Source organism: Hesperophylax consimilis, chromosome 11 (assembly GCF_061612785.1).
Source record: "Hesperophylax consimilis isolate HC1 chromosome 11, BYU_Hcon_1.0, whole genome shotgun sequence".
NCBI classification, from domain to species: domain Eukaryota; kingdom Metazoa; phylum Arthropoda; class Insecta; order Trichoptera; family Limnephilidae; genus Hesperophylax; species Hesperophylax consimilis.
Genome location: NC_142846.1, coordinates 18,363,572 through 18,435,660, shown reverse-complemented (window position 1 = coordinate 18,435,660; position 72,089 = coordinate 18,363,572). Strand labels below are relative to the sequence as shown.

General features: G+C 34.2%; 1 protein-coding gene and 1 long non-coding RNA gene across 2 annotated transcripts; both read right to left on the bottom strand.

Moving 5' to 3' along the window:
- Positions 1–35,179: 35,179 nt before the first annotated feature.
- LOC149419882 (uncharacterized) lies at positions 35,180–38,342 on the bottom strand. Its single transcript, XM_089637563.1, has 5 exons — positions 38,317–38,342; positions 38,041–38,225; positions 37,469–37,687; positions 36,816–37,299; positions 35,180–35,399 (listed from the first exon to the last, which is right to left on the bottom strand). Exons 1-5 carry the CDS (start codon positions 38,340–38,342, stop codon positions 35,180–35,182), a joined length of 1,134 nt encoding a protein of 377 aa, XP_089493689.1.
- A 22,279-nt stretch (positions 38,343–60,621) lies between these two features.
- LOC149419881 (uncharacterized) lies at positions 60,622–62,140 on the bottom strand. The gene is made up of 3 exons (XR_016302769.1): positions 61,895–62,140; positions 61,736–61,807; positions 60,622–61,649 (listed from the first exon to the last, which is right to left on the bottom strand). It is a non-coding gene; the product is annotated as an uncharacterized LOC149419881 (long non-coding RNA).
- Between the last annotated feature and the right edge of the window lie 9,949 nt (positions 62,141–72,089).

The following is a 72,089-nucleotide window of genomic DNA, read 5'->3' as shown; positions in this document are numbered from 1 at the left end:
ATGTCCAAATGGACAAAATTCAATTGTATCAATGTCCAAATGGACAAAGTTCAATTGGATCAATGTCCAAATGGACAAAGTTTCAATGGATGAATGTCCAAATGGACAAAGTTCCAATGAATGAATGTCCAAATGGACAAAGTTCCAATGAATGAATGTCCAAATGGACAAAATTCAATTGTATCAATGTCCAAAGGGACAAAGTTCAATTTTATCAATGTCCAAATGGACAAAGTTCATTTGTATCAATGTCCAAATGGACAAAGTTCAATTGTATCAATGTCCAAATGGACAAAATTCAATTGTATCAATGTCCAAATGGACAAAGTTCAATTGTATCAATGTCCAAATGGACAAAGTTCCAATGGATGAATGTCCAAATGGACAAAGTTCCAATGGATGAATGTCCAAATGGACAAAGTTCAATTGTATCAATGTCCAAATGGACATAGTTCAATTGTATCAATGTCCAAATGGACAAATTTCAATTGTATCAATGTCCAAATGGACAAAGTTCCAATGGATGAATGTCCAAATGGACAAAATTCAATTGTATCAATGTCCAAATGGACAAAGTTCAATTATATCAATGTCCAAATGGACAAAATTCAATTGAATCAATGTCCAAATGGACAAAATTCAATTGAATCAATGTCCAAATGGACAAAGTTCAATTGTATCAATGTCCAAATAGACAAAGTTCAATTGTATCAATGTCCAAATGGACAAAGTTCAATTGTATCAATGTCCAAATGGACAAAGTTCCAATGAATGAAGGTCTAAATGGACAAAGTTCAATTGTATCAATGTCCAAATGGACAAAGTTCAATTATATCAATGTCCAAATGGACAAAATTCAATTATATCAATGTCCAAATGGACAAAATTCAATTGTATCAATGTCCAAATGGACAAAGTTCAATTATATCAATGTCCAAATGGACAAAATTCAATTGTATCAATGTTTAAATGGACAAAGTTCAATTATATCAATGTCCAAATGGACAAAATTCAATTGTATCAATGTCCAAATGGACAAAGTTCCAATGAATGAATGTCCAAATGGACAAAGTTCAATTGTATCAATGTCCAAATGGACAAAGTTCCAATGAATGAATGTCCAAATGGACAAAATTCAATTGTATCAATGTCCAAATGGACAAAGTTCAATTGTATCAATGTCCAAATGGACAAAGTTCAATTGTATCAATGTCCAAATGTACAAAGTTCAATTGTATCAATGTCCAAATGGACAAAGTTCAATTAAATCAATGTCCAAATGGACAAAGTTCAATTGTTTCAATGTCCAAATGGACAAAATTCAATTGTATCAATGTCCAAATGGACAAAGTTCAAATGTTTCAATGTCCAAATGGACAAAGTTCAATTGGATCAATGTCCAAATGGACAAAGTTTCAATGGATGAATGTCCAAATGGACATAGTTCCAATGAATGAATGTCCAAATGGTCAAAGTTCCAATGAATGAATGTCCAAATGGACAAAATTCAATTGTATCAATGTCCAAATGGACAAAGTTCAATTGTATCAATGTCCAAATGGACAAAGTTCAATTAAATCAATGTCCAAATGGACAAAGTTCAATTGGATCAATGTCCAAATGGACAAAGTTTCAATGGATGAATGTCCAAATGGACAAAGTTCCAATGAATGAATGTCCAAATGGACAAAGTTCCAATGAATGAATGTCCAAATGGACAGAATTCAATTGTATCAATGTCCAAAGGGACAAAGTTCAATTTGATCAATGTCTAAATGGACAAAGTTCATTTGTATCAATGTCCAAATGGACAAAGTTCAATTGTATCAATGTCCAAATGGACAAAATTCAATTGTATCAATGTCCAAATGGACAAAGTTCAATTGTATCAATGTCCAAATGGACAAAGTTCCAATGGATGAATGTCCAAATGGACAAAGTTCAATTGGATCAATGTCCAAATGGACAAAGTTCAATTGTATCAATCATTGTACCAGGGTCTTGTTTCCACTGCTTGTGAATCTGGTTTCGTTCTTTGATTAATTTTTTTTAATTTGGAATCAAACCACGGAGTATTCAGTTGTACCCGACTTCTTAATCCTGTTTTTGGTGTAGTTGTACCTGATTCTATTGCCTTTTTAATGTGATAATTGAAACTTTTAAAAGGGTCTTCTGAGTTGCTTAAGTTGATCGTGAAATTGTTATCAAGAAGATAGGATTTTACTGACATACTGTTGATGATAAGTCTCGTAATCCGGGATTTGGTTCTATTATTAAAACATTTTTTTAAGTTGTTCTTATAATCAACAATAAGTATATTATGGTCACTAAGTGGATCATCAATATTCGATATAGTAGTCTGAATGTTTTGCCTATTTGATAAGATGTGATCTATTAAGGTGCAGCTTGTATCAGTGACTCTCGTGGGAAATGTTTTGTTATGTATTGAAAAATTGTAAGATTGTAAGATGTTGCAAAAATTTAATGAAGAGTGTGGGGATATGGATACGTCAATGTTAAAGTCTCCGAATATTAATGTATCTTGTCTACTTTCGTTCAGTATTTTTTCTAGATGTATTAGAAAATCCTGCATATTTGTGTTGGGTTTTCGATAGATAGCATAGATGTTAACTGGTTTCCTATCACTGCTACTAAGCGTTATACCTAAAAAGGAATTTTCATTTGAGAAATTTTCAATAATTGCACACTTCATAGTATCAATCACATATATTGCTACGTCGCCTCCTCCTTCGTTGGGGCGAGAAGCAAAAACACTTTTGTAACCATTCAGGGAGTAAAACTTTTCCTCTCCAATCTTAAGCCACGTTTCCGTAATGACGAGCACGTGTACAATGTACCGCGAACTTCTTACTTTTTCTTCGATCTCATCAAACTTATTACGGATGCTTCTCGCGTTCATATACATTATTCGTAGACAGTTCGTCACGGGATTATAATTCTCGATGGTGAGGCACTTATGCTCATGTATGTTACACTCCATAATCTATAGTTGCAAGGTCGTTCTTGAGTGCAGCAATGTAGGCCGGGCAGTTGTCCCTATCTCCAGTTGAGTGATCAGCAGGATTACCAAATCTGGTGCATGTCGCGCAAACTGGTTTGATGGTGGAATTTGGGCAGGACTCACCAGTATGATTCTGTTGAGCACAATGTCCACATGTGGGTTTGGTATCTCTGCAATACTTGTATGAGTGACCAATCATGTGGCATTTGGTGCAGACAGTAAGGCCAATAAAATCTCGGACGCGGCAAATAGTCCAGCTTATAAATACTTTCACTTGCTCGACTAGAAATTTACGTACGGTAGCGGGTACTGCGTAGATACGGTGACAAGCGTTACCTGTGCGAGCACCAGCCAGGTGACTTAGTTTACAGCCTGCAATAGTTTCTTCAATGTCTTCAACGTTGGGAATACTAGTGAGAGCCATCCTTAAAAAATCTTCGTCGGTCAGGTCCCGGGGAACATTAAAGAATATCAGTCTCGGTAGACGCTTTGACGGTAGTCGGGCCTTCAGTTTGCTCGAGTTGTCGAAGCAAGGTGCATTTAATAGCTTTTGTTGTTCGCCCGTGGTTGCCGTATTGATCAAGATACCTTTATTTCTTATTTTTTTTATTCCCGTGACCCGAACGCCTAGTTCAGATGGCCGAATTGTATCTTCAATCATTTTTTTCGTACCGTCACTGTCCTTCGTGGCGTCCGAATCCGTTGGAAAGATGCAAACGGCAGGTCTTGGTGGTCCGACGCGATGTCCTTGTTGAGTGATTGGTGGGGGTTGGTGAGCATCATATGGCTGTTTTCGGGCGATGTCAGCAAAGGAGAGGGTAGCCTCCGTTGCCACTGCCACTCTCCGCATTACAGGCCCGAGATCAGACTCTAATTGTATGATTTTTTGCTCAAGGTGCCTTTTTTCCCTCTTCTCGTGGCGTATTTTTATTTCTGCCATTCTAAGTTGTGCTGTAACTGTAGCTAAATCCGCCACGCATCGTCTCGCGCTCCAACAACAGCTGAGATACGGATCTGAAAACTTCCGATACGTTTCTAGCGATCCTCAGCTGCTGGTCTTTTGAGACCTTAGATTGCTTCTCTGCTAACACAAGTTGAAGAGCTGTCAAATGTGCTTGGGTTTCATTGAGCACATCTACTCCTGAAGCGCAAGGATATTCCGCTTCGGTGACGTCCGAGCCTTTGGATGACGTAACCGAGCTGTTTTCATCCGCATCCTCAATCGTGACGCACTTTCCTCCTATATCCTCTGGACTAGGAGACATCATGGTGCTTATGTGTCGTTTTTTAGGACGATTCATTATTAAACACTAATTTATAAGGACACATAAAAAAAAAACAATGTTTGAAACAAAGTATTAGGTTCTGTTCAGCTTTGCGCCTGAAATGTATCTACGAAATCCACTATCGGTTCTACCGAAAAGTTTCTGTTTTATTCACGAAATTATCGGATATGTTTTTTTGTAGGTTTTGGATAATTTTATTTAAAAGAAAAAATACACAAAAATATACTAAAAAGTATTTTGCGAGATGAGAGTAATCTCTTTCGACGCACAATTGTCACTTTAAAAGGATTTAATACAGATGATTTAGATAGTTTCGATTGTAAACATGGGGTATCACAAATTCACAACACAAACGCAACCAATAGGAGCCCTGAAAGGTGAGCTCATAATTAAAGCGGCCAATCCGCGCACTTTATCCGTTGTACACAACACTTTGGTTTGGGATGCAGTGAATTTTATAGTTTATATTATTAAAAAAAACAATGGTAAAATGTTAAAAAGTCACTGCACCAGCGGTGGTTGGTGGTTGTGAATTTAAGTGAAAAAATATAAACACAAAAATGAGTGTGAACAGCCGTTTATGGGGTATATTTGCACATATCCCGTCTCCAGAGGGCCATCAGAGGGGACTCCATCCAGGCAACCATGGCAGTGATGATTCTGTTACTTGATTGGCGTAGTCTGTGCCATAAGTAGAGATGGCAAAATTTCGTTTTAACTAAAAACGCGAAAAAATATTTATGGTTCGAAAATAGGGCATTTGTAAGTTTTCTTTGCGTTTCAAGGCATTTGAAAGTTTTTCCAGTGATTTCCATTTCGCGAATTAACGCGAAAAACGTGATTTTGGCCGTATTTCAGCTAAATTATTCTATTTAGCGAAATAGGCGCGAATTTCCCGAAAATACCGGGTATTAAAATAATATGTGAGAATTTCAAAAAATCTATATTTACATTACGATTTTTTATAATTTTGTTACTATTTTATGTGTAAATATTTAATATTTTTGTACTGTAGGCTAAAATTGCTTTTTGACATTGCACAAATTGTGCGAAATAAATTACGCCTATTGATGTTAATAGCAATCTGCATTTGTTGTGTTTGTGTTTGACCCGTACTTAGAGTTTCCTTCCTTATTAATTAAATATAAAAATTAATTATTTATAATCTTTCACATGGAAATACTTGCAAATGAAGGTTAAACATATATTTTACCAAAAATACTTAAAATATGCGCTAAAAACATTCAGGAAATACATTTTTTTCTATTTTGCTACAAAACGCTAAATTATGCCTACAAATGCTATAAAACGCTAAATTTCCAATTGTTAATGCTAAAAAATCTGAAAATTAATGCTAAATTTTGCCATCTCTAGCCATAAGCTTCCAATTTGGTATAGCGACATCAATGATATAAGTTATTTTTTTAATTTTGTCATGTAAAACTATATCGGGTCTATTATGACTAATCGCTCGGTCTGTTAGTATAGTTTTATCATAATATATTTTATAAAATTCGTTTTCTAAAAATTGTATCATAATATATTTTATAAAATTCGTTTTCCAAAAATAAATAATAAAAATAATAATAATTCGTTTTCTAAATTTTATTATTATAATTACATATATTTAATATTATTATACCTATATAATAATATTATCATTTACAACTCAACACACCTTGAGTGATATAAAGTCAAGCGATGAAAAAAACTAACATAAACCTTAACTAATTTTTTTTCACTTTTCAATAAAGGTCTGTTAGCAGTGTTGGATTCGGTCAACCACTTCAGGCCCTACATAGAAGGCGCCCATTTCACTGTGGTAACTGACCATTCTAGTTTACAATGGTTAGTATCACTATCTAATCCAACAGGTAGACTTGCTCGCTGGTCTACTCGTTTGTCACAGTATTCTTTTGACGTTATACACAGGAAGGGTAAATTAAATACGGTTCCGGACGTTCTTTCACGTAAAGACGTTTCCTTGATCTCTACTATTGACTCCGTTCCCATGAGTACAGATACTTGGTATACTTCCTTATTTTCTAATTGTAAATCAAATCCACAACGTTTTAACAATTTTCACATTAAAGAAAATAAACTGTTTCGTCACAGTGTCTCGTTTCGATCTGCAGGAGGACACAGCTTGGAAGCTTGTTGTTCCTTTCGAGGACCGTAGCGCTGTTCGCTCTAAAGAACATGAGTCGGATATTTCCTGTCATCCAGGAGTTTTTAGAACTTACAAAAAGGTTCAACTTCATTATTTTTGGCCAGGGTTGTATAATGACGTCAAAATTTTTGTTAATAGATGTAAAACGTGTAAGGCACATAAAATTAATACTGCTCCGCCGGCAGGCATTTCTACCAACCCGAAAATAGTCACAAGACCTATGCAAATGCTGTCTATTGACCTTGTCGGTCCTCTTTCGCGTAGCTATGCAGGATTCATGTACATTTTGACGGTTGTTGATGTTTTTTCTAAATATACCTGGATTTTTCCACTTAGAAATGCAACTACTAAAAGCATTGTTAAAAACATTGAACAATACATATTCCTTATGCACGGAGTGCCGCAAACATGCGTCTGCGACAACGGGAAACAATTTATTTCAAAAGACTTTAAACAATTGTTAGCAGAGTATAATGTACCTCCGCCTTTTTATAATGCCTATTACACCCCCCAAAATAATGTTGTGGAACGCTTTAACCAAACTATTGGAACTGCTTTGTCTATTTTAACCGAATCTGACCAGCGTAATTGGTCCAGATATCTGCCTCAAATTCAATCAGCTCTCAATAATATGATTAATTTTGCAACAGGTTTCACGCCCTTCTTCCTTATGCATGGTAGGGAACAGATCATTGATGGTAACTTTCATAAAAATAACTTATCTTCTGGTGTCGTAGACACTACGTTGCAGCAATCTAGGAACGAATTTGCTAAAAAGTTGGAAGACTTGGTTCCTATTTATGAACAAGTTTCTAACGCTTTGCTACAAGCTTTTAAGAAAAATGCCCAACACTACAATTTGCGCCGTAAGACGGTTAATTATGAAGTAGGCGACGTAGTTTGGAGGAAGAATTTCGTTCAATCCAGTGGACCGAATTATTTCTCTCACAAATTGGCCCCTAGATTCGTTCGCAATGTTGTTAAAGCTAAAGTCTCTAATTTGGTTCTACACTAGCTGATATGAACGGTAAAATTGTAGGAAATTTTCATGTAAAGGATATTGTTCGGATTGATTAAATATATATTTTTTTTACACTTTATAAGTAGATGAAATCAACGTGATGGTGTGCGGGACTACCAACCCTGCATACTATTCCGTTTGTTTCGTCAGTGTTTTTCTAGTGACTTGCTTTTGAGGCTTGGTACCCTCAAGAGGTTGTGACTAGAATTTCACAAAATTTCCTCATTCTTACTATCTCATATATATATATATATATATATATATATATATATATATGTAGAATAATGTTCTCGGTTTACCCGCGTAAAGTAGTCCTTAAAAGGACTTTTTAATTTCTGACGTTTCGACCAGATCTCACTGTCCATCTTCAGAGGCCTTATGTCCTGAATTTCGTCTCAAACTGAACGCTTTCGCGTGTCTGTTCGGTCCAGAAGTCAAGATACAAGTGGGTGCTTATCAATTCTTATGTCTGAATTCTTATGTATGAAACGTCAGAAATTAAAAAGTCCTTTTAAGGACTACTTTACGCGGGTAAACCGAGAACATTATTCTACATATATATATTTATATATATATATATTTTTTTTTTTTTCTCAAATTCTAATGAATTTTTTTTAGGAGACGTCGTTTGTAATGAATGTCGTTTCCTCTGATCCGTGTGATCAGTGGCGCCCATTAATTTAGTTTAGATCTTAATTCTTTATTATCACTTAAACTTTACTGAGATTTATTCTTATTTACGTTTTGAGTAATTTTCATTTTAAATGAGACGATTCGTCTTCTTACTGTTGTGAGCTTATTAGTGCGACGCACACGCGCAAACACACACGCGCACACACACGCGCACACACACACATTGGTACGTTCCGTCAACATAATGGTTATAAGTTTGGTTGTCATTATCCTTTGGTCTGAACCCTTCTTTCACAAGTTCATTGGAGTTTTCTTATACTTTTGTCAAGTATCGAAGTTTTATTAGTATCCAAAGAGTCTCCAGGGGACTTGGAAAGAAGGATTCTTATTTTTTTTTGTGTGTGAAAGAATTGAGCAATTTTTCATACACAAGATTATATAATTTCTATTTTAGTTGTTCAATGTACTAGTTTTATGGTTAAATATATTTAGTTTAATATATATATTTTTAAGTCTTAGTTTCTTAAGGAAATTCTCAATTGTGTTGTTTCAAACAAAGGGAAGTACATACTGCTTGGCGTGCTTACCTATTAAATAATTCCGTCTGGATATTATCACTTTACCTCTGCTACGTAAGAGTGTGTCTTTGTACAGTTTTGTTAGTCATAAGTACAATTTGGTTAGTTATAAGTAATATATGCATAAGTATCTCATTGCTAGTACCAGTGTTATGCTGTAATTTTTGTACTACAAGTGTCGATCTCTTGAATTGTGCTCGTACACCTCGTAACCTGTGTCAATTATCTAAAGCACATAGTTGAACACCAATTATATTTTGTTTGTCCAAGAAATTTCGACTCTTTGCTTACGTGGTAAGTGAATTTTTTGTTAGAATGCCATCTAGGTTACTTCCATAGTCATATTTCTTGAGCAAGCAATGTTCATTCGAAGAGAATATGCTAGGTATTTTGAAAAAGTAATCCTAATCTAACCAACTTTCGATAGACAAGTATTTATTTGTGTTTTCATAAAACCTGAGCTAAATTTTTGAGGAATAGGTATTTTTTAAAATATGTAAACCCTGATTCAACCACGATAGACAGGTTTATCTTCTGATTGTAAAACCTCATCTAAAATTCTTGGCATTACGTTATGTAAACCCTGCTCTGAACATTTTTTTTTTACATCAATTTTGTATTTGATTTTGTGAAGATCTCTTAGAGATTTAGTGGATTTTATTTTTTTATTTTGTTAAGTTCTATTGTTTCAAGTTTTTATCTTAGAATGGTAAATTTATTTTATATTGTGGGGTCAAGAACCGTCAGCCAGCCTAAAATAATATTTTAATACGGAAACACTGTTTCACGGTTGGCAACCCAAAACAGAGCTCGCTGCCAATTCATTACCGACCAAACATTCTTGTTTCTCCGGTCTACTTTGGCAGTCGACATTTCTTGATTCCTACTAAATCCTTCTGATATTCAAATCGTGTTATAGTGTAACGTGTCTTCAATAAACTTAAATTATCAACTACATCTTTTCACTTTATCACAACCTACACTATACACATTTATTGGCCGTTATAAAGGTAAGTATAACACGAGCCAAATTGGTGACCCCGACGAGCCAAATTGGTAACCCCGACGAGCCAAATTGGTGACCCTTCGACTCTGAATAATATACCGACTACCGACTTTAGTATTTTAAAATAATTTTACAACATTTCGACTGTCAAGGACCAGAAAGGAGAGACGAGAATCCCGGGCAAGATCAGTAAGTAAAATCCAATTAATATCTCTCTTACAAATCAATTTTTTAATATAAATGCTAGTAAATGTCCCGGTAATTTAAGGAAATATATACGTGGTATATTTCCCATCAATACCCTATTTGTCAATCAATCCCTAAAGCAAATGTTTTACTATTTTTATGAGAATTAAGTGCGTGTTAAAATTAATTTCAGTGAGAACCACCCTCAATACAAGCTGTCAAGAACGTGGTCAATCATGGCATCATACAACCCACAACGGAAGCATCTATTTCCCAGGCAATGACGATGACGCAACAATCCACGTGCACAAATCTGCAGTTGAACAGCAAACCTACCCACATATCTCAAACAAGTAACCTATATTACCAAATTTCTTATTGCCATATCACACAACAACGAATTGTTCAGCATACCTACATAATTATGTTTTAAATGCACATTATTGTAGTAATTATAAGGTTATTGTCCAATAATTGCCAAACCTTACTTTGAGGTAATTTAACATCGCAGTATTTTGTACTATAAAATTCATATTATAAACTATATTACCAAATTCATATCATTTTCATACTATTTTGTAATAACAAATTTAAATTATTATTGTACCATATTATAATAGCGCCAAATTGGGTGAATAGCGCCATAGTGGTATATCACAATAGCTTACGTGACGCGGTTTGCGTCTTCACTAAAATACAATACAAACACGAACTCGCTATTAACTTGCTAAGATATCCGGTAGATGGAATAGATTCTTATACATTATTCTCTAGTTTTTTTGATTTTCTATGTCTTGCATAACGTATTACGTAAAATATTATTGGAAATGACCTCATCGGAAGAAACAAACATACCTTCATCGTTTCAAGAACCTGTAACAATTTCTCAAGATAAATTGAACAAGATGGAAGACCAACACACAGGACATTCGGAAGCAGATGTACATCATGTATTTTACCTACAAATACTAAAGCTTCCCCTTCAAATGAAACAAATCAAACCAGTCATCAATCAGCCGTCTACAATTAGAGAGAAACACAAGTAATAAACCGCGCATCTTCACCGCGCGAAGGACGATATTCCCGGCTCTGCTCATGGACTCCATCGGGACATCATTGTAGCGCCCAGGTCCCGGGAATCATCCCTGGCCAGCCTACATCGGATCTGAACGCCCTGGTTCCAGCAATCTGACCAGCGCTTCATCCATACATCGCGACCACCACGAGGACACGCAAAATCCTCACTGGTCCAAACACCTCCCGCTCAATCGCCTGCAAGGTCCACCGTACCTTCGGCCTTTCCGTCAGCACTGGAGTACTTGAAGAACCACGTTCTTCCCCAGTGCCTGATCATCATCGAGTCCGGTCACCAGCGCCCGGCGTCGACACACTGACCCGCGCTTGACCAACAAGCCGCAAAGCAAACCATCGCGCGCACCCGGAGAATTCTATATCTGTCACATCATCTCTCAGCACGACTACCGGTTATCACCCACAAGCAATAACCAGTTTAAAAGCATCTTTCATGGCAAGTGGTGAGCGAAACTGGATGGAAACCCTCCCACTTATATTACCAGCCTGAGATCTACTGTTCGTGAGGAATCGAAATGTTCGCCAGCCGAACTAACTAATGGAAGACTTCCTTGCGATAATCACACATCTGTTCCAGACCCACCTGAATCAAAGACAACAACAAGATCAGGTCGTCAAGTCCTCTTTCCAAATAAGATACAGTACATACTAATGCATAAAAGACACAACTTTTCTAACACATAAATTTTCTGTAACTCATGACAGAAACATTGATTAAGAATCTACTCTTGCTATCCATTTAAAGATTGAATTCCACATATCTACAATTATATTCTCTAAATTAATGTTACATACATAATATTTAAGCGTTCAAGTTCTTGATGAAAACCTGACCTTTCTTATTATAATTACTTTGCAAATTACTACGTTTTTTATCATTTTATAAAAAACCTTATTACGATGAATACTTTCATCCTTTATAACCATGAAGTGATATCATGTAATCGCACAAAGTTACCTAGCTAACTTTTAACTTACCATATTATAGTGCAAACTCATATACATATATTTTCTAGGATAATTTTCCATTTCGCTATATGCGACAACTTCTGTATAAATCTTGTTTAGAAATAACTTACCACTATATGTGATGACTCTGTTATAAATATAAATGCTTTTAACCATGCTACATCAAATGTACTGATCACGCATCTGATGTAACATGTCGTTGAGACCTATATGTATTATTTTTTTACAGAATTGAACCATTGTCATTTGTTCGTAAGAAAACATAGCCATTTGATAATATTATCTATACAAACACATTCTACGAACATATGACAGTTGTTTTCTAATAATATTAATTATCTTGTAAATAAATATTGTAGATAAACATTTAGAGTTATGTACTCACAGCCATGCTATTGCTATATGTACTTTTACAAAAACATTTAAGTATTTTTTCTTTTTTTCCATAACACGGATATAAATAATTTTATAATATAGAGACATTAATCGTCGTTTCCTTTTGTTCAAAGATTGAAGTAACACTTCTGTTCATACTTTATATATTGATATCATGTTCCTATATTATAAGACAAATTTGTAGTTATTTAAATATGTAATAAATAATATTTAGAATAATTAACTTTAAAATAACTCAATAATTGACAACTCATGCTCCGAACACTGTTTGTAGATGCATTATTAAAAATATATACAAATGGAAATAGATTCCTACTTTTTATTTTAAAATTAACTTATGCGTAACCTCATAACATGCTCCGACAACACTGTTCGTAGATGCATTACCATATAAAAAGGTTTAGATAAGTTAAATAATAACCACTTGTGTCAAATGTTGTAATCCCATTTATTGTTTTCAAACATTAAAGTCTTAAATGCACTCTGTTTGCAACTTTTGGTTTTGAAAATAAATACAAAACATACAATTGTCGATGCAGTAAATGCTCCAATTATAAATATAAAATTTTGTCGATGCAGTAAATGCTCCAATAATAAATTTTGTCGATGCAGTAAATGCTCCAATAATAAATTTTGTCGATGCAGTAAATGCTCCAATTATAAATAGAAAATTTGTCGACGCAGTTAATGCTCCAATAAAAACATACAGTTCGTAGATGCAGTACATGCTCCGAACATGTAATTATATCAACATATTTTAAAAGGATTTAACTCTCAAATAATGTTATTATTAGTTATGTAGGAATTTGTTCATGCCAATGCGTTCACAAACATATAAATGTATTAGTCACAAAGTAATCTTACCATTTAAGACATATCTTTCTGAACGCATAGGCTTATGTATTTTGCGATGACGTCACATATTGAATTTGTGTATATTATGTAACCGACGTCATGCAATTTTTGTGATATATTTTTTTAGAACCCCTAATTTTTTCTTTTTTGTATCGTTAACACTGGGGGGAAGGTATGTGGGGTCTAGAACCGTCAGCCAGCCTAAAATAATATTTTAATACGGAAACACTGTTTCACGGTTGGCAACCCAAAACAGAGCTCGCTGCCAATTCATTACCGACCAAACATTCTTGTTTCTCCGGTCTACTTTGGCAGTCGACATTTCTTGATTCCTACTAAATCCTTCTGATATTCAAATCGTGTTATAGTGTAACGTGTCTTCAATAAACTTAAATTATCAACTACATCTTTTCACTTTATCACAACCTACACTATACACATTTATTGGCCGTTATAAAGGTAAGTATAACACGAGCCAAAATATAAACATAGGCAGAGAAAGAGAGTTTAGGTAGTTATTTTATTTATTTTCTGTTGAAAATATATATGTGTTTTTATTTTCTTCTTCAAAGAATAAAGTGGGAGCTTGAGTTCTCCATACTCACTGGTGTCTCAGAGAGATTGTCTCTCGATAAGTGAGTAAGTGTTTGCGAATCTCATATTAGAGATATAAAAGTGAAGGTACAATCCTCATGTAAATATTGATAATAATAACGGTTGTGCAACACCAATCTGCGAATTGGTTTTCTCTTTTCGTTTTCTTGGTTTATAACTTGTTTAGTTTTATGGTTTTCTGTAAAAACTTATTTATTTCTACTAGCTTTGTCTTTTATGTACATGTGCGGGAAAGAAAGGTATTCGCGTGGGTTTTTTTTTGTTTTAAGGTAATTTTACTTCATTTCGCGGCGTAAAATTTCCGGGGGTTGCGGGGAATTGTAACGTCAAAGAATTGTGCAAGTTTGGATTGCCAGGGTAGTGCCTGATTATTGTTTTGTTGAGAGTTTTTTCGGGTGGCTGCCCTGCGATCGGTTGGACGGGCGAGCAAAAATAACGCGGGTAGAGATAGATCGGGACAATACGGGAACAAGACGCGAGACGACGATTCCGCGGTGCGCGTGGCGTTTGGCGAGAAAGAAGGGATATTGAAAAATAATGAAAAAGATCGCGCGGATACCTTGAACTGATCCTTCGGAGACTTTCCGTTTAAATTTACAAAATATAAAACAAACGTTTCGACTCCTGTGTGAGATCGGCCTGTGCTTGTTCGAGTGTTGTGGCTTGAAGAGATGAAAATATACAATCGGTTGTTTGAAATAAAACAGGGTTTTATTTGTGAGTGGTTTTGAGGGGTAATTCCTTGGAGACTGCACTGGATTGCCAAGCATGCTGTTGAGGTGACGCAAAGATGAATCATCATTGTCCCTTTAAACGTTCAATGGATGCTGAATGATTGAGGATGGCCTCGCGCACTCTTTCGCACTCTATCCCACGAATCTCTACCCGACGCAATCTGCTCACCGCTGGCGGATTCTCCAAACACCTTCAAACATGATCAAGGTTCTTCAATGCTTTTACAAATTATGTCTCTTTGCCTTAGCCCCATCATAGCCCTGGGGATTGATAAGGGTCCATGCTCATCAGACGGGACATCAGACGGGACTTCAGACGTGACAGAGTCTATGATAAATTTCATTTATATATAGATTCTAAAAGTCTATATAAAAATTATATAAACTGAAAGGGCTTTTTTTAAACTAAAATAATTCAAAATAAACACAAAATACATCCTATTTCTTACAGCTAACCCAGTAAATATTATTTGAAGTTAGTGTGTAAATATACATAAAGATGTATTCTCTTTCTTACGCTGTTCTAAACATATTTCTCACTGTAATACAAAATGAGATAACATAACTTTTATGAGACTGTCAGTCTGGGAGACATATTTTCCCAAAAGACTTTATGGGGGTTTGAGGTCTGTGAAGAATTGCTATGGTGGAAAAGTTGTTATGCAATCCTCTACTATTGTGGGGTAGGTAATATACCCGTTGGAGGTAATAATATAAGATATGGTACATAGATGCAATAAATTTGCACAGTGAACAGCTTCATTTCCTTTGATGGAAACTTGGACGCCAAACTATGCCAGTGAAGACAAAGTATGCTGAACAGTGTGGTAGAGTCTGAGAATCATCATCATCAGGGATGGGCACTGTTTTTTACATTACTTAGAGCTTTGGAATCATAATAAAGAAAATAGAAGTGGATTGATATTAAAGATTTATTAATTAATATACCTGGGTTTAAACACATACCTGTGGACCAATTCTACACCTGAGCTATCTATCTAGTACCTAAGATCACTCGATGCGACGATTCGGGTTCCTGGAAAACGGGATGGAGACTCCCCGGGCCTGAGGAGCCCTCCATCTCCCTCCTCATGACATCAGCGTCTGGTCTTGTAGCTCTTTCCTCCCTCTGGCTGGTGTGCGCGTGGACCCTCGACATGAGGTCGGTGGAATCCCCAAATTCTACAAATAAGCGGAAACAAAGATACGGTAATGCGATGTGACGTTTATTCCTCCGCTGTGTAGCTCGAACATGGTCGGATGACTTAAATATCCCGCGGATATGAATGTTACAAAGACGGTATCACCGCCCGCCATTATAACCGGAATTCTGAACCTGAATTTCCCGATAAAACAATTAAATCAGCGCGGTCGCTCCTCGACCGGCTGTAAACTTAACGATCACATGATACTTTAATTAGCACACCGATCCGTATCACTTTATTAATAAAAATCCACATTTTGGTGACCAGTCGGTAACGTGCCGTGCCCTGTCGGCGCGTTCCCAAAAAGTGACCCGAACGACCAATAACCCTCTGGAGTTCAAATCTTAAACTATTCCCGGAGAAAAAGTGCAACTGTTAATAGCCAGTCAATTACCATTAACTGACTGCAATCTACCCGGGGTAATATGAAACATTACTAACTTTACTTACGAAAATAATTATTTATAAAATCAAAGTAATTATTTTCATAACAGAATACCTCCCAAAATTGTTGTTTAATGGGTCAGTGTTATTTGCCTCGGAACTAAAAAATCTGTTAAAATATTTACAGGGAAACCATGGAGCAAAACTTTTCAGAACTGCTAGCAGAACCCTTTGGAGAATTCTGTTGAAACTTCTGTCGAATGTCATTCACTGATTTCGAATATTTATTAAACAAAATAGGACCTTCCATTTCAAAAGAAGACACAAACTGGAGAATGTCAATACCTGCCAAAGTGCGCCTGGCTGTGACTTTAAGATTTCTGGCAACTGGAGACAGCTACAGAAGACACAAACTGGAGAATGTCAATACCTGCCAAAGTGCGCCTGGCTGTGACTTTAAGATTTTAAGGGTTCTCGGGCGCTCTTCGAGGCTGCCGGCTGCTTTTTGGAAGCGCTCCGAGTTTATTTTTGAAATCCTGGGAAGTCCTCAATTTTCCAGGTGTAAATTTAGCATAAAATAACCGAATTAAGTTTTAGTTTACGTGTATAAAAGTAAAATACTTTTTCTGTAGCCCCTTCGGGCTTAATTCAAGTTTTAATATAAAGTTTTACATATTTTTAGTTCAAATCTGCCACGTTATCCAAAAAGTGCACAGTGAAAGGCAAAACATCGGTCGTCGGTTTTAAATGCTTACCACATGTGCACGGTGATAGACTAGTGAACAGTTTCAAGTGCGTGTAAGTGATTTATGAGGGTATCCTTTGGGCTATGATGTAAACAATGTCGGATATGACCGGGCCACACTACTCAGACTTAATAGTGAAAGTGTCTATTTGGACCCTGACTGCTTCGGATGCCGTCAATGGGTTAATTCCCCAACTCACGATGCTGGCGGAACTTTGGACATTTTTATCTCAAAGTCAAGCGGTCCGTTTCTGGTAGCGGATAGTGTGGATGTAGATCTATCAGACCATCGACTTATTCGCGCAGAAATCGATTTTAACCCACCGAAAATTCCTTACGTTACTATCACATCAAGAGCATGGCGCGGTTTTAACTTTGACGACTTCCTGTCAGCTTCTCCGCTCTGCTCTTCATCTTCTCCGCACATGGCGCATGGGAAACAGAGTCGCCAACCAAACTAGCAGCAGATTAATAACACCATCCTTTCAACCCTTTTAAATACATATGCTCCAATTTCTACAAAAACTCGGCGTCTACGAAAATCTGATGCCTGGTTTGACGAAGAATGTCGGAGCCAGAAGAGATTGATGCGTAAATTGGAGAGGTCCTACAGACACTCGGGAGTTACATCACGGAACGATTGGATACAGGCTCAAAAAGAGTACATGATCTTAATCCGTTCAAAAAGGTCTGAATATTGGACAAATAGGATCACTTCAGAGCGTCAAAATCCACGTAGTCTTTGGAACTCGGTTAAGACAGTCATTGCAGTCCATGCACCAAATACAATCGACATAGCTCCGGAAATCTTCTCCAAGTTTTTCCTTGACAAAATTGAGTCAATACGAGCCCTAACAACCTACGCTCCACCACCGTATTTTACTAAATGCAATAGAGAAAACCTTTCTGCCTTCAAACCTACATCCCTAGAAGAAGTAAGGAAATTAATTCTTACTTCACCGAACAAGCAGTGTTCGCTCGACCCTATTCCAACGTGGCTACTGAAAAAGTGTTGCAATGAAATTGCTCCCTTTTAAGTTCATCTTTTCAATAAGTCACTTAGCACGGGTGACTTTCCAAAATCCCTTAAATCAGCTAATTGTAACTCCATTATTAAAAAAACCACAACTGGACGCTGAAGATCTTTCAAATTACCGACCCGTTTCAAATCTGCCTTTTATATCAAAAATATTAGAAAAAATCGCTGCCTCACAGGTCATATGTCACTTAAATTCAAATGAATTATTAACTAAATACCAATCTGCATATAGACGGTTCCACTTCACAGAAACCGGGTTACTACGTGTTTTGTCGGACATAACTACTGCCATTGAGTCGGGTAAACTGGCACTTCTTTCAGTCTTGGACATGAGTGCTGCATTTGACACGATTGACCATGACTTTCTTATTAAACGATAAGATGAATCAAATGGACAAAGTTCAATTGTATCAATGTCCAAATGGACAAAGTTCAATTGTATCAATGTCCAAATGGACAAAGTTCCAATGAATGAAGGTCTAAATGGACAAAGTTCAATTGTATCAATGTCCAAATGGACAAAGTTCCAATGAATGAAGGTCTAAATGGACAAAATTCAATTGTATCAATGTCCAAATGGACAAAGTTCAATTATATCAATGTCAAAATGGACAAAATTCAATTGTATCAATGTCCAAATGGACAAAGTTCAATTGTATCAATGTCCAAATGGACAAAATTCAATTGTATCAATGTCCAAATGGACAAAGTTCAATTGTATCAATGTCCAAATGGACAAAATTCAATTGTATCAATGTACAAATGGACAAAGTTCCAATGAATGAAGGTCTTCATGGACAAAGTTCAATTGTATCAATGTCCAAATGGACAAAGTTCAATTAAATCAATGTCCAAATGGACAAAGTTCAATTAAATCAATGTCCAAATGGACAAAGTTCAATTGTATCAATGTCCAAATGGACAAAGTTCAATTGTATCAATGTCCAAATGGACAAAGTTCAATTGCATCAATGTCAAAATGGACAAAGTTCAATTGTATCAATGTCCAAATGGACAAAGTTCAATTGTATCAATGTCCAAATGGAAAAAGTTCCAATGAATGAAGGTCTAAATGGACAAAGTTCAATTGTATCAATGTCCAAATGGACAAAGTTCAATTATATCAAAGTCCAAATGGACAAAATTCAATTATATCAATGTCCAAATGGACAAAATTCAATTGTATCAATGTCCAAATGGACAAAGTTCAATTGTGTCAATGTCCAAATGGAAAAAGTTCAATTGTATCAATGTCCAAATGGACAAAATTCAATTGTATCAATGTCCAAATGGACAAAAATCAATTGTATCAATGTCCAAATGGACAAAGTTCCAATGAATGTAGGTCTAAATGGACATAATTCAATTGTATCAATGTCCGAATGGACAAAGTTCAATTATATCAATGTCCAAATGGACAAAATTCAATTGTATCAATGTCCAAATGGACAAAGTTCAATTGTATCAATGTCCAAATGTACAAAATTCAATTGTATCAATGTCCAAATGGACAAAGTTCAATTGTATCAATGTCCAAATGGACAAAGTTCAACTGTATCAATGTCCAAATGGACAAAGTTCAATTGTATCAATGTCCAAATGGACAAAGTTCAATTGTATCAATGTCCAAATGGACAAAATTCAATTGTATCAATGTCCAAATAGACAAAGTTCAATTGTATCAATGTCCAAATGGACAAAGTTCAATTGTTTCAATGTCCAAATGGACAAAGTTCCAATGAATGAAGGTCTAAATGGACAAAGTTCAATTGTTTCAATGTCCAAATGGACAAAGTTCAATTATATCAATGTCCAAATGGACAAAATTCAATTGAATCAATGTCCAAATGGACAAAATTCAATTGTATCAATGTCCAAATGGACAAAGTTCAATTGAATCAATGTCCAAATGGACAAAGTTCCAATGAATGAAGGTTTAAATGGACAAAAATCAATTGTATCAATGTCCAAATGGACAAAGTTCAATTGTATCAATGTCCAAATGGACAAAGTTCAATTGTATCAATGTCCAAATGGACAAAGTTCCAATGAATGAAGGTCTAAATGGACAAAGTTCAATTGTATCAATGTCCAAATGGACAAAGTTCAATTGTATCAATGTCCAAATGTACAAAGTTCAATTGTATCAATGTCCAAATGGACAAAGTTCAATTAAATCAATGTCCAAATGGACAAAGTTCAATTGTATCAATGTCCAAATGGACAAAATTCAATTGTATCAATGTCCAAATGGACAAAGTTCAAATGTTTCAATGTCCAAATGGACAAAGTTCAATTGTATCAATGTCCAAATGGACAAAGTTCCAATGAATGAATGTCCAAATGGACAAAATTCAATTGTATCAATGTCCAAACGGACAAAGTTCAATTGAATCAATGTCCAAATGGACAAAGTTCGATTGTATCAATGTCCAAATGGACAAAGTTTAATTGTATCAATGTCTAAATGGACAAAGTTCAATTGTATCAATGTCCAAATGGACAAAGTTCAATTGTATCAATGTCCAAATGGACAAAGTTCCAATGAATGAAGGTCTAAATGGACAAAGTTCAATTGTATCAATGTCCAAATGGAAAAAGTTCAATTGTATCAATGTCCAAATGGACAAAGTTCCAATGAATGAAGGTCTAAATGGACAAAGTTCAATTGTATCAATGTCCAAAAGGACAAAATTCAATTGTATCAATGTCCAAATGGACAAAGTTCAATTGTATCAATGTCCAAATGGACAAAGTTCATTTGTTTCAATGTCCAAATGGACAAAGTTCAATTAAATCAATGTCCAAATGGACAAAGTTCAATTGTATCAATGTCCAAATGGACAAAATTCAATTGTATCAATGTCCAAATGGAAAAAGTTCAATTGTATCAATGTCCAAATGGACAAAGTTCAATTTTACAATGTCGAAATGGACAAAGTTCCAATGAATGAAGGTCTTAATGGACAAAGTTCAATTGTATCAATGTCCAAATGGACAAAGTTCAAGTGTATCAATGTCCGAATGGACAAAGTTCCAATGAATGAATGTCTAAATGGACAAAGTTCAATTGTATCAATGTCCAAATGGAAAAAGTTCAATTGTATCAATGTCCAAATGGACAAAGTTCAATTGTATCAATGTCCAAATGGACAAAGTTCAATTGTATCAATGTCCAAATGGACAAAGTTCAATTATATCAAAGTCCAAATGGACAAAATTCAATTATATCAATGTCCAAATGGACAAAATTCAATTGTATCAATGTCCAAATGGACAAAGTTCAATTGTATCAATGTCCAAATGGACAAAGTTCCAATGAATGAATGTCCAAATGGACAAAATTCAATTGCATCAATGTCCAAATGGACAAAGTTCAATTGTATCAATGTCCAAATGGACAAAGTTCAATTGTATCAATGTCCAAATGGACAAAGTTCAATTGTATCAATGTCCAAATGGACAAAGTTCAATTGTATCAATGTCCAAATGGACAAAGTTCAATTGTATCAATGTCCAAATGGACAAAGTTCAATTGGATCAATGTCCGAATGGATAAAGTCGACTATAATCGACTCTGCTAACACAAAAAGTCCCTATTAGGCAAGCCAATTACCAATTTCGTTCCCTTCGCTTTTGTCGCTTTGATAAGATAGGACAGCCTACGGAAAATTCGTGCACTTCGTTCCCGCCAAACTTATGAAAAATGAAAATCTCACTTAACAGAATAGGAATGCCAGACAGATGTGTTCTTTCGGCGACTAACTTCAATCCGCTGTATTAATTCCGCGAAATATGAATGAAATCCCAAGGAGGATACGATAACTTATTGTTAAATAATAAAATTGAAGCATATAATTTACCGTTCTATCCGTTACTACTCTGCCTATAGGTATCTGATTGTTTCGACTAATAACCGTTCGCCGGATTATAAAAACATTGCATTAGTACAATGGTTTATATTTAATAAATTTTTGGACGCTTAATATAACTACCGGAGAATTATTAGAATTCATGTTAAATAACGAAAGGTACCTTACTCGTAAACAATGTCTATTGTTGAATAATCTGCCGGTTATTTTTTTTTGAGTTTTGAAATGGCCGAGTCCCGGTCGGCCCTCTAGGTGATTTATGGCCCTGGCTAAACGGGTCCGGACTATTGTCGTAAGTTCTTCCGTTCAAGACTTTAACATAATTACCTATAGTACTCAAGTTGAATACTCTTACTTCAAAATACAATTGAATTACTTGGTTTACATTAGGGAAATAAGTGTTAATAATTAGATTATAACAGACTTACCGATACATCTTAGTGTCAACAATCCAAACAATTATAAGAAACAACCACACACACATGCAGTAAAATACTCATGCTGTTAGAAAAATCACTCCTTCTACACTAAATGATTTTAGCCGTGTTCGCGCCCCGACGATTAATTCTTGTTGACGCGCTTCCTAGTTTTTACTGACTCGACTATCTTAAAACGCTGACCGATCCTGATTATCCCTGACCGTCTCCCAGACCTTGAAACTCTGACCCTCTAGATTCTATTTGATCGTCTCCCAACGCTTTCAAACTGACTATCTTGAACCGCTTTTTCTAACCACGACTTTCTTCTCCCGCTCTTCAACGCTAACTCTCCCGACCGTCTCTCCGCGCTTTCCAATCCAGACTATCGACTTCCTTCTGCCGTTCTTCAACGCTAACTGTCTCGACCGTCTCTCCGCGCTTTCAAATCCAGACCATCTTCCACCTCCAAGCCAACTCCCCTTTCCCCATGTGGCGACGCCTAATTTATGTTCTTTTGAACTTTGAATGCTTTTTGTATTCAAAAGACAGAAATGCACTAAAGGAACACATCAATTATCATCTCTTAGAACCCGTCACATTAATTTAAATCGTTTCAAAACCAATAAATTGTTACTTCTCAAGTAAAATGTCCAATCCTTTGTTCAAAAGAATGTAACAAGACTCTTCCAGCCCAAATTCGCTCTCCACTGAATAAAATCTAAGAATTCAGACGACCATCACGGAGGTCTGTGACGATACAGTCAATGTTCCTATTTTTTTCTCTACCCTAATAAATCTAAACACTTGTTTCTAAAACAGCTTTAAGGCCAACATCTGGTAATCCCCTATGTCGTGAAATCAACTGAAAAATTCTTTCTAACCGTAATAAATCAATAATAAAAAAATTTTATCCCAGGGCAAGTTCATCACACAAGTAACAGAATCATCACTGCCATGGTTGCCTGGATGGAGTCCCCTCTGATGGCCCTCTTTAGACGGGATATGTGCAAATATCCCCCATAAACGGCTGTTCACACTCATTTTTGTGTTTATATTTTATATTTTTTCACTTAAATTCCGCTTTTTTGTGCCTGTCTGAATCACCTATGTTATTACCTCCCTTATTATTATTTTTATTACTTATTTTGTATATTATTTCAAATATGGAATGTATTGCATTGCACTACCCCTGCATACATTCTGGAATAAATTCTTATTATTATTAAATGTGTTCAGTTATCATGGAACCATTGTTTTATGTTTGTAGTAATTCAAATTATTTTCCATACCCTTTAGTTTGTTATCTTTTGAAGGTTGTACAGTAAACGAGCAACAGAACATATACCAATCCACTCTGCACCTCGCCGCCCGCGCTGGCAACCACCGGCTGGTGCAGTGGCTGCTACAGCATGGGGCAGACCCCAATCCCAGGTCCTGTTCTATCTCCCCCTACATCCTGGCCAGAAGGAATGGTAACATTCATTTTCATATCAGCTCTCCTAACCTAACCTAACCCAACCTTAGGTCCTTGTCCGTCTCCCCCATATGCTGGTCAACTGGAATGAATTTTCATACCATGTTTTCTGAATTCGGCTTATCAAAAATTATTATAAACAAAAAAAATTAATGTAAAATTTTGCGCTTCCATTTATTCATCGCTGTTGGTAAGTAAAAATGCAGTACTTTTTTTTCTATAAGTAAAAACATAGTTTCTTAAAATTTAATGTGCCGTGTTGTTATCTATCATCTTCTCTATTTCTATATTTAAGCGATTAAATATGGACTTAAAAAGCCCTGGCCAGAGCATTATAATTATTATTAAAAAAGTTTTTTATTTGATCTTTCCAAATGCTAAAGAATATTACACTGTAAAATGTCACTGGAGACAAAATGCAATACACATTTTTTGGTTATACCGTATAACTCGTCAAAATGACAATTTAACAGACCTTTATTGAAAAGTGAAAAAAAATTAGTTAAGGTTTATGTAAGTTTTTTTCATCGCTTGACTTTATATCACTTAAGGTGTGTTGAGTTGTAAATGATAATATCTGTGGTGTTTTGGAAAAGGGAGACGAGTCAATAATAGTCAATTTTACAGGGGAGCCAATTTTGTATTCTCGATTTTTTGCCAGATCTGAGAATTGTAATTAGGAATATATTTTTATGCAATAATTAATGAAAATATTTATTCTACAGAAGAGTATTTGAAAATTTGGAAAAAACCTATTTTTAACAATTTTACGTGACTCATCCCTCTTTTCCGTGTCACGTTTGGACCTAATTTTGAATAAATCATGAGTTATGTCTTAAATGTTTCTTATTTTTTTCTGTTATTTTTCAACTTAATAAAGGAAAAATCATTTACTTATTTGAGAAGGATGCATTTAAAATCATTGGCACAGAAATTTGTATTGGAATAATTTTATTTAGTTAAAAAACGACATTTTTAACATAAATTAACAATGATATTGCAAAGTAAAAAAAAAGTATCCTGTTATAATGACATGTAATACTCATCCAATATAAACAAAACATACAACAGATTTCTAATTGGTATAATTTGGGGGACTCATTCACCGGCATCTTCATATCCGTCTGGATCAACATTCGGAACGTTGCCAGCATCTGGTAATTTTTTATAAAAATCATGGCAATCAGGATCCACTAAATGAAAAACACTTAGTATGTCCTTTTTCTTTTCCTTGCTTATTGGAATAAGACCACTGTAGCATTTTCCAGGGCTCAAAATGGTGGTTGCATTACCCCTATGTTTAAAAGAAATAGTTTTAAATGGGTATTCAATATGCAAAGTCCTTTTAAAATGTATAGTTCCTGGGGTTGTGTTTTTATACATGAACCATTTTATATCGTGGAATAAAAATCGATTACCTTCATCATCAGTTTGTTTCAGCTGCAATGAACGCTTGCTCAGCAAAGTTTAAAAAAATTTCATGTGTCATGATTTATTCTGTAAATGCTTTCTTTTTTCCAGCAGCTCTTACAAGATTGTACCAATCTCTTGGTAAATGAATATTCATGTCGGTTGCTTTTTTTTTCTTCTCAATTATAGCATGAATGGAATCACATTCCATGTGGGCATGAGTGTGGCCTGGGACTAAAAATTTATGATGTATGATTATGTTTGGTCTTGCTTGAAGAGCACATAAAAACATTGCAACAACATGGCTGTTTTTATTTTGCCCACCACAGGTATCTGAATAAAATGTTAATTCATTTATTTGAGGTGGAATCGCAAGAATGAAATCATACAAACATGACGCTATTTGATTAGCCCCTCGACCACCTTCACATTCATGCCACATGTAACACGTTGTTCATTTGAGAAGCAGTCGTAAATGGTTAAATTAAACGTCCACAAGGAACGTTTATAAAAGGCAATGTTTGAACGTAGCAGGGGAGTTGGGAGGCACTGCTGCAAATCAAAGCAATAGGTCCTTCTGCTCTCTGACGACTCTTCTTTATTTTTTGCCTTGGCAGAATATGCATAATCTGCTTCCTGCTTGTGGGCTTCGTATTTGGCCTTCAGTACTGATAAATCAGGTTCCTGTACAAGTTTCATCTAAATCGAATACGAATCGCATGTACTGCATGTATCCAGAGAAGGTTTTTTAAATGATAAGCCCATTGTACGAAACACATTTGAGAACATTGATCAGGAAACCGGATCCTCTACTTTTTCCCTATACATAAAATACATTTTGGTTAAAGTGAGTCCAATGGGCAAATACTTCTTAGAGGTATCCCTTCTAAAGTAATGTGACTCGTAGGCAGGATACTCTCTTATGTGATTTTTTATTTGATGAATGCGGTCATCCGATATCTTAGTAGAAGGCACACTGCTTCCCCGTTTGTCAGAAACCGGGAGCCCAGAAACAGATTTACATCTCTTTTTAATGACGGTACATATGAATTTGTTTGTTTCACAAAAAATCTTTTTAAAGCAACCTTTGCACATTTCGATAATGGCCCCCTTAACTCGTATATGATATTTATGATTAATTTCCCTCTTCTTCGGTGGTACATTTCTAACCCGCATAGTTTTCTTAGGCTCATCGGTGATGAGGGATGAGATAAACGTCATTCTTTTGTCGAAGGTTCCTAGTGCCCAGTTAAATAATATACTTTGATATTCAAAAGACACTTTATCCGTGCATTTTTTACGGCAAGCACTTAAGCGTTCCGTTTCTTGACCCTTGACCAATTTCCCAGTTTTAGATTTGTATTTTAGACCTCGATTACGTTTTTCTTTAATCTCTTTCCTTAATAAATAAAGAGATTTTCCTCGGTTTCCAGGGTGCGTGTCTTCAGTTTCAGTAGTTGCTTCACCAAGGAGTGCATTGTTGAAGGGACTGGGTCCATCGTAGCTGGAATTACTGGAACTGGGGGGTTTATAGCTTTCATCCATATCACTGTTGCTAAAATCACTTGAATAATCTGGAACTATCGTCTGTAAGTCTTGGAGAGGATAACTGGAAGACGGACCTATAAAATAAAATCAGTATTTATAATATATACAGCTTTATATACTATAGCTTTAAGAAATACACGGCATGACCAAGTGAATCAGATACTTGAGTCAGGCCATGTCAAGAGTCAGAATAATAGAAGAGCATGTATGAGACATTGTATGAATGTGAACGAGGCAAGGAATGTGTGCCTGAAATTTAATAGGGTTTCATAAATTAGTCAATAATTTAGTGAGATGAATCTAATACAAACATAATACCACAACAGAACATGAAGAAATAATATAAAAGATCTTACCATGCGATGAATTTGCATTAGAAAGCGCTATTATTGACCTCGTTCGCTTACTAAACATCTTTAAAACTCCTCAAAACACACGGCACCAAATATAAATATATAATAAACAACAGAAAATGATAATACGACCGAAAGAATGATTCAAATCGCCAAGCAAACTGTGAAACAACAACTGTCAAACGTAACAAGCCGCGGCGTCATGTAACCATAAAGCACAGAATGAACCACAGATAACACAGAAAACAGCGATTATTAAAGTTAACTCTGTTTTCCGTGTCAATATTTAAAAATATATGTTTCGTTATACAGAGACAACTTGAGTTATCTCCAAGTGCGTGTTAATTTATTTAAAATATGACTCGTCTCTGTATGACAACGGCTAATAACTCGGAAACTAATTTTTTGAGCGGACTCATCTTTCTTTTCCGTGTAGAGAAAAAAATTAGGATTCTTCTGGCATATTTAACTCCATTTCGCAATTTTACTGACTCATCTCCCTTTTCCATAACACCACAGATATTATTATATATAATATATGTAAAAGCACCCAATGACAAACTACTTTAAAGTAGTTTATTGGGACTTTTTGATTTTTGTATATTATTTTGATATTTAATAAAAAAAAATAAAAAAAAATTTAGAAAACGAATTATTATTATTTTTATTATTTATTTTTAGAAAACGAATTTTATAAAATATATTATGATAAAAATTTTAGAAAACGAATTTTATAAAATATATTATGATAAAACTATACTAACAGACTTAAAGAGTTATAAATTGGAAACTTGTTATACAGGGTGTATCGGCACGTACCCGACAAACTTTAACCAGCTATTCCTTAGCATATTTGGAGTAAAAAATCTTATGTGCACTTTGCTGTCCGGTAACGTTTTTTTTTAATAAAAAAATTATTATTCATATTTTCACCACATGTCACCACTGTTTTATCCTTTGTCAAAGTTCGAAAACCCATCTGGCAAATATTTTATTCGAATTCCGTTGAATAATGCACGTGTGTGGCCTATATTGGCGCACTTCTACAATCACAACGAAATGGCACGGCACCATTCGTCTCATTTTTAACTATTATTATTTAGTGTGTGCGAAAGAGCGAAGACGATCTTCGACATACTTGCTTATAACAGCTGTTGAACACAAAACTCAATTCCAATGACAGTGATGTAGTGTGGAAATTTAATTTTTTTTTGTTTTTAATTGAAAAAAAAATGCTACCGGACAGCAAAGTGCCCATAACATTTTTTACTCCAAATATGCTAAGGAATAGCTGGTTAAAGTTTGTCGGGTTAGTGCCGATACACCCTGTATAATTTAAAAAATCTAATATTATAATAAAATTAATACGTACTACATAATTCTAAAATTTCAGTAAATAATATTTTTGCTACCCACCATTTATACGTATTTCATAACTAGGTTACAATTTTGTAGGTTATTTTTTTGTTTTTCATCATTTGTATGGATTTAAATAAATAATTTTTAAAAGTAAATAAGTAATATTTTTTCTTTGTTTTGTTACCCAACATTTAAAAAGGTAAATGCCCGTAAATGAGCAATATTTCAAGGCACTGTCTGGAGAATTTGAACAATTCTTAAAATTTTAGCGTTCATTTTCGGGTTCTGTGAAAGACTTATTCAAGTTCTGTTTTTATATCATTGTAGGCTAGTTGCTTGACAAAACTGAAATTATCACAGAACTTGAAAATGAACGTTGAAATTTGATGAATTGTTCAGATTCTCCGAAACAACCCGTCCTAAGGGCGAGTTGTTTCGGAAAAAATCACGTGTGAAAAAGTCATCACAACGTCAATCCACTCAATTTTCCATAAATTGGGTTGTTTCATCGTCCGTCAAGAGAAAATTCAACGAAATATTCATGAAAATGTGATAATAATAATAATAACTTAAATAATCAACTTATAAATGTTATATGTTAAATCTTATATGTTGCTTAGCAACGCTAGTTAAGGCATATGCTTTGCATTTGCTCTCTGATTATTTTTTGTAATATCATATAGAAAAAAATTAGCTTTGATCTCAAAACATATAAATATTTAAAGAAGAGTATATCAGATAACGCAATAAATAAACTGCCAGTAAGCCATAGGATATTTAGGTAAATAAATAGGATTTAAAAAATATATATTATTTGAGGACCCCAGTAACCAAGGTAAACAACAATATTTGACATTCATTTGAAAAAAATAAATTTTAAAGGTATATTTTTATGTTATCGTTTTTTCTGGAACATAATATTTCATAGATTTGTAATGTTGAAAGGTAGTTGAATTGGAAATTATAGATTTGTTATGTCGAAAGGTAGTTTGATTAGAATATTTAATTTGGTCATATTGAAAATTATTTGTTAATTTGGTTACTGAAATGTAGCAGTAACGATACAATCATCTCCTAGTTGTTTTGCAAAATGACAACAATGTCATTTTTCAGACAGACGTAGTGTACACAGACTTTAGTAAGGCTTTCGACAAAGTCTCACATAAAATTCTTTTAAGCAAACTAAGATCCTTAGGTATAACTGGGCATATTTTAAGATGGTTCGAAAGCTACCTTCACAAAAGAAAAATATCAGTAAAAAGCAATTCACATTTTTCACATCACTTTGAAATCTTCACCGGAGTCCCACAGGGGTCACATCTAGGCCCAGTGTTATTTTCCTTGTTTATCAACGACATAACTACCATCTTTGATGGAGTTATGATACTTTTATTTGCGGACGATTTAAAAATTTACAAAACAATAACTAATCATAATGACTGTAGCGTATTGCAATCAAATCTTGTGAGGCTACAAGAGTGGCGTACCCTTAACGAACTGTTTCTCAACATTGAAAAATGTCAATCAATAACTTTTACCCGAATCAAAAATCCCATTAAATATCAGCATAGCATCAACAACAATGTCCTAAAAAGAGTCGAACAAATTAAGGACCTTGGTATATTATTTGACAGTAAATTAACTTTTGTTCCTCATATAAATGAAATAACCAACAAGGCCATGAAATGCCTGGGGTTCATTCTGAGGACGATAAAAGAATTTAAAACAATTAATGCCTTCAAATTGCTTTATACTGGGTTGGTAAGAAGTAATTTGGAGTACAACTCAACAATCTGGGCTCCATTTTATAAGACTCATCAGCAAAAAATCGAAAGAGTGCAACATACATTTTTAAGGTTTATTAATTACAAACTTGGAATACCAATCGGAGAACTTAATTATACATGTCTAATGGAATTACTAAACCTAAGCGATTTAACTACAAGACGCACAGTGAGTGACTTAGTTTGCCTTTTCAATATATCTACGGACGCCCTCGATTTAACGAGCTTAATTAATTTGCGTATACCTACCCGTGATACCCGTTTAAATGCTCTATATTTTGTTACCAAATCCGCCAATAATTACTTCGTAAACTCTCCAATTCAAAGGCTTCATACACTTGGAAACAAATATAGTTCAATCGATGTCTATCATTTCCAATCGGTTTCCAAATTTAAAACCAGAATATTAGAACTTTTAAAATAAAACAATAAACATCCAGCTATTGCACCTCTTATTGAATTATTTCCTCAAGATCGACAAAACAGGCTTATACCTACAAACTATCATGTTTAGATTTGCTTTTTGCTTAGTTTTATATGTCTAATGGTGAATGTTATATTATTGCTTTACTATTCTATATTTATAATCTGCACAATATTTTTTTTTATATAAACTATGTAAAATGGCTTACCGATCGCCCTCGATTTAGCAGGCCTCAAACAGTCAAACGCAGTATATCTGTTAACAATACTGCCAATAATTATTATTTCGTTAGCTTTCTTACTCAAAGGCCTCATACACTATGTGTCGTATTGTAGGTATCATGTTACTGCTGCCACTACCTAGCATTTAAATATAAACTTTACATTTCTTATTAACTAATTTAAGTCTGTATTAGGAGTAGGAGTAGGAATATTCTTATTTTTGTACTATTTATTTGCTGTTATAATATGTCAAATGGATATTGTTATATGTATTTTTACTATTACCTTTGTGAACTTGCAATCTTCAGAATATTATTTTTTTATTAACTATGTATGTAAAAGCCCAATGGGCGTATAAATAAATAAAATAAATAAAATAAATAAAATAAATAAAATAAATAAAATAAATAAAATAAATAAAATAAATAAAATAAATAAAATAAATAAAATAAATAAAATAAATAAAATAAATAAAATAAATAAAATAAATAAATAAATAAATTAAACCACAAAATTAAACAACACAAACTTTTTATAGCAAAAATAGGTAAATATTTAGTGAACTGCCGAACTTAATATGCACAGATTATGGAAATTACACTTCGTTTCAACTTAATTACTGTAAGCCAGTCGTCCCACTCAGCGATCGACATATAAACCAATGCTCTAAGACCCTGTGCAGAAAAGTTTTACAATGAACTATGCTGAAGAGTCTGCTTTTACAGCACTAGGTTTGTGTCGATTGCTTACCGGCTCGTGGGACGATCGGCTAAGAAACTACAATTATTTTCATTGCGGGAGATAGTGCTAAATAAGTTAATAATTTAAAAAAAATATAAATATGACGCTAGTAGTTAGGTTAGCGTCCAAAAAAGTATGTTTCTAATTTTGTCTTATTTTATGTAAAAATAAAAATTTTCCCGAAAAGATTTGTTAGTAGGTCCTTAAATTTTAAAACCAACTATTACTACACTAGAAGATATTTCTTTTAATTATGTATAATCTCACTGCACCAAATGTATCACTTACTATAATATTTTTTGTGTACACATTACTTGTTCTGTAATTTATTACTAATATTCTCCTGTGTACGTAAAAAAGTATGCTTATAATCCGATGTATCACTCTATTGTAAAAGCCATTTTATGGCGTTTAAATAAATAAAATGTATGTGAATATCCAATTTTTATCCATTCTAGATGAAATAAGTCATGTAAATTTCCAAAGTAAGTAATCTTGATAAATACTACACAAAACACGTAATTATTTTTACTTAAAACTGCACTTAACTAATAAGGTTGGTTTATAACCGGAACTAATTGATACGAAATATAAATTATAATAAATTTGTGATTTTTTTTTCACAATAAATATTATATCTTATGTAGATACTTTGTCGCTTGTTTTAATTCTTCACAAATTAGTTGGCAGTTAAGTCCAATTTTGAAAATGACGCATTTTGGGAGATACTTTTCCCCGTCTATAAGGACTCATAAAATTCATGCTCATTTTCATTAGAGTGAGATATACAGGGTGTATCGGCACGTACCCGACAAACTTTAACCAGCTATTCCTTAGCACATTTGGAGTAAAAAATGTTATGGGCACTTTGCTGTCCGGTAACATTTTTTTTCTTTTAAAAACAAAAAATAAATAAAATTTCCACACTCCGTTACTGCTCCCAGTATAGGGGTAAAGTACTTGGCAACGCCGCGCTACTGTCATCTCTTTCACACGTATTCTGTCTCAAGTCCCGTGTGGGCTGTTATAAGCAAGTGTGTCGAAAACCATCTTCGCTCTTTCCTACACACTAAATAATCATAGTTAAAAATGAGACGAATGATGCCATACCATTGTTATTGTAAAAGCGCGCCAATACGTAAGTATACAACGAAACTCGAATAAGAATTGCCAGGTGGGTTTTTTAATCGCTTTAATCTGACTTCAAACAATAATTAAACACGCAAAAATTATTTAATATAATATTACAGTACAGTACTTTGAACCTTCGCAATAAATTTATTTGATTTTAAGTTTAGTTTGTAGAACTCCATTTCAATTTAGAGATTTTATTTTATTTTTAACAGTCTTATTAAAAAATTTATAAAAACAGTGTGTTTATAAACAAGTTCTGCTAGTTGTAATTATTATTACGCGTGACAGCTGTTTCACCTTCTGACGGCATTATCAAACTTTGGTAAAGCCACTTACAGACGACGTAAGTGATAACTTTCTATTTTTATTATCCTGGCTTTATTGATTTCCGAGTAAATTGTCGTAAATTATTATTTGCTAATACCTATTATTGCATTGTTTAAAATTTGACTTAATGTCGTTGGTATTTCCAACTGATGACTCAGGGGTTTATTTCCCTGAATAATTAAGGGGCTATTTCACTATGTCGGGCTAAATATCTGACTAAGCACTAAACCGCGGATTAGTCATTTTTTCGTTTTCACTATATCTGAATAACGCTAACGCTCGGGTTAAAGTTCGATTTGACTAATCAGTGCTCTAACCAGACGTTAGGCGCTATTCCTCGAATCAAAGATGGCGTCAAAACATTCCGAGTTTGACAGCGGAGAAGTGAGTCGAATTTTGTTGCGAATTATTATGGATACCGAGGTTTTCGATTTAATAGAAGAGATCGAGGAGGCAGAAGCAGGTGAAAGGGCGGCGATGCGAAGGCCGCGAGTTTTAAGAGCTCGAATGAATTTTTTGGAGGTGTTAGACGACACGGATTTTCGTTCACGTTTTCGGCTCACAAAAAATGTCGTCGTTATAATTCACGACCAAATCAAGGAGAGAATCTGCCCAACGACTACCCGGTATGTAATTTTAATATACAGCCTCAAAATACATTACAGAATAGTTGTATTCACATGTTTTATCAATCAATGCAGTGTATTCAATGACATTACTGTTTGTAATATAATATTGAATTGTTTTCAGAAATGATGCTGTACCGACAATTGTCAGATTATTACTGACCTTGAAGTTCTTCGCAACGGGGTCCTACCTGATGTCTGCCGGAGATTTCGTTGGTGTGAGCCGATCATCCGCTTGCAGATTTATCAAGGAGTGCTCGGAGGCTATTGGACAACTTCGTGCCACATATATACAATTCCCTCAGGACCTGATTCCCTTAAAAGAGGGCTTTTATAACCTGGCAAGGTTTCCGAGAGTCGTTGGGGCCATCGACTGTACTCATGTTGCAATGTCACCGAGTAAGTACCCTTGCTATTACAATATCACACTACAGTAGTAATATAATAGACAAATAATAGTCATTACAATCACGACTACTAAACAATAAAAAATAAAAGCACAAATAGACTTCATTCAGAAGACTATGGTCAGACCAGCGACAAGCTTAGTTGTTTAGTGTCGCCTAATGGCACTTGTTTGTAGATTCGACATGAAAGGATTCTCATCATGTACCTGTACAATTACAACAGCCATTTCCCTAAGTCAAAATATTTTCCTTTGTTTCAGATGGAGAAAATGCTGAGGTGTACCGCAATAGAAAAGGTGTTTTCTCCATGAATGTGCAAGTCATCTGTGATGCAGAGTTAATGATAAGAGACATTGTAGCCCGTTGGCCTGGATCCAGCCATGATCAAACTATTTTTAATAATTCCCTCATAAAGGCGAGATTTGAAAATGGCGAGTTCGGCAACGGTGTTCTGTTAGGTGACAGTGGCTATCAAAATACGCCTTATTTGTTTACACCTCTGGCACGAACAAACACCCCAGCGGAAAACCTTTACAACGAATCCCAAATTCGCAGCAGAAATGTTGTAGAGCGGTGTTTTGGGGTTTTGAAAAGTAGGTTCCCTGTACTGCGGAGGAAAATAACACTGTCTATGGAACGCACCACAGCTATTATAGTGGCATGTGCTGTGTTGCACAATGTGGCAGTGAGAATGAACGATGAGCCCTTTCAGTTAGATAGAGAACAAGAATTTGACATGATAGAGGAACAAATAATTCAACCTGATGATGCAGTCAATAATCCAAGGAGACATCTCATCTTGGATTATTTTACTCCCATGTTAAATAATCATGTTCCTCTGAATAATTAAAAGGGTGTCGATTGCCAATGAATTTCTTAGCGTAGGGCTGAGTCTCAACGGATCGCAGCATGACGCTGCTCTACCGGGCACAACACCCTGCCAGGTACGAAGGTCGTCTGCGGACGATTCCGAGTTCCGACGTCGAACTTAAGCTTGGTCAGAGGCGGGGCGCCATCGCGCCGGGACATTTAACCACGTTGCACAGTGCTCGCCTCGTCGGGCTTCGACGGAGGCCCCCGCGGACGGGGGCCGCCTGATAGATGTCACATTGTTTAGAGAGCCTTTCGACTCGCGGAACTCACATCACGTATCACCGCCCGATTTGCCTAGGCGGGATACGGCCTTAGAGGCGTTCAGGCCTAATCCTGTGGATGGTAGCATCGCACCACCGGCCGGTCGACCGAGTGCGTGAACCAAATGTCCAAAACTGCCGTTCCTCTCGTACTGAGCAGTATTACTATCGCAATGATCGGTCGTTGATTCGTTGTAAAGGTTTACTGCTGGGATGTGTGTGTTTGTGCCTCTGCGTTGAGAGAACAAATCTTGGAAATTATAAGCTTAATATTCCTGTTCAAAATGTTAACTACAGAAGAAAATAAAAATACAGGTGTTTTCTAAAATTTTTATTGCAAATGAAAAAAACATTCATTTATAAAAATACATATTATTGTTCAGTCTTTATTTTATTTTCTACCTTATAAATATATTGTATTGTAATATTATCCTAAAACAGGATCTCCCTAGTTCTACATTGTTCGACTGTAACAAATTCTGTTCAATACAAATGAATGAAACATAAGTTAAATGTTTATAACATTTTAATACACAACAACATAATTTGTTATTATTATAAATTGTTTGTAAAACATTATCCGTTATCAGTCTATGCTCTAAATTTAAGATTAATAAATTCACAATGAATAATATTTTTTGTTTACTGTCCTTATTTCAAGTTATTTAAAATGTTATTTGGTTATCTAGTTTGAACACTGTTCGTCTGTAACAAATTCTGTTCAATACAAATGAATGAAACATAAGTTAAATGTTTATAACATATTAAATAATTAATACACAACAACATAATTTGTAATTATTATTATTGTTTGTAAAACATTATCCGTTATCAGTCTATGCTCTAAATTTAAGATTAATAAATTCACAATTTAAGATTAATAAATTCACAAAACGTACTTAAATAAAATAGAACAATTACAAATCCGTTTCCTAAAATTGATATCAGGCAAAAAAAAAAATCAATTATGTGTAGGCGATTATAAAAAAATGTTTTCTTTGTGTAATGTGCTCTCTATACATAGTAGGATAGATTACCAACTAACGCTAGATGAATTCTGGAATACAGAATTCAAAAAACCTGTAAACCATAACTACCCTACTAGGCATAGAGAAGCACAAATGTTTATTATTAAAATATCGCAAAATGTATACGGAGATAGAACAAAAAGACATAAAATTCCGGAATTGTTTAACTCATTACCAGAAGATATTAAAAATGAGACATGTCATTCAAAAATAAAAACGAAAATTAGATCGTTCTACCTCCGTCAAACATAAAAACAATTAATATTGTGGTACCAAGATATCAAGTTGAAATTAAATATATTGTTATAAGCTAATAAATAGAAAAACTGAGAGATTTCTTACAATTAAACTGATTGATCAGTTTTGTAAGATCTAAGTAAGAGAAAATAATGTACAAATAAAAAAAACTGAATAAACACATATAAAAAAAAAAAAACAATGAATAATATTTTTTGTTTACTGTCCTTATTTCAAGTTATTTGGTTATGTAGTTTGAACACAGGGAAATGGTTACATTCATACAATAATCCACCCCAAAGAGGGAATTCCTGAGTCTCCAGAGGAAGTGGTTGTTACTTGATTTTGAGCAGAAGCAAAAGCTGAACAACGTCTATTTTACCCTTGCAATTTTTTAATTATTAATTTTAAATGTTCTTTTTGAAGCTCGATCAGCTCTTGCTCCTGCCTGATCCGCTCTTGCTCCAGCCTGTTCAGCTCTTGCTTCTGCTCAAATTCAAGTACGAAGCACTTCCTCTGGAGACTCACGAATTCCCTCTTTTCTTCCATGAGTAGGCGTCCTACTTCAGACGTCCTACTTTGCGGGCTCGCACCAGAAACTGGCCGCTTAACACCGGACAGTGGCCGCTTCACACGCGACACTGGCTGCCGTACCGTCAAGGCGGGGTGCCTGGGGGTGCGAAGCAGCGGGACGCTCCACTTATCCCACGGGATAAGGTCTGAGGCGGCAGGCTCTGGAGCAGGAGTCTCCGGAGTGGAAGTCTCTGGAGCGGGGGCCTCTGGAGCGGGGGCCTCTGGAGCGGGGTGCTCATGCACCGCAGCACTGGATGTGGAGAGCTGGTTGTCGATTTCATCATTCATATTTACTGGAAAAAATAATAACAAGAATTGAAAGATTGTTTAAAGGCATTAACTTTTCCAACTTTTAAATGCTCAGAATTAAAATTGTTTGTACTATTTGTCGCTAATATACGCATCTGTTGATTTTGAAATATGCAATGTAAATGGTTTACCGTTATAGTATGGCAATCTTACCTATGAATGATGAATCGCTGTCTATATTGTTGTTGGTCCCTTCGACACTCAGGTAGATCATTTCCAGAACGGTGGTCTCCATTGTGTCGAATGGAGCTGCGGTGCTTGGCCCTCCACCAGTCTGGTACGAATCCCTCCTGTTGAGAGCGCCCTTCTTTCTCACCAACCGCTTCAGACTGTCATACTTGTTCCTCAGAGTTTTCGAAGATCTGAAGGCAACTGTTACAACTCATTACAACAATTGAACAGCTCAAATCATAAATTACTTTGTCATAATTCATAAGAACCAAACTGAGAAAATATTTGTGTCTAATCATTAGAGATAATAGAAAACAGAAAAGTGAACAGTGAAACATTATTAGAGTCGGTTGTATCTAGGAATTGAATTCAATTCATTGGGTTTTACTCGATTATTTTGTGACTGAACATTCGAACTTAATTTTATGGGTTTTGGACGACATGAAAGCTAACAATGAACTACGATTTACGATGACAGTTAGGAACCGAGTTTATGCGGTGACGTTTGTCCACGTCTTGGCGTTAATATAAATAATTTGTAATATATGATGTACCTGATGAGGAAGAGTTGTATTTTTTCTCTATTTGCTCCCAGGCCGCATTCTTCTGCTTCCACATAACGGCGTCACTGTTTTTATTCTCCAGGACGTGCTTCCATTGGTAAACAATGTTAACCAGATTTTCGCACTCGTCTCTGGAGAAATTCACAGCACGCTCCCTTACTTCTTTATTGTTCATCCTGAAAAATAAGAAACAATGTATTAATTCGACACGAATCAATCTAAAATGACCTGATAATCAACATAACATAACCAAAAAAATTCACTTACTTTGCGTTGCTTGTTGACGCTAGCATTCCATAGAAATTGCGGCAAAACATGACAGCTGATGACAGCCGTGGCAGTAGATAGAGAAACTGCAAACATTTTGCGATGTTGCCAGACTATTTCGAGTGTTATCTATCCGGAAGTTCGAAACAATGGTGAAAAGGTCGCCGTTGAATAACGAAGTTATTCTGAACTTTAAAGCCAGTCAACGGATAGCTATTCAGATATTTAGCCCGACATAGTGAAATAGCCCCTAAGTATTTTGGGGTCTAATTATTATGCATTTCATTACATCCGATAATCTACACAATTTTTATTTTGAATTGGGGTAAGTTTTATCGCCAAGGGAAGTTGAGGAAGTGGAAGGTGAGGAATTACCTGGATATTCAGATCTGGTCACCAAATACGGCTAGTTTTTTCAAGGAACGTTTAAATTCTGAACCTGGATATTCAGATCTGGTCACCAAATACGGCAAGTCATTTCAAGGAACGTTTAAATTCTGAACCTGGATATTCAGATCTGGTCACCAAATACGGCTAGTCATTTCAAGCAACGTTTAAATTCTGAATTAATTAATCAATTACGAAAAAGCGTGGGGTTAAGAATATTTTTTTAAATTATAGTTGTAATTTATTGTCGAGGTTTTAAAAAATTTGCGATGTTTTAAATAAAATTTAATAATTATTATGTAAACAGCAATCTGGCAGCATTCATTTGCAGGTGGTCGATCCAATGCAGTCATGACGTTTGTGTGAGTGCTTTCCTTTGTGTGAGTGTGTTGCGCAGCAGTTTTATATGAACCGTTTTTTGATTCATCAGGATTGTTTTTAAAACTATACATTCTTTGTACCTTCAAATTAGTGGAAATAAACTTAAGTGTGTCAAGCTGCTCGTTATGTTCCGGTAATTCTGGAAGGCTTTTAACATAAGCAATAATATTCATAAATCACATTCCGCGAAGTTGTAAATAACTAAATTTATTAAAAAATATACGTTGTAGGATAGCCTAGTAAGTAACATTTTAACAGAGCACTTACGGTGATTTAAAAAACAACGGCGCTTTCAAATAATCCAATTATTATTATTGATAAGTACCTAAGTGAGGAAAATTGTTTTTAAAAGTGCTCAGAATTATTGGACTTCGATTATAAATTCAGGAAACCTACTTATTAGTTTCTTAGTTTCAAAATTAGACTATTTAATACGTGAAACGCGTAAGAGGTGAAACCAGAGCATTCCAGAGGTGAAACAATTTAGATACAAAAATAAAACTGATGTGTACAATACAAGAAGACAATCAGTGATTCGCATACGAAAAATGTGAATAATCATTATTGTTAAATAAAATATTTATTTTCTGGTACTGGATTATGTAATACGGGCTTCGTTCGCAGCGACACGCGGTTGATTTGCGACGTTGCTTTCAAATTTTGACAAAGGATAAAACAGTGGTGACATGTGGTGAAAATATGTTTAATTAATTTTTTATTAAAAAAAAACGTTACCGGACAGCAAAGTGCACATAACATTTTTTACTCCAAATGTGCTAAGGAATAGCTGGTTAAAGTTTGTCGGGTTAGTGCCGATACACCCTGTATATATAATATTAAAAAGAGAGACACACCACGCTATGTATTTGTATTTAAAAGTTTACGTCTATACGCCCACGAAAATTTTGAAATAATTTTATGAAACAACATTTAGCGCTTGAAAATGTTTTATCAAAGTTTGAAAATTTTAAAAGCAAAACGAAAAACTTGAAAAAAAAAAAGTGAAATTACAAACAATAACTTTTTATATACTTAATAATGTGAGATTATGCGATGAAAATCATCGGTAAGCGACTTTAAAACTTTGTCCATGTTGGCGTTCAAAATTTTAACATTTTTAATTGTATTTATCGATTTTGTATCTGCTTTCAAAGACAGTATTTTATTTTGAAATACGTTCGAAAATAGAGAATTTATTTGAAATTGAACGTACATAATGCTAAAATATTTCCCGCGCAGTAAGCATTTTGACAGTTTGCTTAAGAGAAATGCATTGCAAAATTTCAGAGGCTACAGTGGTGAAATTCAAAGCAAATTCTAGTTCTAGAGAAATAATCACAAACCGAAATTATTATTTTTAATTAGGTATATTTAAAATTGCCTCGTCTAATCGAAACAAGAATACCTGTGTCAAGTGCACGCGCACGCCATCACATGTCATGGTGAGCTCGCTAGAAAGTAAGAGAAGCGTTACTGTTGAAAATAAGTTTCATAACCATTCCATTGCGTCGTTTATTATTTGTGCTTTTGTCATCTAAATTTCTATGTCCGCGCGAAAATTTGTCACAACGACAAAAAGCATTTCATTTTATTACATTGTAAAGAAAATCGGGGTAGGTACGTACCGGCAGAAAATCAGGGTAGATAGGTACGTTCTTATTTTATTTGAATGTGTTCCATTTTTTAAAAGTGCAATAAACCATAGCAATTGTTTGACAGATAATTTACGGGGGGAAAACAGAAGATTAGAAGAAAAAACAGTATTAAAATAGTGGGTTAAGATTGGTAGTTGAATGAAGCATATGTCGTGTGTAATTTGGGGAAAAAACAAGCAAATATCGTTTTAATTAGAAGAACCGCTTACTATAATTATTACCACGCAACAATATCACGCTTCCTTGTACTTGAAAAATCGCGGAAAATGATAATAATTTACTCACTGAATGATTATGATTTCATAAAATTTGAAAGTTATACGCAGGTACGCAATTATTTCTGTTTTCAATGAGTATAACTAACTATCACGCCTTTTCCCGGCAGACTTTAGACGCGCTTCTTACGATTATTGCTCAAAAGGACAAAATATTATACTATAAAATTGACAATGTACATCTATAACTAACTATATTTACACCTATTCTGTATTGTGTATATATTTATGCCTTGAATTGAAGCACGCACTAAAACTTAAATTTAAAAAAAAAGTATGTCCGAGCAGAGCTTGAACCTGAACTTTCATACTTGATCGTGTAAGTGGGTAGGTATATAGCATCAATATGACTTGGTTGGTTGAAGGTAAGAAAGCCCGAACTTTTATGAAACTAGCAATTCGTAAATTAGTCCTGGATCGATCATGAACTTCCATGAGGATGATTGAGAACTGTCGTTCAGGTATAGGTTTTTTGGCGCTGTTGGCATGATTTCGATAACGCACCCCTTACAATAGGGTGACGTTATAACCGGTACAGTTAAATGTTATTTATTTTTGTTTACTTTATGTCTTAATTTATTCGTTTTATTTCCTTTCTAAAATCGCAGGTGTACGAACATGGTGAAAAATTTTCAATTGCACAATCGCGCAGTTCGAAATTATTCTCAGTTACCTTCAATAAATTATCGATTTAAGATTTATTTTTTTACTAATTTTGACGCTTGGGGCCCTTGTTTTGCATTAACCCCACACAGGAGGAAAATGCTTTCCCTCGGGCCTATACCATCTTTGGGGATGCTGTATGGAGCGTCTTTTTTAGGAAAGAGAGGTGAGGAAGTTTTGGGAAGGGAAAAGGTATGAGGGGTGCGTTGGAATCTAGGGATCAGTTTGTCCAGGAGTGACGGACGAATGATCTATCCTTCCCACTGCATCGCAAGGTAATGGGTCAAGAGATACCAATTGGAGAGATCAAAGGGATCTTTGATTTGAAAAAAAAAATGATCTCCCTAAACCAGCCTTTCCCGATATAGCACGCCATGCAGGTGGCTTGCAGGCGCATTCTGAAGACACCTCACCCGATGAACCCAGGCACCCTTGCTAAAACACCAAACGTAGCGAACCACTCGGGGTGACCTATGGCAGAGGTGTTGGTTACCCAATAAATGGTTGCCCCGGTTCCGGTACTGTTTTATCTACTCGGCTTTTCAGATTTTGAATTATTTAGTTACTATTACTAAATTCCTAAAACATTTAGTGAGACGTGAGTCCGTCTATTATGTAGAATAACTTATTATTAATAACAGATGAGCATTGTCTGAGATGCTTTTACTGTGCTTTTTACTATGAACTCGCAAAATTTCAAAATCTCATGAAAACAGTCCCCTTCATCTTGTTTTGAAGATCAAGTGTGCAAAATTTCATCAACCTCGGAATAAAACTGTAGATTTGTATAAAATCAAATCCGCGCCGCCCGCCTGTCCGCCCGCCTGTCCGCCCGTAACAAACAGATCATAAACAGATGCTCTTCTTTATACATATATTAGAGATGGTGGGGTAACCTAGCGATACTGAGAGAATCGGGTTGAAGTTCTTCTATTTTAATTTTTAATAAGTTTTTTGTTCTCTTTGTCTGCAGACAAAGCTCTAACTAATCGTGCTAATAATTCGCAACGAGAAAAGCATTTAGGAATTTAGTGTGAGTCCGTCTAGATAATATCACAATTATAATAACATATGAGCATTGTCTGAGATGCTCATCATAATACATCTAAAATAATGTCGAACTAAAATCACCTCAGGAGATTTCACCTCATCTAACGACAAGCGTTTCACAGTGTCATTGTGAGCCATGATGTGAGCTTCTCTGTAATTTCACAACCGCCTTGTGTCAATACTAGATATAATAATAACATGTTGGTACACAGTGCACTTTTGCCATAATACTGATGACCAACTCTCTTTTATTGAATGCCAGTAAATATCGAATATTCTTTGAAAGGCCACTATTCGGCTAAGGTGACTTGTGTTTTCTTGTCCGAGAACTTAAACAAGCATTTATCATTACTTAGAAAATGAATGCGTTAACGAGAGAGTACGCAACCTACTGGCTGTACCATTTTACTAGGAAAACACTTATAAATATTTATAGTTTTCATAATGTGTTAGAGTAATCAACATTGAAATCTAGAGTTAACTAGGTACTGTTAAATATTTCGTAACACCCCGAGCATCGGAGTTTCATGTTTTGACCCGGAAAAGCTGTATTTGCCACACTTGCAAAACGATTATATCTTAACAAAATGAAAAATTTTCATCAAAATGAATATTCAACAAGCCTTTAAAAAGTGATATAGAGTCATTAAAAGTGATGAAACAAAAACTAGGTTTAATAATTACCAATATAACCTGTTTAGCCTAGTTTTCGTTTCATCACTTTTCATGAATTTATATCACTTTTTTGAGGTCACCGTTCATTACACATCCAGCCGGAATAATATCTTTATCATCAAATCTTTGATTATATAAATGTCAAATATAAGTAAATATGATAAAAATAAAAAATAAATAAAAGTAAATATAAAAAAATAAATAAAAGTAAATAAAATAAAGTAAATATGATAAAATATAAGTAAAAATGCTAAATGAGGCAGATATTGAAATGCTTTTACTATAAATGTATTGATCCTTTCTATAACTCACTTGCTGAAACTTTATAAACTATTGTACATAATGTTTTTCTCTTTACTTTTTATAATAACTATAAACAAAAAAAAACTTTTCTACTAATGTATATTATACTTTAGGTACTTGAAATATAGTAATCGTTTTATATTACCCACACTCAGGCAGTGCCTTAGTGGGTTTTCATTTCTTTTGTATACTATTTGGTATTATATATTGTGTTATTATATACTATCTATTAATATGTATAATATGTGTAAAGAAATGAAAATAAATAAAGTAATAAAAAAAAAAAAAAAAGGAATTTATTTTTTTTATTTTTATAGTGAATACCTCACAAGAGTCCCAACTGCTCCCGTCTGGAGCCAGTGAGACTATGGCATCCCCAATTGGGGGATGTTGTGAGGATGAAGGTAAGTGGGGAAGGGAAAGAGGAAGGTGGGGAAGTACCTGGCTATTCAGATCTAGTCACTAAACACGGCTAAAGCCATTTGGAGCAACGTTTCAATTCTGAATGGTGGTCTTACACCAGGGCGATACTGGTAGTATCTTCCACTCTGGAACGTGCCGCAAATATACTATATATTATTTTAATTAATTAATTGTGAAATAACACAAATCAATCAAATAAAATTTATTTGCGCACGCCGGGTTCGAACCCGCGACCTTCGGAATGGCAGTCCAATGCGTTACCACTGGACTATGCCGGCCGTCAATAATTCTAATTTAGAATTACTGCATACTTTCCATATTAATAATATTTTAGAAAAAAATGGGCAACTAAAATATTAAACCAATTAATTAGATCGTGTCTACGGTTTTTCCTAACGTATTACTTAGTATGTATTATTGTGACAATTATACCACGGTTTCAAGCTACAATTCTGTTATAAAAAGATTACACACCATTGATAACTCTTTTTCTTTGTTGGCTGATGTTTTAATATGCCTTTATTGAAGTATAAAGCTGTGGGTAGTACTAAAACATTTTAGCAGTAGCATATTTCAACGAGGTCACTGCATAACGGTTTTTTTATTGTTTCTTCATTTACTTTGTACCAACGTATATTATGTTTTTCTTTTGTCTTTGTTTACTTAAATACTTATAATTTTTATTATCTTTCTTCTTTCTATGTTTAAATAAACATGCATTACCGTCAATAACTACCAGTGTTACCAACTCAACTACTTCAAAATATGCTAGAGTGATGGGAAAAATATGCCAGAAATATGCTAAATTCCTTTAAAAAATGCCAAAAAAAGCCAACATAAATTTAACTTAGTATTTGTTGAGAAATAGAGTGATGGGAAAAATATGCCAGAAAAGTGCTAAATTACTTTAAAAAATTCAAAAAAAAAGCCAACATAAATTTAATTTAGAAATAAAATCAGTGAAATAAAATATCAATATCTTCATCTTCTTCTTCTTTATTAACAGCAGCTGAAGTGGAAGGCTGAGAGACGGAGTCGTAACTTTTTTTGGACCCAATGCAGCGTAGTAACTTCGTCAGGAACAGTGTAAGAATAAAAGCACTTTCCTGCTCTCTTTGGGCCAAATCTCACCTACAAAATGGCATTCAGGGTTCTCACCGCCAAACGATTTCGGAGTTTTGTTTTGACCAGACTCATTTGGCTAAATACACGTTCAATGTCCGCATTTGAATGCGGCAATGATAAAATAGACATTGCAAACTGACATAAATCACCGAATGGGGTTATTATTAGCTGCATCTTTATATTGCATGACTTCATTCCAAAACTCTACAGTGGAAGTCAAGGATTCCCATTTAATGTGAACTATGTTTCTCCATTGAGACACCAGTTTTTCAATCGATATCATTTTTGTTAGTTAAAAAAATTGGTTTTTATTATTTTCATGTTACTGTAAAAATAAGCCAAATAAATATGCTATATGCTAAAAGCATAATAGTTATGCTAAACATGGAGGAATTATGCCAAATTTAGCATATATTATGCTAACTTGGCAACACTGATAACTACCATGTGCGTATAAATAAATAAATCACTTACCTACAGTATCATAATCGTCATTATCAATAATGCTAATTTCAGTTATACATGCGGTTCAATGAATCTCATTTTCAAAATTGGAACTGATTGTGTAAATAATTCAGACAATATAAAAACAACATTTTTACAGAAAGTTATTTTAATTAGTCTTTTTCAAAAATGAAACTTATTTACGAGTCTGTGCTAGAATTATTAAAAAACTCGTTAGAAAATTGCAATGTAATGGTCTAAGCGCAATGCTGTTACTAAGCAATATTGAATGTCATTATGAGAATCAGAGTGAAGAAACTGAGTATAATTTATTACCGAATTAGATGAGAAGTGAATCTAATTCATCTAATTACTTTCTGCGTAATATTTTCGAATTTTAAATCATACTTAACTGTCGGAGAATAAAAGTTTTCTCGTAACTTTTCAAAAGCTCAAGCTAGTCATGTTTAATAATTTCAAATCACACCTATTACGAAACAGAACAATTTCTTTGTAAAATTGTAAGTAATTGTAATTATATATAAGCGCACTTGAAGTGAAACAACTCAAAACTGCGCTATATAAATGTTATGTTATTATTATTATTATTGAAATTGAATTAAATATAGAATAACAATAATAATCATTTCGACAAAACGTACCTACATCATACATAATATAAACACAACACCAAACGACCGAGTATGTTTATTTTTAGTGTTCAGAATTGAAAAGTCTGCATACTGCAAATTTTCAAATTTCATTGGAAAAAAATGTTAAATAGTTGCCTTCCAGTAGAGGTCAGTTAGTTGCCCGAATTCGCAATTTTAATTTCGTAATAGTACTTCACGAGCACACGCTAGTATGCACGTGTACACGAAGAAAAATTAGTAGGTATTGCAATTTTTTTTATATCTCGCTATATTTTTTCATATTTATATAAGTTTGGTGGATTTATCGCAGGAGACCGTTTTTGTGTAGTGAATTTGTATTTGGCAATCTTGAAGGGACGCCACAATATTGACGGTCAACACCTTGCCATGCAAGACTCTTATCAATGGCCAAGATAATTGTTTGTTCTCAATAGGCAATAATTTATCTTGCTTTCCATCACCTTTATGCAGCCTTTACACTATACGCCAACTTGCTGTACGGCGCGAAGAGGTATTCGGTAGGTTATAGTTGTATGGAGGTATAGTTGCGCACATGTAATTAGTCCATCCACTCTCCCCCTTCTCTTTTAGTTGCGGTTTGCTCTACTCCGCCTTCAGAAATGGCTGATTGTAACGCGTCATGGTCTCATCATATTTTATTGTAAAACAGTCTCCTATTTAAAATAAACATTTCAAAGAATTTTATTTGTCTTTTCGCGAACTTACTCTTACAGGGTTCTAACAAAAGAATGAATGAAAAACGTATATTTTTATATAAGTGGTGTATACAGGAAAGTGTGTCCCTTATTTTCTAACAGTCAACTATTTAATTTCGACATATTTGTATTCATGTCGTAAAGCATAATCTTTTATTTATTGGTGTTTAATCGAGACATTTACAGAGAATAAATTCATTAAATCACAATAAGTACTAGACAGCTGCCTGTTTTATGGTGACCAATGGAATACCGTAAGAAGTGTAAATATGTGGATTATATTAATTAGTGAAAATACCAATAATGTGAAGAAATGGATAGGTTTTTCGTATTCCCCTTGATGTTATTTGCCAAATTGTGTTCGAAATATTAAAATCCAGCAAATGTTGGGTTTTTTATCATTGCGACCATGAATAGCTATTTTAAACCTGCTCCTGAAAGGAATAGTATCGTAATAACTGTATTACATTACATTAAGTCAGGTCTTGTCAAGAGTTATAATAACAAAAGAGTAGAGGAGATGTACCGACTACGGAATAGCTTAGGAAACAATCTTATTAATTACAATTAAATCATTTTATAAACGTAGTTATTTATCATAAAATTTTATCGAAATATTAAAAAAGTGTTAATTTAAAACATAAAAAACGTAAAACAACAGAGTATATCAATTTTCAAAAAGTGCTCCTATCCAAGCGATGACCGTAAAAATCCTATTCTATAGGCCACTTCAACCGAATGAGCGCTGGACATTAACTCTGAGAAGGACCTGGCAGACGATCTGAAAGGTCATCTCCAGAAGTCATAAAATATCTCATCCGCCACCCGAATTAAATCGATGCCAAAATTTGGATATGAGTTCCCTCTTCACGAATATATCATTCTGCCGACATAACATTGAGGAAAACCCTCTGGCAGACATGATAATTCGAGCAAAAAAATGCCTTTCTCCCCACTAACACTGTCAACTTATCTAATTAATATACGGGTTCACCGCAGATATTATGAAGATTCAAACGACGACAAAACATCAATAAGAAAACGAAAAAAACGCGTGACAAAGCACGCGAATGGCAGTGACATATGCATTCTTGATTGTGATTTATGTTTATTTATTTATTTTATTTTATCCAATTTGTACAACTTCCTTGTGACATGACAGATTGGAGTCTGGGTCATTATAATTGTACCGTTTATACAATGTATTTACAGTGACTAAAACCTTGTAAGTGCGTTGAAGGACATGAAAAACATATCGATCTTTTGATCAACTACATACAAGACGTTTGTGACTCTAGCCACGGGTGAGTTCATGAACAAATCGGTGCGCTCTAAAATAAATGAGGTTATGGCGACGTCCTTGAGAGTGGTACAAATAAATTTATTTGAGCCAGAATCTCATAATAGAGATATGTTACCGTTTAGTACAAGATAAAAATATTTAATCAGGGCAATACCTCTACTGTCTCTCATGAGTTGTAATTAGACATGCCCATGATATAAATATATGGGTATAGCCAGGGGTAATATCCGTAGAGTGCAAAAATTAAAATCTTACAAATTTCTTGTGGACTCTTTCAATGCACAAAATTTACGTTATTTCGTTTCCCAAATGAATGAATTTGACTCCAAAACACTTAAGGCTAGTGTGTTATATAATTGCGTTTATGCGTTGTGAATCGAATAAGAATTTTTAATTACAAATTCAAGAACCTTGAATGCTCTGCTTACTAAATCGTTTATGTGTTGATAAAAGTTAGTTTATTGTCATAAATAACCCCAAGATCTTTGATTTGGTTTAAGCGTCGGAAAATAATTTCATTAATTCCTTAATCAAAAACGTAGGGATTCTTTGATTTTGTTTACGAAACGATATTGCAGCTAGGTGTACTGAAGCTTAGGCCGTTTTTTTTGGCCCAGTTTGAGACACGGTCGATATCACGTTGAAGCAGAACGAAGTCAAGAAGGTATTTAATTGAACGATATAGTTTCAAGCATAAATAAACCACGTTTCAAGTGATCTGCAAAAATTAAATAGTGCGAATGAATGACGACTGAACCAATATCGTTATGTTCAAGGTATTTACATTTTTTGACGATTTTTCTTATAGTCCCAGAGTATTATTTCTTCTCTAATGGAAACTATCTATGAAATAGTAAGTATGAAAATAATTATCGAGTTTCGATGTGGGGTTCGATATGAAAAAATGATGGTGTAAAGCTAGCTTTATAGAGGGCGCTTAGCTTAGCTTTTGACAAACACCGCCATCTCATGTTAGGGTCGTATTACGTATTTGGTAAATCTCCTCTAAGTATGATACGGTGTATGAATGAATTTTGTGCCAATATGAATTTGTGTTTCGGTCTATCTTCTCTGCCTACCCCTGTGAGGAAATGGCGTATTGATTAATTATTATATGTATTTTTGATTGAACCATGCTGTCTCAACCATGCTGTGTCACCGCTGGGTTTGCGTGTAATATAACCATTTTTATTTCTATTTGTGTATGAATCAAAAATATTAAATTAAAAGCAAAAAAAATAATCAATGTTGCCAAACTTAACACTTCCATAAAATTAACCCCATTTTCCCCCAAGATCAACAACAGGACCTTTCCCACATACATCTATTGTGTACCTGATGAGATAAACTTATTTTCATTTCTTAACAATAATATTATTTCCAACTACACCCATAGAGCTACAATCAGAGGCGCTACTGCTTACTAATATCTCGTCGAAACTTGTTCCACTATAAGAACGCGATAAGCGGTGCGCTTATAGGGCGGATCCGGTAGTTTTATTAGATCGTTGGAAGAGTTGGAGGTCACTTGGAGGTAAAAAGCGAGACATATATTTTTTTAAATTTTATCTAAATACAATACATCAATGACTCCACCCTGTTTATAAGAATTGACAACCTCAAAACATTATACGAATCAATTCGTAACGCCGACCAACTCAGCTAGTTATTAATACTCGCAGTTAAGGCCCTATAGTACTTAGTCTCGAGGTTTCTTAGCAGTAATTACATAGGTTTTCTGCTTAAACAGACCGCAATTTTTATTTAAATTCTAGTTTTAATAGTATTATTTACCTGTGATATTTGCAGGTGTCATATTTACCTTGGTCAAATCAGTTTACATGTTAAAAATGTTGCATAGTCAATAGTTAGTCGCAACACCGTCAAGAACTTTTACATTTTCCTCCATACTAGGCTAATTCAACAATAGTATTGTTAAATCCTCCATAGTTCAGTAAATAAAGCTTTACTTCACTCTTTACTTAATATTTGCTCTTCCATAATCGCAGATTTTTGCTTTAAAACTGACCTCATTTACACGAATGACCCACTAACGTTATTCCGCTTCTGAATGCATTTAATTAGACGTGGAATTGATCATTTCGCAGTCTGATGCAGTTGAGTAAATTACATTGTTAACTTACCTTCATAGGTGTCGATCACTGACATTATCATGGGTGTGTTTACACAATCAGTGTGACGTAAACGATAAAATAAAAAATTAACCCCTAAAAAAATTTTTTTTTAACGGATACACCGAATTTCAGAGAAATGCATATACGTAGATGCGCGTGCGCGTGATTGCCATCAAAATTTGATAGAATGCATTGTCGTTAACAACGAGTCAACGGGAAATGGGTTAATTTCCTCTTCCAGGATCGCATTAATTCGCAAAGAAAACAAAATTGAAAAAACACTAAGTAAACGGTTATTTTAAGTTTTGGAAGGAACGCGTCTCATTTTGCCAATAGTGACGATACGAGATACAAGATTGTCAAGATACAGCGTGTTTAATATTGAAATATCCCAACAATTCGGATCCTGCCTAAATTGCCTTATCTCTTGTTTTTATTTTATTTCCCAAGGGTCTTTCGACAAAAACAAGCCCTTCAATTTGAAAACTTGAAGCCCAAGGAAAGAATCAGCCCCAATCAATTTATGTTGAATATTACTGTAAAGAAAATCTCACATAAAAATGTACACATTAAGCCATGGATCACACAGAATGTTATAAGAAAAAGAGATGAGTTACACAAGAACCTAAAAAAATAAGAACCTAAACGATATATACATGTTAAGATACTAAAAAAAAATTGGAACAAACTATTATAGATACAAAAGAAACCAACTAAAAGAAAAAAAAAATAAGATTGTAAACAAAATCCCGGAAAATGTGGCAAATATTACATGAAATAACCAGTCTACAAATCTACCAACGTTTCATACATCCAAGTCCCTAGGACATACGCTGATAGTCCTGACCAAATTTTTCAATATGTCAATATATTTTTCATAAATATAGAATCGTATTCAGCAAAGCAAGCTACGCAATCTGATGAAGCAATACAAATAAACCAACCTCCTGAGCAGGGAAAGAAGATCGAGTTTGAAAAAATCACAACTGATGAAATCGTATACAAAATTTCTTCTCTAAAATCAAATTTATCTTCGGGGGAGGACTTAATTACAACTGATGCAATAAAATATCTGTGTAAAGAACGTATCGTACCTCTAACATACCTGGTCACTCTGCCTATTTTCTCCACAGCTCCCAAAAATCCTATTGTTTTACCAATATACAAGGATGTAAAATGACATAAACAATTATCGACCAATAAGCCTACTCAATAATATTAAAAAATATATATTGGAGAGAATACTAAAAAAACAACTCCTATCCTACTTAGAAGATGATAAAATATTATCGGAAACACATTATGGTTTTAGGGAGAACTTAAGTATTGGTGACGCCATAGAAACTATTACAGATATGATAAAAATTTAGACAGTGGTAAAAAAACATTGCCAATTTACGTAGACTTACAAAAGGCTTTTGATACAATAAATCACAAAATCCTTTTTGCAAAACTTTCAAAAATTGGTATGTTAAATAAAACTCTAAACTTATAAAAAGTTATATGATGGAGCGTTCACAGAGGGTTCAAATTAACAAGAAAAATCAAACCTCTCCTGATCAACCATAGAGTACCGCAAGGAAGCGTACTAGGACCTATATTATTTGTAATATATATGAATTATTTTTGTAATCTGGGAACGGGGGGAAAAAATCATTAGTTTTGATGAGGATAAAGTAATTTTAAAATAATTTAAATTTAAAGTAATTTAAATACCTACAAAGAAGCAAATATATCACTATGTACACGGAGAAAAATGAGAATTGCTGTCTTATTAAAAAATCTCTTCAAATTATTGGTAATCCTGTTAAAAAGGGACTGCAAGTCGCTTCCTGATTAAGTGTTGCTAGAATCATAATAATATGGAACACGTGTTCATCCCCCTGCGTTTGTTTAATAATATATAATGATGATGCAAAAAATTTATGAACACATGTTCTGACATGGTGAAAAACATTGGTGTCGTACTTAAAGTTTATCAGGGTACTTATCAATTTATTCGTTAATGGCCTAAAATCTAGTTTTAACAGGAATGCTAACAATTTGAACAGGTTCTCAATAATTTATCAATATTTTTTATCAGGAAGTTTACCCACACAAATGGTCTACCAAACCAAATAAATAAGTTTTTTTAATTAACAGGGACAATTTATTTATTGAATGTTTAAAACTGTTGAAAAATGTTACTTTAACACAAAGTTTGTATTTTGACCTAACCCCTCAGAAATGTTTGGGAACATGCATGATTCTGAAGAGATTTTTGATGGACAGACCAAGCAAATAATGAATGTTATAAAGCAAACCCTATGGGTATAGTAACAAAATATGATAATAACTCGTTTTCGTTTGAGGTAGTTATTCTGGACCATGAGATTTACAGTTCAGAACTTCACTACTCATAACTTTTTCTGAAAAGGGAGTAGGTACTTACCTAGTACCTAATACCTGCCTAACTCGGTGCCTGCTGCGCTGCACACTGCTGTGGTCACGTGCAGGGCTAATGTATACAAATAATAATAAAATATTTATTTATGTATTCGCAATAATAATTAACCATCCTATAGATTGAATCACTAATGCGTGACGCTCATTAGGAAATAACTATTTCTCAGAAATTTTCACAGTTATGATGAATAAAACATGAAAAATATTGGTTGTTGTTTATTGGAGATCTCGTGTACTTACAGTAACTACCACTAATAGAGACATTTTTAAAAATTCATTTCAATTTTTATTAAATCGGTCGCTCTGGGATTTTTTAAGGTAAGTATTTTGAAATGCGTCGAATCGTAGACTGTAGTCGACGAAAGAAATAGAAAATTTAAATTAAATATCTGATTGCTCAGATCGAATAAAAGGGTTTTTTGTGTCTCTATGTGATGTAGATTGTCCTGTTTCCCGCTTTTACTATGAGTTTCCACCATTTAATTATATTAATTTTGTTCCTAGCCTTGAATGTTATGGCAGCACTGTGCGCTGTGAGAATCTCGATCCGCGGACTGATAGCTGTCGGTCACCCTGTTACCTTTACTAGTAATTACATACTCTGCGACTTTACTACAGTTCTAACGCTAATCATTCTACAGTTAAATCGAAATGCGACGAACAATAATTTGAGGTCTTGTTTTTACATTAAGGCGATGCAATACGTCGTGTAATATTTTAAATTGAGCCGCTATCAATAAAAACCCTTACGTAGATCGCGATAAATTTTAAATTCCCGCTTAACACCATCCGCCTGTTTTGATTTATGCAAATGCAAACATGGCCAAAAAGTGCGTATTATTTTATCTATGTGATGATGTTCACGCATTAATATTTATTTTTTTTCGATCTATTTATAATAACTTCATTTGCCACATTATACAATAAAATCATAACCGAAAATAGATTCGCAAGTAGGAGATTTTGAACTTTAAAGCAGTTTTCATATTTATATATTACAGACTTATCTAAAAAATACTTGATTATTTCAAAGGTCAAGATGTATTCTACTCGCAATATTTAATTAAAGCATCTGAAACATTTCTAGGCGACCAAATTTAAAACCAAAAACATATGATTTTACATTACTACGTATGGCATCGCCTTAAACTAATTTTTCGAACATCTCAATGGACATTATTTTGTGAGCCAAAAATAGTTGTGTTGGCTTAGAAATTCCAAAATTTCCGGCATGAAATTCACCGTTCGAGAGTTTTTGTTGCCTTAGGTTTTCTGCTTTAGGGTTCAGAAATATTCATGGTTGTTAATGGCGTTCTTGGGAAAGAGTTTACCAATCAAGATTTACATGGGAAACCTTATTGCATTTTTGCGTAGTTGAACTACTTTCAAATAAATAAAATAATATGAAAAGTTTTACAAGCGTAAAATAGTAAGTTATAGACAGTAGTTAGAGGACAGACGAATAATGATATGTACAGGGTGTCCGGGGGTAAAGGCACACACTTTGGGAAGTGATTCTACATGATATTACAAGTAAAAAAAAATCATAAACTCAACGTTTTACGTTATTTTTGAGGTGCAAAAAGTTGAATAGTTTGTATGGAGAAAATAATATTATCTACAAAAAAATATTTTTGATTAGGAAAAAAGAAGGGATTTTCTAAAACTTTTATTTACTTCTACCATCATGTACAATCACTTCCAGAAGTTTGTGCACTTTGCCCCCGGACACCCTATATATATATATATTTTTTTTTTTATTCATACTGTCTTATTACTCTCTTGAACAAAAAATATATATAACGGATATATTAGTATTGAGAAATATTAAATTAATTTTCAGAAAATAATAATTGTGAAATACCACTAAAAGAGTTTTATATTGTGCCTTTGATGTTTTTATAATTATTTTCTAATCTCATTTTAACCCGCAATTGGTTAAGCCACTTCACTCCAATATATTTGTAATATTGTTGGGCTGTAGTGGTGTCACAGAGCTCCCAGTTCGAGAGTTTTGCAGCTCTAGTAAAGTTTATGTTCTGGTATGAAAGAAGTTCGTTTTGCTCTATTAGAAAAGTACTTCATATCGAACACATGGATCACGTGTTTCCGCAATGGGTTATTGCTTAGCCGTCGTATTTCCTTGCCGGAAAAGCGCGATCATGTCAAATACATGCATCTGGTAATTGATTGGAAGTGGGAATATAGTAAATACGCCACTAAATGCTTTCATCTCGTATCTCCAATGACTATCAATGCGTATCTCTCAAAATGCAGGTGCAGACAGCCCGATTGAACAAGACCTTGAAAGACAAACCCTTGGTCGAAACAGTAAAGGATGCAAATTGACTGATAAAATAAGCATATTTTGGATTTTTTAAATAATGTTTTTTGTAGCTTCTGTTTAGTATACTTTTTAAAACGTGGTTTTTGTTATTATGACTTTTTTAAATTTGAAAAGCTAGGCACGGATTTTCTAAAAAAGTTTTGTTGTCACAACTTTAATCTATATTAAAAATAACTCCATCTAAAAACTTTCTTCTCAACCTGTGACAGTATATTTGCCGTTGTCAAAATAGAACAAATCTTAATAGTCGGTCACCAGATATGTATAGCTATCTCAATCTCCCATAGCTATATCAATTTCCCAAACTTCATCTTGCCCTTCCCATCTTTAACCTTACAACATTGTCAAAACACTTGCTCAAAGCCCTTGAGGTGATTTTTACCTAAACGGCGCTCTACAAATTATCCAATTATTATTTTTTTTTATTATACCTTGTTTCTACTTCCGATTTAGTTGTCCGGGTTAAATCTTCCCCAAAGGAAAAACTTAACCCTTCCACTCACTTTTCCACAAATGATCATCTAGTCAATCAACATTATGTAAGTGCATTATATAAGTAAAATAAATACAAAACAATACAAGAACAACAACACGTCAACTCACCAGATATCAAATGGGAAAAAAAAAATTCACCGTCTCCAGATATTTTCATATCAGAGGATTCGGCTCGGTAGAACTTCTAACAGGGCCTATAAATCCTACTGATCCCTCAACATAAATATTTAAAAAATCTTTTGTTATCCTACATGTATTCAAAATGACCGACTTTTGCATCTTTATATATAATTTTTTTGATAAATCTAATACGCCTAAATTTTTAATTAGAGAGCTAGGTATAATGCCAGTAGCCGAAATAACGAATGGTAATATTTTTATAGTCTGAGAATGCCAAATTATTATTATTATTATTAAAGGTGAAATTCTGTAACGTATGAAAAAAATAAGACTGCTGATTTTTATTGTCAACAGACATTTAAAGCGAATAAGCGATTGATGACTGTCCCATAAAGCAATCTTAGATTTATGGTTTGAAGTTTATCGTAAAGTGCTACACCAGCCACCCAGAATGCCAACAACCTGAGCCTGGCACTGAACCCGACACCTACCCGCTCCCCGCGCCCCTCCTCTTCTCCCTCTCACTCGCTTCACTTTCTCATGCATTGTCTTGCTCATGCGGAAGACTTGTTCGTTTCCTCCACTGTAAGCCAGTTGCCCAAAGCGAGCACATCTCCCTAAAGCACCTGGCTTTTAATATTATTTTTTAAATTGTTTTAAAAAGTTTTTTTCCTCAAGTGTTAATACAAGTGTTCTTAGTTGTATTGTAACGGTGGAAAGGGATTGCTATATTATGTAAGTATTCTTAATGTTATAATTATTTCTAATTGTATTTTGTAAGTAAGTAGCCATAAACATTATTATATTTTTTTTAATATTTTCATTACTATGTAAGTACTTATTTGTACTTAGTACTTGTAATTCGTTTTCCTCGTTAGCGGGAAGTATGAACCTATTTTCGAGTATATGAGAAAAATTTCATGTGAATTTTACAAAAAAAAAAAAAAGTTTTATTTCAAATGTAGATATTTTTTTTATTTGATATTTATTTATTTGCTACCGATTTCGACACATCATGTTCACTAGCAATCTTAAAACATAAAAGTTTTAAAACTCAAGAAATAAAAATAAAAAAATGGATTTTATTCACTTGGGTAGGTACAATTACCGTTTATTATGATATTTTTATAGCAATAAAAAAGTTTCACTACATATTTTTAATGAAGCGTAAAATAAACATGTCATCTGTACTTTTAATCGGTTAAAATAATCTTTGGTTTGGATGGGAACGAAGCCCAAGATTGAGTTCATTTTTTGTGTTGAACCTGATGAAGCATTAATTTTATTCGATGTGATATTTGGTCCACATTCATCAACGAATTTGAGCCAGATTAGACATTCAACGCTTTCAGTGGGTAGCGGAGAGATTTACAAAGCAGTAACAAGCAATTTAATATTGTGTCCCTCAACTTACAAATTATGCAAAGGAAGCTCTGTTCAGTAAATTTTAAATTGTCATCGTGGTTGGGTTTTGTTTGGGTAAAAAGCCTTCACGAAAGATTTGTTTAGCTAAAATTCTCGCAATTAATGCATTATTTTCACTGCGGGAAGTTTTGAAGATCAAATTGAGAAATCGTACAGATAAAAAATAGTTACGGTTCGTTAATTCACGGTATTGTGACAATCTCTTTAGTTTTCTGAGATTTGTCTGATTTAGAGTTTTTGACTCTTTTAATGGGGAATACCCCACAAATAATTATCTCAGCGACAGCACGTATATAGTAGGTATCTGCTTTTACCACTAACTAACTAACCACCACGCCGTTTCCCCGCTGGGGTAGGCAGATTTCGGACAGCCAAACAACTCGGTCTTGGCACACACTCCTTGTCTTATTCACATTCATACATACTCCTGCGTAAATCTGACTCTTTCCATTTTCCTAGTATTTGGTTTACTTGACCGTGCCATGTCTTTCTTGGGCGTCCCCAACTTCTACTACACTCCTTTCTCCGTTCATTCGCTCTACAATCCCAAACCATCTAAACGTCCCTTTCTTAATCTTACTCATTACGCCTACATCAACCTCGCACTCTTTGCGAATCTTCGCATTTCTCATATGATCATACATGATTTTACCACATTTTGCGCCTCGGGAATCTCATTTCCACAGCATTCAATCAGCTTTCATCCTTCCTCTATCAATTCCATGCCTCACTGCCATACGCAAGGGTTGGTATCAGCATTCCATTGTGGAAATTGTGCACTTAATGCAAAAAATATATATTTCATAGCTGCAAATTGGTTCTCACTTCATTAGTTCCTATCTGACAAATAGATAAGTCCTGGCAACATTCGTGTTATCAGATTTTAAAATCAAAATATGATGTCAACCTACTCATTTGGCTGTCAAATTAGTAAGTATAAATCATTAAGTCAAATATTAAGTTTGATGTGCTACAACATCGAAGAATCAATTATTTTGAAATGACATTAATTTAGTATCATTATATTGTAAAATATCTAGCCTACGGATCTACGGACCAAATTAGTTTCAGAAGTTATTTTTGGTTATAGATATGTTGAAACTGGTTCATGTCCATCAGTAAACCAGTTTCTTATTTAGTTACAATTTACTTGTAATGTTACATTTGAATATTGGTAGAAGAAATGCCTGAATTTCTCTCAATAGAAAAAAACATTGACAAAATCAGAAAATACCAACCCAAGATAAACACGAGGCAAGGTTTTTTGAGACTCGAAGCGTAAGTAAGTTAACATAAAAAGAACATCTAGTAATATCACACTGCTGAAAGTAAATATGTTCTTACATTCCTTTTAAACTGCTTAAGGAAAAACTAGATAAAAACAAATTTGATCAATGACGCCAAGCTTTGGTGAAAAACTTTAAACTTCAGCCGAAAAATCAGCTATTCGTCTTGTTAACTACATACGAGTATTTGTACCAATCTTTGATCAGGTTTTTTTTACCCGCTATGTACTTAATGTGTCTTCGTACAGAAGTGGTACAGAAAATTCAACAGGTGTATAATTATGTAGTTTATGTACGGGTTACCTAATTTTAAATCAGATTTTTAGCCTTGAATATATATTTTTAATTGGGATGTTAAGTCTGAAACAACTGAATCGCTTTATAGTACGCGTTATTTATGGTTATTGGATAGTAAATCTAATGATTTAATATTAAATAAGTTTTTAATATTAAAATATGTTTTTAATATTAAATCAATAACGGCCCATTACTAGTATTTGCATAAATATTCTAATAATATTTAGCATATATTAATAATCGATTAAATATTCAATATGATAAAAATCTGGACATTTGATTTCCTTATTGATTAATGTTTTTTATGACCGTATCACAAATAAACCAAGTTTTATGACATTAATTCTGCGATTATATTTATGTCATGTTTATGTCTGGAAATATGCTCAATATGTATTCTACAATAACATGAATGGAGATCTGTATATTAATCTGCGGTAATTCGTTACCCTTTGATACCACAAGAGATGAGCACTGAGCACTGATTACGTAAAGAAGAAATGTTGAACGTGTGGCCATGCATCTGTGCGTATAACGCACGAAGGCTTCTATTAATAACCGACGAGCTTCAATCCATGTCATGTACCATTTGTGAGGCATATCCGGAAAGGAAAAAGCTTTCTCTTAAAATGGTCAACGCTAATAACTTATTAAAGACACCTACTCTTCTTCAAAGGAAAGTCTAATTCATCCTAGAACCCAATCCGGTTAATTTATATGTCACCAACAAAACGATTGTATTAATTATCACCTAATGTTTGCAAATATTTGTGATAATTTCTTTTACCTCAATATCTACGTGACATGCTTAACACTTAAACTTATAAATAAACTCCCACAAGTCCCCAAAATACTTAGCACCACAGGATTTCAAGAGGTAAAATAGGTTTGTAGGCTTTTTTTGAATAAATGGATGATTAAAAAAGTTATCTGGTAATAACTGAAATTAACGTGTATAATTTTCATTGTAATCACGTCATAATATTACATAAAAATCAGATATTCGTTTTCTAAAGTAGCAAACAACAATAATAGTCTTGGAAGTCGGGCGAAGCCGGGTCTGCTGGAACCTTATAAATTATAATTGCTTATGAAAGATTCGGCACTTAAGGGCCCGCTTTCCGCGTGAAGAATTTAGATTTGGGCAACACCCTCAAAATAAACAATATTTAGTGTTAAAAGAATCCGACAGAGGTGTCTGAATTCGTATTAGGAATAATTTTGGGGATTATAATTTAAATAATGAAATTAAATTACCGACATCTATTGCAATTTTAGAAAAACAGAACCATTTTTAGTTAGCACCGAGCGAATTATAACGATGTCGAAATGAAGATGGTTCTCAAAATATGGGTTTTATTACGGATTTAATTAATTATTATTTTTTTTTAATTTTACAAAAAACATTTACGAAAGTTATTTGAATAGGTATAAAAATTACTTTACTTTACTAAAATACTATTATCACTTTTATAAAAGTAATTTATAACTTTTATAAAATCAATAAATATATTTTTACATCAATAAGGTTTTTCTTATATGGTTATCTTTATAGGGTGTCCGGGGGTAAAGTGCTCAAACTTCAGGAGGTTATTCTAAATGCTAGAAGAAGTAAAAATGAAATGGAAATTATTCGAATTTCCAAATTTTTTCCACAAAAATTTATTTTCCGTAGAAGAAATTGTTTTTTTTTCTATACAAAAAATTAAACTTTTTTACTCGAAAACTATCTTAAAACGTTGGAATTCCAAAAAAAGTTTTTTTTTCTTTTTTACTTGTACTATCAATTAGAATCACCTCCCGAAGTTTGTGCACTTTACCCCCGACATCTTGTATAATATGCGCAATATAATATTTATACACGTGTAATATCTACTTTTGTACATTTATATCAATTATATACACGTTTACATTTTTATGCTCATCAAATTTATTATATTATAAAGATAGATAGAAAGATCCTTAGTGCTTCCCGAGGACTTACAAATCAGAAGACTTTTTTGTAATTATTTATTTATTCATTTAAACAATTCAATAATTATAAAGAGTAATAAAACATGTAAGCAACATAAAATTACATTCTAAAATGTGAAAGGGGCTCTATTTATTTACATTTTTATGAAATTACTACTTTTAATAGTTTAAGCTTTCAGTGAACTTTCAATTTTATTTTTAACTTCTCTAAATATTATTTGTTTAAATTGTCAAATATAATTTAATCACAAACACAAGATTCACTCAAAATGAAAGATTGGTGGTTCTGAAATGTTCCCATAAATACGGTGAAAGAACCCTAAACTATAAACTTATTACCCTAAACATGCTTCGAGCGAAATGCGGATCTGGAAACCTTATCGTCAATCTGAGCAAAACATACCATGAACGTCAATATAGCAACAGCCTTTGTTCTGCTGCAGTTTCATTAAATGCCGAGAGATCCGTTTACAGTCTCCAAAAAGCAATACTGGGGCACAACCCTAGAAGCAAAGCTAAATGATTGGAATACAGAAAGATAAAAACACACCATTGTCAAAAATATCTTGGCCGTTAATGATTAAATAAAATTAGATTTATTCAGGAAGGCAAGCATTACGGTGATCGATGTTAAAAATCTAACATAGCCCTAGAATAACTCCAGTATCTTTAAGAAACCTTTCTCTTAAAGCTCAGAAAAAAACTTTCCATGACAGTTAGATATACCACTCTACAACAAGACCGCGTACGGTAAAACTGTAAAAAAAAATATAAAGTAATAAATAACAAAATAAATATTTCACAACACAATCATTTCATCGAAAATCTTAAATCCGTTTCACCTTTCTACATTTTCTATATTCTCCTTAAGAGTATAATCCTTAGATAATGCCTTTTCAGATTATTCGTGGAAGCTAGAAAAAAATAAAATCATTGATTATAACTGCACTTCCAGTGACCTTTTAAATAACAGTAAAGGGCTCAAATGATTTTATTATTACCTCCGTGCCTTTGCATCTTTACAAGACTTGGGCAAAACATTCTGTAGCGGAGTATAGATTTCACATCTGAAACATAATTAAAGAGTTTATTGAAAATAGAACACCAAGGTACGGTTAGTCAAAAAACGTACAATTAAGTTAATTCTGGGTAGAAATTGTACAGTTGACATTCAGGACAGGTTCACTCCCTCCTCCTCAAAAAAGACCCTCTATACAGCATTCTCAAAGATGACACAGGCTCTGAGAGAAATTATTTTCTTCAGGGCCTCCTTCCGACATGAAAAATAACATCACTGAACTAAATTATATTATTGTAGAAAGCAATCACTTTGTGGTTTGACATATTTAATAAAATAAAATACTTTTTTTGTTTTAAAACCACGATATTTATTAATTTAAGAACCGACCGGTTTCGCTTTACTTAAGCATCATCAGGGTACAAATTAATACTAAACAAGAAGTACATAATGTGTGCATATATATAACAAAATATAGAGGGAGACAACATGATACAAATATATTATAGAGGGAGACAACATGATACAAATATAAGCAACACAAAGACGGTCATAAAATACATTAATATAAGTGTACAAGTAATGGAAAACCGCTAGATAATTATGTAGACTAATGGGTTATACGAATAAATCGGGAAAAACAAAACATCAATAAAACCTCAATAATAACGGTTTTTCCGAATTTGCAAATCATTTGATCGATAAAGATCATACATTCTGTCATAGCACCGGTGCTAACATCTTACATAAAAACGGGCATGGTAACAGACTAAACAATTTAGAGGCACTAGAAATTAAAAAAGCTGTAAAAACCAAAAGTCAGATACTTAATAATCAATTAGACATATCAAGTAGTCCAATATTAAGTCTGTTTCCAATAAACCCATAAAAAATTCCCAGTTCTCCTTACCTCCTTACCACCTTGCCAGTTGATGTTTTGTTTCTCCCGATTTATTCGTATAACCCATTAGTCTACATAATTATCTAGCGGTTTTTCCAATACTTGTGCACTTATGTTAATGTATTTTATGACCGTCTTTGTGTTGCTTATATTTGTATCATGTTGTCTCCCTCTATATTTTGTTATATATATATGCACACATTATGTACTTCTTGTTTAGTATTAATTTGTACCCTGATGATGCTTAAGTAAAGCGAAACCAGTCGGTTCTTAAATTAATAAATATCGTGGTTTTAAAACAAAAAAGTATTTTATTTTATTAAATTATATTCCCCACAGTTTCAGAACTTTCAATAGCTTTTTTCGCTGGCCCGTTCATTATTTTTCTGGATTCCACGTTCGAGTATTGTTATTTGAAACAGGTGGCCCTTATTATTATTACATATTATATTATATTTCTCGGACATCGTTGCATTGTGAATCATTAGAGCAGATCTTAGAGTAATATTACTCTAAGGAGCAGATGTAAAGTGACGTGTGTATTTGTGTACGTAGAAAGTTAATTCGCAAATAAATCACGATCGTATAGGAACAAGAAAAGAGACAAGACAACAAGAAAACTAAATTAATAAAAAATTACCCCGTAATTTCTAATGCATTGGAATTAGTTTTATTTCCCAAAGTACCTATTCTGAAAAAAAAATAATAACTTTTTACTACACAATACATAAATAAAAATATGAATTATTAATTTTTATAGTAAATTATCGTTTATAATAAATATAAGCTTATAAATCAAAAATTGTATTTTTTTCTTCTCACCTATTAGATAGGATATAATTTTATGAGATAACATTTTTTCTTTGAAATACGGGATATCTTTCGTGTATTTCCCATCTTTGAAAAAACAATATTTATTAACTCATAAACTTTACACGCGCAAAAATTATCTTTATAGATTCAAATATTTGCACGTAATCGCACGTCTGTAGATCATAGAACGTTGAACGACACGTCTGCCCCCAAAGCCCTCGAGTTGGCGAATGAACTTTTCAAAGAAAGATAGGTTAATCTTCAAGTCGGAGCGAGCGCGCTATAATAAATATGATTTAAAAGTAATAGGCGTAAGCGACAGTTGTGAAAATGTTTAATAAATCACGGCGTATTTCAAAAATAGCAAAAATCACTTTTGGGGTCTATTAAAAGAAGCATTGTGATTTTTTTCATACATATAACTTGTAAAATAACAGAAATAAACGTGTTAATAATATTTTTCGGAGCATACTTTGCGATTTATTTCTATCGAGGGAATTTCAAATAATTACCGTTTCGGCTTTTGGAACAAATAGATACTATCTTAAAGAATAACATATATTTTTTTAAGAGCTTAAAAACTTCAAACTTTTAAGGAAAATATGTCAGAAATTGGATGAAATTCGAATAGTGGGCCCTTAAACCTAATTTAAACAAATTGTATATTTAATTTAAGGGTATGACAGCTTGAAAAGGTAAGTTTTTAATTTAGACGTGTATTCTGTTAGACTTGTTATGGATCTTAGTTCCGGAGAAAGTTTATTCCAAGCTTTCGGCCCAGATGCTCCGAAAGCGCGATCACCAAACATAGTATTTGGATTGCGCTTATGTTCCATCAGTCTGCCTACAGCTGATGATGTTGCTGATCTAAGAGTTGACCGCCTCAGACCAGTGTTTTCCGGGATGCATAGTTTTTCAGAGATGTAGGGTGGGGCCATTTCATTGATGGATTTAAACACCACCGAGCACAATTTGTATGGATTCTTTCAGGGCACTTGAGCCAGTGAAGGTTACGAAGGTGTTCTGAAATGAGCAAATATTTAGAAACCCCAGTTATGAGCCATGCTGCTGCATTAAACACTGATTGAAGTTTGTCAATTCGATATTTGGGAAGGCTGTCATAAATTCCTTTGCAGTAATCGAGACGTGAGACTACGTAAGACTTGATAATTAGTGTTGTTGCTTTTCTAGGAAGGTTTCTAGACTTGATTTGTCTTAGGTGAAAAAAAAAACGGTGCTTACAGTCCTATTTATTTGACTTTTAAACAAAAAGTCTGAATCGAAATTGACAACGAGAAGTTTTACTGTTGTTTTTGAGATCCTATGAATTCATGTAACTTCCTTAAAGTGATTTTTCACAAAGACGACGCGATAAAAATTATCCAATTATTATTAAACATTTTGGAATCCCATTTGAGAGATATTTGATATAGCGGTGGAAAGAGAAGCGAACGAGGAAGGTTGGAAAGTTCCTGAATATTGAGATTTTGTCACTATACATGGCAGCAACTTTATAAAGGAGTTTTTTTTAATAAGAATTGAGGTTTCTTATCAAAGCAAGTCAGCAACGAAGTGCAAATTAATAAATATTTTTTAAACATGCGACTTTAAATAGTGTGGAGTTTCGAAACAATACCATCTTGATCAGGTCACCTTGCCAAGGGGCTGTGCCACGGAGGTTATCAATATGCTTTTCATTTCTTTCTCTACATTCGTGAGATTAATCAAACGCTTGGGATGGGTTGAAAATTTGAACAATTCATCAAATTTCAACGTTAATTTTTGCGTTCTGTGAAAGTCCTATTCAAGTTCTGTTATTTTAACAGTATAGGCTAGTTGCTTAACAGAACTGAAAAAAAAACAGAACAAAAATCTTTCACAGAAGTTTTAATATCATTATAGGCTAGTTGCATGACAGAAGCGAAATAAAAACAGAACTTGAAAAAATCTATCAAAACACTTGAAAATTAACTTTGAAATTTGAAGAATTGTTCGAATTCCCCGAAACAACCCGTCCTTAAATCGAATTCGATTTTCAGCTATTTTTCAAAATGAAATATAATTAATTTATTGAAAAAATGTTCAATCTGAAGGCCGTTTTTTAACAAAGAGAGTAGGTAGCATTTTTACCCCTTTTAATCGCTATTTAGCAAAGCTAATGAAAAATAAAAACACCTTCAAAAGCATTCAAAAAATCCATTAGGCGTATTTCCTGTTACATCCAATTACCAGGAAGAGCCCTAAAGGCAGTGACTGAAATCATTTTACCCCTAAATTTTGAAACAACAAGTTCAGCGTACTTAGTAAGAAACCTAATTAATATTTACAAATTTTATTATTATGGGTAAGCTATTAAAAATAATTTATTACCATGACCTACCCTAGTTATAACTTATGGTAGAATTTACAACGACGGATGGTGTGTATTTTCAAGTAGCACAGACTTCACATGGTTGGTAACATTGTTTTACAATCAAAACGTATGAACAAGGGTACCAATTACATCCTCAGTGGTACCGATAGTAAAAACGTAATAATTTTTAGTTTAAAATTTTTGACAAAAATTTTTCGAATATTTAGTTTCAGAACGCGTTATTTCACAGAAATTCAAATTTAACATTGTAATAAAATGGCCATTCAGCGTCATTTTGTTTTTTGACAAATAAATTTATTGTAAGGCCCAGTTGTTTAGCAGAAATTCACGTGTGATAAAGTCATCAAGTGGCCATTAGTCATTAAGGAAGTTACATGAAATCAAATCCTTTTAGATTTTGAACAAATTGTGATCAGCAGAAGTGGACAAAACTATTTGGGTTAATACAATTTGATAGAAAACTATCTAAAATCGACGTTTAATCGGCTTTTGTAAAAACAAAACGGCTCTAAATGGCCATTTGATGACTTTATCATACGTGAATTTCTGCTATACAACTAGGCCTTACAATAAATCTATTGTTACTAACCGACTTGATAGTGCACCCACGTTGTAACTCTCCTTTAAATACTCCTTTTTAAAATTTGGAATAATCTATAGTCTTATTGTAATTAAACAGATATTTCAAATAATCATAGCTAATGATTAAAAATAACAATTATGATAGATGAGAACAGTTGCGTTGCCCTAGAAATTTTAGACAATAAAAACTATTTTAAAGAATTTTTGTAGCCGAACATTGCAGTTAGTGAATTTTTCAATCCTTTAGAAAACTTATTTCTTTTTCGTTCTTATAATTATTTTGAAACGGATGTTAGTGAATTTTTCAATCCTTCAGAAAACTTATTTCTGTGTCGTTCTTATAATTATTTTGAAACGGATGTTATAAATGAAAATATATGTTAAACTTAAATAATGTGTTCATCAAATATTTGTTTAAACGAAAATCATAACAATATTTAAAAAATTCATCATTAATTTCAAATTTACTTTGTGGTGTAATTTTAATTTAAATAAATACTAATTAATTTTTTTAAATAGATATGTTTCAAAACCAATGGTTTCTTTAAAAAAAACCTATTTATTTGATTCTTAAATTCGTTAATATTCCCTAAGTAAGTTTTTAGATTCTCACGGCCAAAAGCATTTTTGTTGTTTGTTTTTGGGGTGTTATGCCGTGTTGCGCTAACTCCTTATTTAGCCGACGTTTCGGACAGCGTTGCAGTGTCCATCATCAGGGCAGATCCGGTAGATCCGAAGATGTGTAAATTTTGGTTGTCGAGTTTGTGCTTATTTATTTGTGGCCTGGGCCCGTCCAAGTGCGAAATGCCAACGGAAGTGGCGACATCTTGTGGCGAATTCTGAAAGCACAGTATTTATGTTAGCCTGGGGCCCATCCAAGTGCGAAATGCCAACGGAAGTGGCGCCATCTTGTGGCGAATTCTAGAATTAGAAAACCGATTGACAGCGGTGAGAGTAGATGTACCCAGTATCAAGGTATAAATGGTTTTATATTGTATTATTATATGGTATTGGAGTATACTTAGACATGTTATTTGCGTTTAGCTTTGGTGTAGCCGTCAATTGCCGGATACCAAGAGCTGTTGAGCTTAGCTCCGTCGTCTCTATTGATATTAAATGGATTTTTGTAGATTTCAATTGCCTCCATAATCAGGCGTGATCTATAAGTTTTGGGTCTTCCCAGGACCTCGGGAGCAAATCCAAAGTAATGGCCGGTTTCAATTAAGTGTTCGGCGATTGCCGATTTATCAGGGTGGCCAAGTTTACAAGCACGAAAATGTTCTGCTATCCTTTTGGAAATCGTCCGCTCTGTCTGGCCTATATAAACCTTGTCACAACCAGAGCAGCTGAGTTTGTACACTCCATCTGCTTCCAGAGGAAACTTAGTCTTTGCAGACCTCAGTGCAGGATTCAACAGATCTGATCAGTAAGCTTAAGCAGGTTAAGACTGAGGAAGGAGATATTTTGGTCAGCTTTGACGTCGTGTCTCTTTTCACAAATGTGCCTCTAGAAGACTCAATGACAATGCTCAGTGAGATATATGAGGAAGACATCTGCAAACTTTTTGAACACTGCCTCAAAACGGGATACTTTGCGTTTCAGGGTGAACTTTTTGAGCAAGTGGAGGGAGTTGCAATGGGCAGTCCGTTATCGCCAGTAATAGCCAACTTCTTTATGGAGAAGTTTGAGGAAGCGGCACTTGATACAGCTTCAGCTGTCCCTAAAGTATGGTGGCGCTACGTCGACGATGTCTTCGCCATTTGGCCTCATGGAACGGAGAAACTTAACGAATTCCTGGACCATCTTAATTCTCTCCACAGCAAAATTAAGTTCACAATGGAGCTGGAAAACCAAGATAAAATCCTGCCTTTTCTAGATGTGGAGGTGATGCGAAAACACGATGGTAGCCTAGGACATACCGTATATAGGAAACCAACTCATACGAATCGATACTTACACGCTGATTCGCACCACCACCCAGCGCAGAAGAGAGGACTTATCCATACGTTGGTGACCCGAGCGACCAGAATATGTGAAGAAACAAAACTTGGAGCAGAACTTATAAAACTGACCGACGCACTGGAGCGCAACGGTTACCCGGCAAGTCAGACAAGGCAAATTTTAAGAGCCAAATCTACAACAAACGAAGACAGAGTTGAACAAGACTCAAAAGGCTGTGCTTTCCTGCCTTTCGTTCACAATGTGACAGACAGAATTGCCAGGCTGTTGAGAAAAGAAAACATCAAAACTGTCTTCGGAACCACCACCAAAATCCAAGACCTACTGAGGTCTGCAAAGACTAAGTTTCCTCTGGAAGCAGATGGAGTGTACAAACTCAGCTGCTCTGGTTGTGACAAGGTTTATATAGGCCAGACAGAGCGGACGATTTCCAAAAGGATAGCAGAACATTTTCGTGCTTGTAAACTTGGCCACCCTGATAAATCGGCAATCGCCGAACACTTAATTGAAACCGGCCATTACTTTGGATTTGCTCCCGAGGTCCTGGGAAGACCCAAAACTTATAGATCACGCCTGATTATGGAGGCAATTGAAATCTACAAAAATCCATTTAATATCAATAGAGACGACGGAGCTAAGCTCAACAGCTCTTGGTATCCGGCAATTGACGGCTACACCAAAGCTAAACGCAAATAACATGTCTAAGTATACTCCAATACCATATAATAATACAATATAAAACCATTTATACCTTGATACTGGGTACATCTACTCTCACCGCTGTCAATCGGTTTTCTAATTCTAGAATTCGCCACAAGATGGCGCCACTTCCGTTGGCATTTCGCACTTGGATGGGCCCCAGGCTAACATAAATACTGTGCTTTCAGAATTCGCCACAAGATGTCGCCACTTCCGTTGGCATTTCGCACTTGGACGGGCCCAGGCCACAAATAAATAAGCACAAACTCGACAACCAAAATTTACACATCTTCGGATCTACCGGATCTGCCCTGATGATGGACACTGCAACGCTGTCCGAAACGTCGGCTAAAGAAGGAGTTAGCGCAACACGGCATAACACCCCAAAAACAAACAACAAAAATATTCCCTAAGTGTTTATCCTGATGAAAAAAACATTGGTTTTGAAACATGTCGATTCCTTTGCTTAAATATATGGTGATTCCAGAGTTATTTATTTGATTTATATTTAAAATTAAATTATCTTATAAGCATGAGTTCTCCGAACAAAATGTCAAACATGTGTTCAGTGGTTCGCTAAATAGCCTTCCAGCGTTCGCTGCTCGCAACTAATTTTCAAATCGTACCGTTTTATTTCCAATTTAGCCCGGCGACCCGGTGATTATTCAAATTAATTTACCCCGGGGGAGTCATACAGTAATGGCTGAACATAATTGATGAAGTCGAGAGAGCAGGTTGATAACTTGGAGCTTCAATATTTACCTTGTGGATGCTTACAGCTTTAATCTGAAACGTGACTTCTATATTGATGAAGCCGAAAACGGCGTCTTACCTCACTTAAGTTGCCTTAACTAAGCAGCCGAACACTGTGCGAGATATTTGGTGGGGCGCGTGTAATCTCCAGCGAGATATGTCACGTGCTCTTGCTATCACACCTGTAAGTATCAACTACACACAAGTGCAAATTACACTTGGATCTCCAGGGGTGATTCACCTCTTTAAAAATGATTTTTTCAAATTTTCGATGTCAATCGTTTATTTCGTTAAAATTTATGGCATTTTTTTTTTTTTTTTTTTTTTATTACAAGATAATACATTACAAAATGATAACAAAGTAATAATGTATTATTCCCAATGAGTTTATAAAACTCATTTCGGGAAAGACAACATTAGAAAGGACAAGGCAAATAAATAAAATACATTAAAATAAATACATTAAAATAAATAAACGCAGATGTTATTATGGAGTTCTAGAGAAAGATTGTGTTAGTCATTAATGAAACTGTTAAGGAAATAGCTTTTAAGAGCTTTTGCCAGTGTTTTTTTGTTTGTTGCCGGAAGTTTTAAATTACTAGGTAATGCGTTATATTGTTTATGTGCAATGTATTGTAAGGAGTTAATTCCAAATTTGGTCGTGTAAGTAGATGACGATAAATGTATTTGATTTTGTGATCGTGTTTTGTGCTGGTGTATGTCAGAATTAAAAACTGGTTTAGTGTTGGTGTGTGAGGAGTGTTGAATTATTTGTAGAATGGCAGTTGTGATGTTATACTTTGGAAGAACTGTAAAGGGAAGTATTTGTGTCTGTGAGTATATATCTTTGACATGTGTATCCCATGGCAGATTATATATATTACGTACGGCTCTATTTTGAATTACTTGTATTTCCGAACTTTTTTTTTTGGTAATGGTGCCCCAGATACTAACTAGATAACTCAGGTGGGAGTGAATCATAGCATAATAAGTTGCACGCAGTAAAGATGTGGGGAGCACACCTTGGAGTCGATAAAGTACACCGGTTATAGGGGAAATTTTGGATTTTACATTCTCAACATGGGAGTTCCACGAGAGGTTAGAGTCTATGAGTAACCCCAAATATTTCGTTACTTGAACATGTTGTAGCTTTTCATTTCCAAGAATAATATTCATACCCATGTTATCTTTTTTACCGAAAGTAAGGTAATGGGTTTTTTTAACATTGAGGCTTAATTTGTTTAATCGAAGCCATTTTGCCAGCTTTGCGAGATCTTTATTCATTAGAGCTTCAAGTTCCTTCAGATTTTTACAATGGTAGTAAATCACAGTATCATCAGCGTAAAGTTGAAGTTTTCCCGAGATGCCACATTTAGTTATATCATTGATGTATAGTAAGAAAAGTAGAGGTCCAAGAATAGAGCCCTGTGGCACTCCACATGTGATTTTTCCAAAGCCGCTTAGGTTCCCTCCGATATCGACAAGGCAAAATCTATCAGCTAGGTAACTTCGGAGCAAATTTAAAGATTTACCTACTATTCCCAAATGTTCCATTTTCTGTAGAAGTATTTCATGATCTACCGTATCAAAGGCTTTTTTCAGATCTATAAATATAGCTGCCACATATTCGCCCTGGTCTATGTACTGCTGAATGTTAGAAATGAAATCGAAAGTGGCACATTGGGTATTGGAGTTTTTCCGAAAGCCATATTGCTGTGGTGTAAGGATATCATTGCTAGAGATGTATTTTATCAGTCTATCTTTGATAATTGACTCAAACACCTTTGAAAATACCGATAAAATCGATATTGGACGGTAGTTAGAAATACACTTCTTGCAGTCTTCTTTAAAAATTGGTATAATTTTTGCTAGCTTTAACTGGTTTGGAAATATTCCCGAGCCTATGGAGAAGTTGATAAGTTGGGTTAGGTGCCCCGCTAGTTCTTCTTTACAGGTTTTAAGAATGCACGGTGTTACTCCATCGATTCCTGCCGCTGCATTCGACCTAAGTTTCGAGATGACCTTTATTACCTCATCCTTATTCGTCCTTGTCATATATAAGGATTGTCGTGCCTTTGGTTCTACATATATTGTATT

Coding starts and splice junctions, on each gene's coding strand:
- LOC149419882 (XM_089637563.1), bottom strand. CDS start 38,342: ATGCTAGCGTCAACAAGCAACGCAAA. Junction 37,688..38,040: donor ATACAACTCTTCCTCATCAG/GTACATCATATA, acceptor GAGTTGTAACAG/TTGCCTTCAGATCTTCGAAA. Junction 35,400..36,815: donor ATAATTAAAAAATTGCAAGG/GTAAAATAGACG, acceptor CTCTCAACGCAG/AGGCACAAACACACACATCC.